The 72,089-nt window shown below is 44.9% G+C and overlaps 1 protein-coding gene across 1 annotated transcript; it reads right to left on the reverse strand.

The window, feature by feature from the left end:
- Positions 1-4,955: 4,955 nt before the first annotated feature.
- Positions 4,956-14,238, reverse strand: RPS14 (ribosomal protein S14). Its single transcript, XM_089661330.1, has 5 exons — positions 14,081-14,238; positions 10,981-11,131; positions 10,327-10,488; positions 8,069-8,145; positions 4,956-5,071 (listed from the first exon to the last, which is right to left on the reverse strand). The coding sequence occupies exons 2-5, from the start codon at positions 11,127-11,129 to the stop codon at positions 5,004-5,006; spliced, it is 456 nt and encodes a 151-aa protein (XP_089517456.1). The 5' UTR covers positions 11,130-11,131; positions 14,081-14,238; the 3' UTR covers positions 4,956-5,003.
- Between the last annotated feature and the right edge of the window lie 57,851 nt (positions 14,239-72,089).

Here is a 72,089-nt window from a genome sequence, read left to right on the forward strand (position 1 = left end):
ATGATATAATCTACAAATGACCGTATATATACTAGAATTTTTTTTTTTTTTTTTAATACTAGTAACTGACATAACTAGTGACACCAATACTGTGATCAGTGCTAATACAATGCACTAACACTGTATTAATGAAACTTGATAGGAAGGGGTTAACATCTGGGGCAATCAAAGGGTTAACAGTGTGCCTAACTATATGTGGTACTGTGTAGCATTTTACTAGGGGATGTGCCAGCTTTTGGACAACGCCCCTGGCTGGCTCTGCGTTCAAAAGGTACAGACAGGAGCTAACATCCACACATATACATGTTCCCAGTTGATAAAAGCTTTGGTGTAAATAAAAAGTTGAATTTTCAGGTCAGGATGTCTCATACCTCAACAGTCAATTTCTGAGCATATGCAATGCAACTGGATGCAGTGACCGATTGATTCTGGTCTACATTAATGAAATTAGGGGACAAAGAGGAGCCTTAGCATCAGTGACACCCACCCTCTCCAATATCCATAACTATGGTCTAATCATGTGCAGATCCATGCGTTTAGTTACTGGGCACCTTCACAGGGGTCCCGACCTGTTCCCACATTTTAAAAATCATCCAATTGCTGCAAAGTTCGATCATAACTAACTGAATTGTTCCAATTTAATGTCACAAAATTACAGTGCATGACTTTGCCATAACAATTTAGGCAGCTGGTAAAGCTCCCCCCTCTTCTGGTGAGAAGAAGAACTAAATCAGATCATTAGTCCTTGGCAGTGGGGATGAGTTGAACGTACCTGGGTTCGGTTTGAGGCAGGTTTGGCAAAAATGAGAGGTTTGGGTGCAGAATCCAAATCCCATCAAAGCCAAGAGATGTTTAAAATCAGTTCTGGTCATTTAATGGGCTTAATAGCCAAGGAATTGTCAAACAAATCACATGAAGGGCTGAGTGCTGCCCTGGTGACAAGCTGCCAAAGCAAAATTCCAGGCCAATTTGCAGCTTTCAGCACTATCACACTTTGAATGACAATTGCAACACACTGTACCCATGTGAATTTTTTAGCATTTTTTTTTTTAGACAGATAAAGCTTTATTTTGGTGGTATTTATTCACCACTGGGATTTTTTTTTCCGCTATATACATGAAAGTCCAAAAATTTGGAAAAAAAGTGTTTTTCTTATAAAATTTTGCAAATAAATAATATTCCATCATAAATCTTGGCCAAAATTTATTCAGTTATCGTTTTAGTAATAAAAACCCAAATTAGTTTATAACCAAAAATTATAATTTTGCAGCCACTGAGAAATACTGTGTGAGCCGTGATTGGTCGCAGCTTGTCACATGGTACAAGGCTGTTGTGAATAGCCTTGTACCATGTGACCATTCAGATTTCACACGTAGTAAGCAATGATGTCAGGAGTGACATCATTGCTTACTACTCTGCATGTGATCACCGATTGGCCAATCAGTGATCACAGGATTGGGACCTCGCACAGAGTTCCCGTACTACGATCAGTGTTCCACTGTGTACGGAGGGCACAGCGGGCACTGGATCGCGGTGCTGCGCGCTCCCAGGGAGCGCACACAAGCAGGGGGCAGGGAGGCAGTGTATAAACGGCCACCCACCCCTGCACTGCCACCATCCAGGTGGTGTTTAAATAACATGCCTTGGGGATGCCCTTACATTGTGTGTAAAGTGGCGCATGTGTACAGAACTTTTAAGTTTCACCGACTGTCTTCTCTCCCTGGCATCGGCATCTTCAGTGTGGGCACCCCGGCTGTGACAGCTTGCGGCTTCACAGCTGGGTGCCCACTGCGCATGTGCAAGAAGCGCTGCCCTCTGAATGTTCCCAGTGTTCTGGGACCTGTCATGTCCCAGAAGACTACGGGGAGGGAGCAACTTCCACTTCTGATCGTACCTGTCATATTTGTGTACCCACTCCCCCCAGGTGCCAATCCTTAAAGCGGAACTTCCTCTTTTGGGTGGAGCGCCGCTTTAAGCAAAATTGACATTTACCAATAAAAAATTGCTAGATCTGGTATAAATTTCAGGAGGGACGCCATGGGGAAAAAACCCAGCTTGGGCCCCCCTTAAATTCTATACAAGGCCATTCAGGATGGCATGCTTGACCATGGATTTATGTACATTATGGGACATAGTATGTTTTTATTTATTTTTCACTTTGTGAATAAGTAGGGGCACTATGTACTCCTTACTCATTCTTATTGGAGACCGGTATCTGAAGGCTCCATTGTTAAGAGGCTTCCAGATTCTGATCCCCTGCCTGCAAACCCCCACAACCACTAGGCCATGGTTATGGAGAAAAGGCCCTTGTGCTTTGACATGGGAACAAGGTACTTTGCCAAGGAAACTGTACCCCCCCCCCCCCCCCCCTCATGTTGAGAGCATTCATTTAATCTTCCGGTCAGTATATCTGCTTGCTCATACATCTGACAAGTCTGCAGGAGACCTGCATGGCATCAGCGATCTACTGCTGCAATGCTTTACAGCAGTGGTTCTCAAGCTTCCTAATGCCATGACCCTTTAATACAGTTCCTCATGTTGTGGTGACCCCCAACCATAAAATTATTTACCCAGTAATTATAATTCACGAGTGTCGTTTTACCTCCAATACTACTGCTTTCAACACAGCAGCTGCTTTTTACACATCAGAAATATGTGTTTTCCAATGGTCTTAGGCAACCCCCAAAGGTGTTGCGACCCACAGGTTGAGAACCACTGCTTTACAGGCTCCTGCAACAAAAAAATAACTTTTTTTTTTTAAAAAGAGCAAGAAATGTTTTTTTTTTTTTAAACTTTCCTGCAGGTGAATGGATAAAGAGGATTTTGGTACCCATCAGTAAATCTTTTTCTTAGTCTATTGAGGACACAAGACGTCTGCCAGCTTTGCAGTAACTTGCAACCTACAAAAGCATTGGCAAACAAAAACTGTAGGCCAGCCCAGGATAACTCTTCCCTACTACCAGCATGCCGCAGTGTTTCTTTTTTTTTTTTTCTAGTGTCCTAGAATGATGGAAATACTTTCAAAAATTGGTTAGTCTTTTACACAGAAGAGCTGAAAGTATTTTTTTTTTCTTCCCAACATCTTTTCTCTGATTGCAGTGTGGTCATCCACAGCCTACTTGGAGTGTTGCATCTGGACATTTATGAGCTAGACCAGGGGTGGGCAAACTTTTTGACTTGAGGGCCGCAATGGGTTCATATATTGGACCCGGGGGCCGGACCAAGAGTAGATGAATGATGTGTATGTGTCATCCATAGTAAGTATAGTAATATTCCCCCATAGTAAGCATAGTAATTCATCCCCCATATAGTAATTCATCCCCCATATTAAGTCCCCAAGTCCCCCGTGTCAATTCACTTACCTTTGCTCCGCGCATTCCTCTCGCCATCTTCCCGCACCGTTCCGGTGTAGCATGAAAATCTGTCTCATATGAGGATCTGTCCCCCTCGACGTATCTGCGCATGTGCGAGTTTCAGGCATTAGCAGCCGATCGGCGATCTCCGGCACATGCGCAGATACGTCAAGGGGGACAGATCCTCATAGGAGACAGATTTTCATGCTACACCAGTCTTCAGGGCAGACTGAGAGGAGCCTAGCTCCACGGGCCGGATTAAAAGGTCCGCCGGGCCGTAGTTTGCCCATTGCTGAGCTAGACATTGCAGGGATAGCCTGAACATTTCCTTTGGGTCCTGGGTTCTGTGTAAGGTACTTTCCAGACTCCGTTCTAGTGAGTTAGCCATGGAAAGCTTTCCAGGTTTAAAGTCACTGGCATTTCTTCAACTCACTTTGAGTTGTCAAGTGTTGGAACAACAGGAAATCCCTCAAATACAATGGGTTGCCGGGAACCTTTAAAAGGCATTGTACACTTTTAAATACTGTCGCTATATTCCCTGTAGGGTTTGTCTTGAAATAATGGACTGTTCCTGCTGCAATTTGTTGTCTCATGGCTGATTGATCCATGTATTCATTTATCCAACATGTCGCTATTTGGTAGAGACCGGCAACTTTTTCAATCCATGAAACACATCAAAATTTGTTGGAGTGCTGTGATGAAAGACTGCATAGTGATCTCTGTAGTTTGTATCTGTAGGATCTAATTACTATTTATCTTGCACCTGAAGAGCACTAGACAGACCTAGAGACTGTGGGACATCTACTTTCATCACCAGAAAAGTCACTTTACTACAGACTGAAGTCATGCATTAACCTATGCAGTGCCATGCTGCATGGTTCACATTCAACACAAACTGCTGACACAAGAATGTGAAGCTTTACTCCACTATAGGCTGTGCATACAGAGCAACGTTCATTCAACTGACACTTTCCTGGGAGAATCCCCAGCTTGCACTGAGGCCTACACAGCTGCTGTCAATACTGACAACCCCAGTAAGATGAAGCTCTGTATACATCCATCTTCCAGTGTTAGGGAGGAGAGGCGGTGTGTCCGCTGTGGCTTGTGTAGACAGCTGTGTACAGGTGTCTGATCATTATTGGCCATCAATAGAGGAGCTGAGTGGAACATTATGGGGCTCTGGTCAGGTGGGATCCCCAAGGACAGGCTTCCAGGAAAGGGGTCTCTGTGTCCAGTGAGGGAGTGATAGGGCCCCAGTGTTCAGACTGATGACTGCTCCTGTGTACATGTGATTACCACGTGATCAGCTGTGTTCAAAGGACACAGCTGTCACAGAGCACACCCAATGCAAGCCTCGGGGGGCAGGATTCTGGGAGGACTTCCATGGATACCCTCCCAGTACTGGACATCTGCGCTGTAGCCATCGTTCAGCAATAGCAGTCAGCAAGTGGTTAACATTTGTTCCACTGCAATAGGATAAAGAGGTCAGCATTTTTGATAATGTGAAAGTGGACTTAAGTGGGGGCTGCAAGCAAAATATTCTCCCTTAGGGTTACACAAGATTTTAACAGTGTTAATGCAAACAGATCAAAAACACAAGCATTTTTGGTCTGATTATTTTATTAACAACTGAAAGACAATGCAGGAAAACTACAGACGACGACCACGGCGACCACCCTTCCTGCGGGTACTGTCTGAAGGGATGGGAGTCACGTCCTCTGGAAAAGGGTGAAAAAAAAGTCACAGTTAGAAAAATACACTTTGCATATACTGATCAGCAGTTAAACCAAATATAACCTTTACAAGTATGAAATAGTAGCAACTAAAACACATTCTGGGGCAATTTACAGAATGCATATAGCAAGAACCCCCCCCTTGAGTCAATTATTTTCCTGTTCAGACACAAGTAGTCTTGATATAGAGTACACTTCAAGTACACCTTTATAATTGTTCTCCCTTGTGCAAAAAAAGCCAAACTCCAGGTTAATGTTTAGTTTTGAATAATGGAAGAAAAAAGATCTGTAAAAGTTTGCATTCTTGCTTCCCTTTTGACTCAATATACTTTCAAATGCCTGTCACTGACATCAGGACAAGAAAGGAGGTGATTAGGTGCCACTGGACAGAAGGCCTCAACTAAATCGGACAAGATTCTAATGGGTTTTTATCTGGTCATTCATATAACAGTTTTCCCATCACTTCCTGTTCTAGTGACTCCATGTCACATGGGGCCAGGATGCGAGGTAACAATCAATCAACCAATGGGGCCAGGAATAAGACTAAAAACCAGAAGCACCTAATGTGTCCCTGTACCTTTGAGGAATGGGCTCCCTTCAGACATACCTGTCCTCACAGTGGTAGTAAACTTTTGCTTTTACCTACAGGTAAAACAACTATCTCCTAAATGTGAACCATGTACGAGATATTTGCTCCTTTTGGCAGGCAGCGCATGCGCTGTCAAGGAACAGCATAGCTGTGCCATTTCTTCATAGCACTGTGCCATAGCCTGAGACATCGCAGCTCGGCCAGACAAGTCAGCTGGAGCTCACGAAACTGGGAGGCAGACCGGATGAAGATTGAGCCCTCTAGCGGTGCGCTGTCACTTCTGGCAGGGCTTCAGTTGTAAGGTTAGTTCTAGCAGGGTAATTTTTTTTTTTTTTTTTTTTTTTTATTAAGTGGTGTTTACTACCACTTCACTTTATTCTCTGCTATAAAATGTATCAACTTGGAGACTCAAATTTAGAGTTAGGACTGCAGCATACAGAGAAGCCTTGGCAAGTCACTAAGATTTCCACATATATTTGTAAATGTGTAACTAAACCCTCTGGTTTTAACGTGAATTGTTAGACAGGGTCAGTTTGTTCTTCTGCAGGCTAGCTGGTAAAGTGCACTGGGAACGTTTGCTTGTTTGAGATGTGCAAAGCCCTTCCATGTGCACCTGCAAAGGCTAGTTGTAAATTGGGGTGGTTGTTTAGCCGGTTCTAACCCTTCTCTGCTCAATCCAAATAAAATTGGTTGGGGTGGAGTTATGATTTAAGAAAAGCAGAATAAATACAGGAAACACTTGTCCCAAAATTCTCTCAGTTCCTAAACCTTCTCACACCAGTTAGACTAAGGTCATGTTCGCTCCTGTGCGTTTTAAGTGCGATGCATTAAAAAAAAAAGTCCTGCATATTTGATGCGCTCTCTTCAAAACGCACACCCATTCCTTAGAATTCAATGGTAATGTGCCTAAAATAACATACTGCACATATGTTAACTGGTCCTAATGACTAAGGGCCAAAAGAACTTCTGATTAGGCACAGCTGGTCAATGAGCAGCTCCACTGTTCCTCTCAGCCACAGCATTGTGCTTAACCACTCTAGAGGAGCTGTCCCTCACCAGCATCTTCTATGTGTTGCTTTTTGGCCAGCTTCAGTGCCTGGTGTGGATGATATTACACCTGCGCATTCGCAGGAGGCAGTCATTCCGGCACACGGGGATCAGGCCTGCTACTGTAATGTGAGCTTCAGGCAAGTGTGTGTCTCTTTCGCAATAAAAGACCTGCCTGCACGCAACAAACGGAACCTAGTTCTTTATGCCTAGGTTCACACTTGCCCACATTCTGCAGGCTGGTTGCGGCTGCTCATGCAAGATGCATGCGGCTGCCATTTATTCTGAACAGCACCTCCATGTATTTCAACCTGTAGTGCATTTGCGGAAACTGCAGGGAAATCTCATGGTTTTTAAAAAGCTGCAGTCAACTTTTTTTCTGTGGAAAACACAAGCAAAGTAGTCCATTCAGATGAATAGGCTGCCATCCCTGAGCAAATGCAGGCTTCATGGCCACAATGGTGTGAACCGAGCCCAAGCGTTTGCAGAAAATACATGCTAAGTTGGAGGTCTGATGAAAGGCAATCACTGAGTGAAGTATTATACAAATACTCTTACACAGTCACCTTGGGGATGGACACACTCCTAGAAGACATGCTGTTTACAGCACCAGTACCGCAAGAAGATTTAGATACTTGCAATTTCAGAAGGAATATTTTGAGCCTTTATGCCTCAAGAAAAAAAAACAAAAACAAACACTTTCTAGCCATTCAATTGTTTGATCTAAGATGCTGGTGAACTTTGAAGCCACATCAAATTAAATCAACTTATAAAAGTAAAGTGGAACTGTAAAGAACATGGATTCAAGGATCATATTGGCATAGTCCTAATTAAGGGCTGCCAGTCTGCAGCCAACTGTTCAGTAAAAGGTCAGTCCACCCAAGACTGGTGTTTCAGGTGATGATGTAGAAGGGAAATCATTGAGTACATTGTATGTATAAGGTAACTGAACAGGAAATCTTGAATTTCAAGTCTCCACAGAACAGAGCAGAATTGTACTGCACACAATTGCTCAGTAAGACTGCTTCTAGCTTCCCTGTTTACCAACAGATGAAACCAGCACATGTGCAACCGTAATAAGGTGCAACTAGGTCATCAAACATCTTCCAGACCATGATCAGATAATATAGATCACCTCTACTATCTATACTATATGCATGTAAAAATGTTGTGCTAGTTCTTGGACTTTGAAGAACTGCATTATTGGTCATCCAATTTATAAGCAATTAGGTGGCCTGGAAAAGATCAGGACCTATGGCAAGGACAATACTCAACAGTACTCGGGGACAGCAAGTTCAACACAATAGATTGTACTTTTAAGGGTACAAATAATGCTATGTTCTTACCAATGCGGCCAATTTTCATGCCTGAACGAGCCAGGGCTCTTAATGCAGACTGGGCACCAGGGCCAGGGGTTTTGGTCCTGAAAGTACAAAATAAAAAATAGAGTTCATAGGTGTACAAATTTTTCTCATTAGCACAGCTGTAGAGCTCCTTATGTATGAAGGATCAAAACACCAGGATTTTCTTCATATTGCACAGGTCATTTCTGTAACACTGGACAGGTAATTACCATGAGCTGGGAAAATCCTTAAGAACACACCCTGCTTGATAACACAGCAACAGATTGTGCACTGTGGGGAAAAAAAAAAGCAGCATATCTGCATTTTACCACAGCTCACACCAGCATTGCAGTGTGAATGGGGCACACAGTAAATTGCTTCAGTGTGCGATAGCGGTGACTTGCATTTATCCAGTGTGAAATGATGCAGGTCACCGCTGATAGTTTGATCCCCAAGACTTAAAATCCAGCGAGTAATAGTACAGAACCGTTCAAGGCATCAGTCAAGACCAGGAACACAGCTGAAGTACAAAGTACAAAACTGACCCTCTGGACATGAGACTTAAAGAGTAGCTCCACTTTTGTTAGGGGGTGGGGAGAAGATGCCTAAAGTTTTTTACTTGCATCTTAGTACAGGCTTCTTGAAAAATCAGTAAGCCAATGACACAATCATGTAGAACAGAATTTACACAGTGCAAATGCACATTTTCAGGGAAATAAAAAAAACACTAATTTTAATGCATAAAATACCCAATTTTTGGTAAAATGTTACACCGAGTAAATAATGTCACACTTTAAAACTGCAAAGCTGGGGATTAGTGAGAAATGTACACCAAGTTATCCATAGGTAAGAATTTACAGGTTACCAGTTTAGAGTTCAGCAGGAGACATGTAATTGTTGCCCTCATATCTGGTGGGATCACCATTTACATGCGCGTGAAAAAGATGGGCGCATTCACATTTGCAAGTAAGCACAAGGGGGATGGGGGCACTTTAGATTTTTTTTCCCATTATTTTAAATTTTTTACTTTATTTCTAATTGAAAATTACAGGACCTCCTTACGGTAGCTCTCCTCTGCTCTACAAAGCATTTGAGCCAACTAAGATCATTTGATCGGCTGCTTTACAAACTGGTAAAAGTTTGTAAACAAACCAAAACTAGAAGTAATGAAATCTTCATCACTTCCAGCTTCTGACATCACAGAAGGGGTGGTAGGGGGGAAAAGTCATGTGCATCAGATATGACAGGTCAGCATTAGTAGTAGGCTCTTTCTGCCACCTATATAGCTGCTCAAATCTGACTTTGAAGAGGAACAACAGCTGAAAAAAAAAAAAAAAAAAAAAAATCAAGATTATGGCTGCAGCTGCCATGATACCTTTCCAACCCCAGGGTGCTCAGTTTATATATCAGCAGCTATGAATCCTTCCGGTGCAATAAGGTCTTTATACCACAAAAGAATGCGGTTACTCTAACCCACACTCCAAATACAGGTGGAAACCTCAGTCTACAGGAAGGAAGCAGGGGATCTGTCTACAGAGCAGTGGAGCAGGCAGACGACAGGTACGTGTCTGCTCAGTTTGTGCAAAGCAGACACTGCTGGCTCTTCTCTATGGATGGTCAGTTGTAAATGGGCTGGCAGTCCATTTACATCCGATTGCCCTCTGATCTGCCTAGACCAAGGGTGAGCAACCTGTGGCTCTCCAGCTGTTGTGGAACTACATTTCCCATTAGGCATTACAAAGACCAGATTACTAGCATGACTCTACAGGTCCATGAGACATTGCAAAACAGTTACAGCTAGGACTTGCAGAGGCATGATAGAACTTTTAGTTCTACAACAGCTGGAGAGCTGCAGATTGCACACTCCTGGACTAGACAGAGGGAAAAAAATTCTCCTTCCATTTCTTTTTAGAGGATCAAATTGGAGGTAGGCAGGTGTAAACTGACACAGGTCTGTTTACACCCGCCGCTCCATATGTACACATGGATCAGCTGATTAGGTCCACCTGATAAACTGACAGGAGGACCTCAATGAATCACCGGTGTGACGGGGCCTTATTGGACATGTTTATCAGCCTTGAAAGGGCACAACTTTTTTTTTTTTTAAGAACCAATCTGCTGCATTTCCTAGGCCTTAGCTGTATCTTCTTAAATCATTTTTTCTATTCCCAAGATTTTTGGGTAGATGGTTCATAAGAGCTTTGACAAACCCAAAATAAGTGAACTGCACTCTGCGAGAAACACCTTCAGACAGCCTTTACCTGTTTCCTCCGGTGGCACGCAGCTTGATGTGAAGAGCTGTGATGCCAAGCTCCTTGCACCTCTGAGCGACATCTTGAGCAGCCAACATAGCGGCATAGGGAGAGGACTCATCTCTGTCAGCTTTGACCTTCATTCCACCAGTCACACGGCAGATTGTTTCTCTGAAATGACAGACAAAGCTTATGAGAACTACAAATGAAAGCCATACATTTTTATTAAAATTAAAATCAGAAAAAAAACAAAAACACCAAATGGTTTTACAATTGACACCAATGATCAATACAAGGTAGAATTAACTAATTTTCTGTCTTAACTCTGAAATCTCCAGGCCTATTAAAGAATAAAAAGTGTCTTTTACAACAGAACTGGTCATCATGCCACTCTCCAGCCCAGCTTAAAAGCCAACACTATTTTTTTTTCCTTTGTAGTTTCTGATAGAGCAAGAGTTAAAATGTTTGTTTGTGATCCCACTGGGGTCCCTGTGACATGCATACAAAATGGAGGTGCCACAAAGCCAGGAAGCAACAGAAAGTTATGAAAAGACAAGTCACTTCTCTCCCTGCAAGCAAAGCAACACAATTCTAAGTTTCCTCCCACTATCCACAAGTACCATTGGAATAACGATCCCTACAAAGGATATAAACAGCACTTACTTGCCAGACAGATCAGTCACATGCACGAAGGTGTCATTGAAGGAGGCGAAGATGTGGCAGACTCCAAACACATTTTCTCCTTCAGCCACTTGTGGCCCCAGGCTGATAACCTGTTCTTCCTTCTTTTCCTTACCCTTACGTGGAGCCATTTCTGAAAAGACAAAGTAAACAGAGCATGTTCTTTAGAGAGGGAAACGCCATCCTGCACATGCAACTTTGTATTTTTGGTCACCTAGGCAAGAAATCTGAAAGTGAGGGGTCCTTAGGATTTACTTTTTTGTGATTATGCCAATAGGAGGAAGAATGAATATTAGGAAAAAAAGGGGGAAGGGCCTGCTTCAATAACCAAGTTCGCCTTTGAAAAAAAAAAATTGCATTTTGTGCATGTAAAAAAAGTTGTTTTTTTTAAAAGGTGCCTGTAAAGCACTGCATCTGTGATCAGCAGGTCATGGGTGCAATCTCAGGATCCTGCAGACTGTCAGTATATCTGTCTGCGTGTATGGGCAGGCAGTTACACAATGACAGGAAGACTCAAGAGTGCGCACTAGCACCCCAGTTGTTCATTGGGAACTACAAGCTGTCAGCCACAAAGCCTATCAGTACTTATAGTTCATTCATTCAAAGGACTCTGAATGAATGATGTGGCCATGTGGGCAGAGCCCAGCATGGTGGCATTCTTTTCAAACTGTGACAGCGGGCGCAGGTCCCCAACTTGCTGTCACAATGAGAAGGGGATTGGTTAGAGACTGTAGGAGCAGGAACATGGTACACCCTACAAAATGAGTGGAACATGTAACATCTTCCGAATAGTAAACCTGTCCTTCCTATGGATCATAGGCCCACATACACAATTGTCAACAAATATCATAACAGGACAGTATGTAAAAGGTCAGGGTGGGAAGGGAATACGGAAATTAAAAGCCAGCACCTTAATCTATTTAAATTACACTACTAAGGGCTCCCTTACATGGCAGCACAGGGGCTAAATGGTTAGCACTTCAGCCCAGCAGTACTAGGGTTCTTGGTTTGAATCCTAACCACAGCACCACCTGCCTGGAGTTTGCATGTTCTCCCTGTGGGGCTTTCCTCCCACACTCCAAAGACATGCTGGTAGGTTGATTCCTATCTAAATTGTCATATTATATGTATGTATGAATGTGAGTTAGGGATCTTAGATTGTACGCCCCTTGAGGGTTAGGGACTGATGTGAATGTACAATATATATGTAAAGTGCTGTGTAAATTGTGCTATATAAGTACCTGTAATAATAAAAGCCCACATTCAGTCTGTAGATTAATATGCATTTGTAATGTGCTTGGAGCAAGTTTACATTGTGTGTTTTTTTATAATTATGAATTTTTTTTTACATTTACGGGAGAATTGACATGCATTTGTGGTGCATAATGGTACATTTACATGTGATAAGACTGAAGCGTCATGTCTTTTTTAGAACGCAAAAGAACTGCAATAGTGCAAGTTCAGCTCATTAGAAAACATTTTGGGGGGGAGGAGAATCAGATATTCAACTGTATTCAGGGGTAAACAAGCCCTGTGCTTTTTTCAAGTGGTTGTAAAGGCTCAACTTTTTTTTTTTTACCTTCATGCATTGTATACATGAAGGCATAAAACCATCCGTTTGTAGTAGCAACCCCCCCTCTCCCAAAACCTGAGCCCCATCCCAATCCATCGATGTCCACAAGAACCTCAGTTCTCCAGGGACGCTCACGCCTGATTGGCTGAGGTAGCAGCAGGAGCCACTGGCTCCCCGCTGCTGTCAGCCATTGAGCCAATCAGGAGAAGGAGGTGTGGGGGCCAAGCCGCAGCTCTGTGTGTGAACAAACACGCAGATCTGTAGCTCGGGAGCACACCTGCTTAGGTGCCCCCATAGCAAGCTGCTTGCTGTGGGGGCACCCAACAGGTGAGAGGAACCAGGAGCACCAGCAGGGAACCTGAGAGGAGTATCAGGGCTGCTCTGTACAAACCACTGCACACAGCAGGTATCACATTTGTTATGAAAAAAAAAACCCTAATGAGGACTTTAGTATCACTTTAATAGCTGAACACACAGGAGAAGAATGAATGTATGCCAATAAATCCAACTTGCACTACTGTGCTGCTTTCAGGAGCATTTTAAAAAAAAAAAAGTGAAGCATGCTGCATTTCTGCAATGGAACGCATTGTGAAGGTAAACAAACGTGTAACAACTTAGGAAAAAAATGAAAGAAAAAGTTATTCCAAATCCCGCCGTGCAGCAAGAACATAGACTGGGCGCAGATTGTGGGGTAAATCTCAGCCTGCTAGAGAAGACATGAGGCTAAATCCATAGCGGGCAGGCCACCAGAGTGGGAGCCGGGCAGGCCACCAGAGTGGGAGCCGGGCAGGCCACCAGAGTGGGAGCCGGGCAGGCCACCAGAGTGGGAGCCGGGCAGGCCACCAGAGTGGGAGCCGGGCAGGCCACCAGAGTGGGAGCCGGGCAGGCCACCAGTGTGGGAGCCGGGCAGGCCACCAGAGTGGGAGCCGGGCAGGCCACCAGAGTGGGAGCCGGGCAGGCCACCAGAGTGGGAGCCGGGCAGGCCACCAGTGTGGGAGCCGGGCAGGCCACCAGTGTGGGAGCCGGGCAGGCCACCAGTGTGGGAGCCGGGCAGGGCACACATGCTGTACACACTTCCCAGCATCCCTCCATGGTGCGCGGACCCGTGTTTACTAATCCGATCCCCTTGTCTGACCTGCATCCCCCCCTAGGAGAAGGACTACTGAGCTGGGAAGGTGTCCATGTTGTAGCCGGCCCAGTCCTAGACCTCCGGGCTCCCCTAGAAAGTCTCCCCGGGAAGGCAGGCCTATTTCCAGCCATGTTCGTCCACACAGCAGGGACTCAGCCCCGAAGCCGGGTGTCCCTTAGTACTGGAGCTAGGCCTGCTGTACCGTCCAGTGTGAAGTTGCATTCCGACCGGCCTCCTATCCCACACACAGCTCCCCCCACTACAATACCCTCCGGGATACATAGAGGGGACCTTCCCCTATCATCAGCACCGAGCCACGGCTGCGCTCCCCCCGCCACTACACCGGATTCATTAGGATTCCATGGACAGGCCGCACTTACTGCAACGTCTTCTCGAGGTGCCGCTACAGGAAAGGAAGGAAGAGAGGCGGAGGGGGCAAAGGTCACTCCCTCCAACCGGAAGTTCCCGGGAAACCACCACCTCTACTTTACACTACTAATAACGAAGAAGTCGCTTTCTGTATTGAATGAGAATACATACTAGCGACTAAAATAGCTGCGATAACTGTTTGTGTAATGTGTAGGATAGATTCAAAAAGAGTTGTCGAAGATATAGAGGGCTTGCCAGTCACCAAGATGGCGGAAATTGGTTGTAGGCTTACTGAAACCTGTATGTGAACTGTGCCTGCCAGATCTACGCCAGAAACTGTGCATGGAAAACAGTGCAGTACGAGGACACTTCCCTGAGCAGTGTGTAGCACTGGTTAGGAATGTTTATTATGTGACACGGAAGTAGCGTTGTACATTGTTGTCAACTGCTAGGCCCAATGTGGGTGAAACATGTCAGGGGAGCATGATAGAGAGATGGGGACTTGAGCTGAAGTCCGTCTGTCAATCACTTCACAGAGGAGTGGAATACAGTGGGGATTATGTACTGAAGTGGGTTCACTCCGAAGACAGTGCACTTCTGCATGGAAACCAATCAGCTTCCAGGTTTTATTGCGAAAGCTTCATTGAACAAGCTGAGGTTACAAGCTGATTGGCTCCCATGCATTGCCACACCAGACTCTGGGGGAACCGGCTTAAAGCGGAGTTCTGCTCACACTGTACAAAAAAGTCAGCAGCTACAAAAACTACTAGAGAAACAGCCACTCCCCTGTCCCACAATCCCGCGGTGTCCTCCCCGCAGCCCGTTTCACCAGCCGTCCTGTGTTCTGGGCGCCGGTATCTTCAGTGTGGGCACCCAGCTGGGACATATTGCGGATTCACAGCCGGGTGCCCACTGCACATGAGCAAGAAGTGCTGCACTTCCTGAATGGCCCGTCCTCTTCTGAGACCTGTCAGGTGTCCCAGAAGACTACGGGGAGGGAGGGGGAGGACAACTTCTGCTTCTGATCGCCTAGATGATTGCAGCAGAAGTGGGTACCTGTCAAATTCAGGTACCCGCTCCCCAAAGGAGCCAATCCTTAACGGGGAGCGGGGGACCAGTCTTTAAAGCTGAACTTCCCCCTTTTGGGTGGAACTCCGCTTTAAGAGCCCATTCACACTTGTGCTCTGGAAGTGTTAGTTCCACAGGGTGACCTGCATGATTGTTCATGTTAGGCATTATAAACTACACGGCTGCAGAGGGTGGGGGGTGATGTGGTGACTATATGGCAGCTGAAGGTGGGGGGTGATGTGGTGACTATATGGCAGCTGAAGGTGGGGGTGATGTGGTGACTATATGGCAGCTGAGGGTGGGGGGGTGACGTGACTATATGGCAGCTGAGGGTGGGGGGTGACGTGGTGACTATATGGCAGCTGAGGGTGGGGGGTGACGTGGTGACTATATGGCAGCCGAGGGTGGGGGGTGATGTGGTGACTATATGGCAGCTGAGGGTGGGGGGTGATGTGGTGACTATATGGCAGCCGAGGGTGGGGGGTGATGTGGTGACTATATGGCAGCCGAGGGTGGGGGGGTGATGTGGTGACTATATGGCAGCTGAGGGTGAGGGCAGTGAAGTTACTTTATTATTATAATACAGGATTTATATAGCGCCAACAGTTTGCTCAGCACTTTACAATATCACGGGAGACAATACAGCAACAATACAGTTCAATACAAGAGGGTTAGGAGGGCCCTGATCCTGGGAGCTTACAATCTAAGAGGGAGGGGCTGGTGGTACAAAAGGTAATAACTGTGGGGGATGGACTGGTAGGAGGAATAGAAGATTCCATTATTAGCTGAGGGCAGGATAGGCTTCCCTGAAGAGATAGGTTTTCAGAGATCACCTAAAAGTGGGCAGAGTAGGTGATAGATAGATTGGGGCAGAGAGTTCCAGAGGATGGGAGAGGTTCTGGAGAAGTCCTGGAGATGAGCATGGGAGGAGGAGACAAGGGAGCTAGAGAGTAGGAGGTCTTGCGAGGAGCGGAGAGTACGGTTTGGGTGGTATTCAGAGACAAGATTGGTGATGTAATTTGGAGCAGAGTTATAAATGGCTTTATATGTTATTGTTAATGTTTTGAATTTTATCCGTTGGGCAATGGGAAGCCAGTGGAGGGATTGGCAGAGAGGGGTGGCAGATACAGAACGGTTGGTAAAGTGGATGAGTCTGGCAGCAGCATTCATGATAGACTGAAGAGGGGATAGCCTGCGATTAGGTAGGCCAATGAGGAGGGAGTTACAATAGTCAAAGCGAGATATAACAAGGGAGTGAATGAGTTGCTTAGTGGTTTCCGAGGTTAGGAACGGGCGTATCTTGGAGATGTTGCGGAGGTGAAGTCTGCAAGATTTGGACAGTGATTGGATTTGGGGCTGAAAGGACAGATGGAGTCTAGGATTACACCTAGTACCCTGGCATGAGGGGAGGGACTGATGATTGTGTTATTGATCTTGATGGAGAAGTCAGGGGAGGGGGCACGGGTTGGGGGGAATACGAAGAGCTCAGTTTTGGAAAGATATAGTTTGAGGTAGTGGAGTGACATCCATGCCGATATGTCACTTAGTAGGTTAGTAATGCGAGAGGAGACTGAAGGGGTGAGGTGAGGAGTAGAAAGATAGATTTGTGTTTCATCAGCATAGAGATGGTACTTGAAGCCATGGGAGTTTATCAAGTGACCAAGGGAGGAGGTGTAGATGGAGAAGAGAAGAGGTCCAAGGACAGAACCTTGAGGGACCCCTACAGAAAGAGGGAGTGAAGAGGAGGAGGCAGCGTTATAGGCAACACTGAAGGAGTGCTGAGATAGGTAGGAGAATCAGGAGAGAGCAGAGTCTCAGAGACGAGAGTGGAGTTTTTTGAGGAGGAGGGGATGGTCAACAGTATCAAAAGCCGCAGAGAGGTCAAGTAAGTAAGAGTACAGAGTAGTGGCCATTGGTTTTAGCAGTTAGTAGATCATTAGTAAGTTTTAGTAGGGCAGTTTTAGTGGAGTGAGCGAAAGCCAGACTGATATGAAATCATTAGGGAGAGTTCAGGGGCTGCCGAAAAAAACGTTGAACAGCTCCTGAACATCAGTTTAGGAGCTGCAGTGTACATGAGCCCTAAAGGGTCAAGAAGGTTGTTGTCGGTGAGGTGGGAGCTCAGGCGATTGTAGACTAAGCGTTCTAGGCGTTTAGAGGTAAATGGCAGCAGGGAGATGGGTCTTAAGTTGTTCAGGTTGGTGGGGTCCAGGGAGGGCTTTGTAAGTATGGGAGTGATCTGTGCATGCTTTAGAGGGGAGGGAGGGGAAGGCACCATTGGAGAGGGAGAGATTGAAAATGTGAGTGAGGGAGCATAGGATAGAAGTAGAGGGTGACCATAGTAGTTGTGAGGGAACAGGATCCAGGGGGCAGGTGGTGAGACGGGCTTCTAAGAAAACTTTAGTGAACTCTTCAATAACAGACATTTGGGGTGAAGGGGTTCCCCTGCTGACAGCTGAAGTGTATACAAGTCCTGGCAGTTGGAGCTGTCAAAAATCAAAAGCAGTCTGACAATGTTTATAAACAACATTGCTCAGCCCTTGAAACAGAAAGAAAAAAAGAAACAAAAGAAACATTGTTTCTTTTTGTATCTTTCTGGGGTTTTTTTCATCTACAGATCAAAGGGATAAACATCATCTGCAGATAAAGTAGTTAAAAGCAACCTATCAAGAGCCTTAATACCATTAAACTTCATTATAGGAGTTTGTGGTGCGGTTTTAATGCTTGACACACGCCTCACAAATGTGCATAGGGCGTTTGGGGAGTGTTTGAAGAGCATTAAAAATGCTTCCCAAACGCCTGTCAAACACTATAGGGGCGTTTGGCAAGAGTTAGAAATAAGTCAAGTGTGAACGAGCCCAAACTGAACTTTCATCATTTCCATCAGCTCATCCCCCACAGTTATAACCATTTATACGATTTGCCCCACCCTATTAGATTGTCAGCTCTTATGAGCAGGGCCCTCTCAACCCCCTTGTATTGTATGGTTGTATCGTAACCGTACCTTCTCCCTTTATAGTGTAACGCACTGTGCAAACTGTTGGCACTATTTACATAAATCCTGAATAATAATAATATTGTACTTGTGTTAAAACGTATCCTGTTCTCTTTGCAATGCTTCCTTGTGTGAAATATTTGTTGGCCTTGCCAGTACTCCCACTTTTCTAATGCAAACTGTCCACGCTAGGCTTTAAAGTACATCCACATGTCAGTGTGGTCAGTATTCTGGCTGTGGTGGGGGTACAGCCTGCCTGTCCTCCAATGGCTAAGACTTGTGCTGATGCCCCCCTGCACAGCTTCTCACTGGGAAGATCAGTGTATTGCTACTTCTCTGCTGCTTGCTGACACTCCCCCTTACAGTCTCCACCCCCAGCTCTCTATGCCCCTTATGCAGCTGAGAACAGAGGTCATGTGATCACTTAAATTTAAAAAAAACAACTTCTAACGTCACACACCTTTTGCCTCGCATCTCTGATTTACCAGCTCACATAGATCACATATATCTTAAGCACTCCATTGAAGAAGTCTGGAAATAATCATTCTAGAAACTAAACACATCCCTTCATAAGATGCCTGAAAAAGCTGGGTGCTGATTGCATTGTCAGTCACACTGACACAGCTTTACATATCCACCCATAACTGGTACCTGAAGTCTAAACTCCGAGGGCTCTGCTGCAATGACCTGTAACCTCTGGTTCACATATCCACGTTCCTGCGGGCCGCGTTTTGCGCAGGCAGGAGAGCCCGTTCATTTGAATGGACCCCCGTGCCCCGGGACACGCAGGGAAGAAGTCCCTGCACTTCTTTGGAAACCGCAGCCCACACGGGAACCTCGGTTCCCACTGCAGTTGCGATTTCCAGTGATTAGAATTAATGGCACCCGCCTGCGGGTCTTCATTCTTCTGTGTGGGTGGTGCGGCTGTACGGATTTTTGTGCGGATTCGCAGCGGCACCACCCGCACAGATGTGAACCTAGGAGTAGAGGGAGCAATAAAAACTGTCAGGGATTCTAATCCCGCTCCACACTATCCAAAACTGAAAAAAGGTTACCCTCAGCTCAGAGGCGTCCCTAGGGTTGGTGTCACCCGGTGCGATAACACTTGGTGACACCCCCTCCAATGATCCCCGCAGAACGGATCGGATCTGCGGATTGAACATAATGGATCAGAGTCCGATCCATTATCCTCCCCAAACCGCAGATCTGATCCATCCTGCGGGGATCATCGGCATGCAACCTATATGGGGTGACACCGGACCTGCTCCACAAAAAGGTAAGTTGTAAGCAAGCCAACGATCCCCGCAGGATGGATCAGATCTGCGGATTGGGGAGCATAAAGTATCAGACTTTGATCCATTATGTTCAATCCGCAGATCCGATCCATCCTGCGGGGATCGTTGGCTTGCTTACAACTTACCTTTTGGTGGAGCAGGTCCGGTGTCACCCCGTGCGGTAGGTGTCACCCCATGCAGTAGGTGTCACCCCGTGCGGCGCACACCCCCCGCACCTGCCTAGGGACGCCACTGCCTTAGCAATATATTAACTTAAAAAGTACAAAAACAAGGTAACCTGATAAGACTTCTTTTCTGATCTTCTGGAGTTTAATAGACACTAGCTAGATCAAAGCCGAGCACATAAATCCTGAAGATCTGAACTTCAGCTTCCCTTCAGTCTTACACAGTTGTACAGACTTCTCTGCTCTACTGACATGGCTTGATTTCACTGCACACTGAGCTTCTCACAGTGTGCATCACAAGTCAGAGCCCACCTTATTTCCTTGCTGGAGGACGTCAAGCATCTATTCTTTCCTCCCCGGCCTTCCTGTCCCTGGTTCACCCTTTTCATTCATTGGATTTCAGTTTTTCAATCATGAAGGTTCGGCATCACATGTGTGCATTACCTGGAGTGATTTGTGTGCCAACCAAGCCTGCCGAGAGTGCCACTGCTGAGAGACGGACATCCAACCATCAAAGCATTTTGATTTTTGCACAACTCGTCCTAAGAGTCAGCCCACTGCTTGTATCAGAACTGAGGACCTATGAGAGGAGTACTGAGGCAGGGTGCTGTGATCATCTCAGAAGGCCAGCATCCCACAAACACATCTCACCAGCCATTGCATAGGGAAGCACAGAGACCCAGTGATGTCTAAACAAGCTATATAGTGAAAACAGAAAGTTTCCTTTTAAAACTCATCAGCATGTTGATGGGGATGGAAAGACTTCAGCTTCAAAGGAAACCCTGAGGAACTTATCGAGGTGACCCGTCCTTCTGAGAATTGTAGGACCGGCCATGATACTTTGGATCATCCTTCACAAGTACAGAGATGAGGAATTCTAACAGTTTTCTGACATTCACAGCATGCTTGTTCCAGGCATTGAAGCCAAACAACCAGGCACATAGCATGTTCAGAAGACCAACAATGGCCACAAAAGCAGACCCATACTTCTCATGACAGGTAGACTATGAAGGAAACGAATGCATGAAACAATATGGAGATCATTATGGAACACTCTGAAAATGCTATTTGCCTGGCTGTCTCTAGCATCCATACTTTGAAACACCAACTTGAAGCCAGCATGCAGGTTAGAAAGCAGGGATGCACCGATACCATTTTCTGATCGGCCAGTACCGATACTTTCGGTCAAGTACTCGCCGATACCGATTGCCGATACTTTGTGGTGCGATGTGCGTCAATACAAAATGTATGAACACAAATTGCTCCACAAAGAACAGCATGCGATGTGAACAGGAATGCAATTTCTGTCCAATTGCATGCGGTTTCCCCACTGGACAGGAGCGGTGAAGGGAGTTTTCCCACAGCGGAGAGTGGGCATGTGGGGATGTATACCATGGTGGCAGATACTCCATATTCTCAGCGGTAGGAGAGGAGACAAAGACGCCGAGATCTGAAATCCCTGCCGATTTCTCTCCTCACCTTGCAGCAATGACAGTACGGGCAAGACGGCTTCTGATTGGTCAGCACCGTCCATGTGTCCATAACCAAAACAGGAAGTGAGAGGAAATCCATGCAAACTAAGGGAATTCCTTCGGACCCCCCAGATCACCAGAATTAGTGTCCCCATCGGAAGATTTCACCTCTATCACTTTTCTGGGGACAACCCAAAATGTGGGATCTTCTTTCCCCTTCACTTTGGATGATGATGGTAAACAGATCAAACAGAGAGGGGGGATCTCCCCAACAACGGGGGCACAGACAGCAATAAACACTGACAGGGGCTCCAATCATCTCCACTCCATCCAAATCTAAACATTACTTTCCTTTATTTCATTTCTTTTAATATTTAGATTTGTTTTCAGTATTCCTCAGTGATTGTATGACACGGATCTCTTTATGAAGAGTGGAGGAGGGGCGGGGAAGTGATATTTGGGGGATTATAGCTCTGTATTCATTTCCTTTATGATTGGCTGACATCAGGGGGGGTCTGGCACAGCTGCTGGGGGGATTATTGGGGGGTTTCGGCACAGTGCTGGGGTACTACAGATTTAATACATGGAAAGAAATGTGATGTATTCTGTGCAGGCCTGGAAGAGGGGGCAGTTGTAGTAACAGTGGGGGAAGGGCAGAAACACTGGGGGGGGGGGGAATGGGGACAGTTGTAGTAACACTGGGATGGAGAGTAGAAAAACTGGGGGGGGGGGTGGGGGAATTTGTGATAAAACTGGGGGGGGGGCAGAAACACTGGGGTGGAGGGCAGAAACACTGGGGGGGGGATGGGGGAAGTTGTAGTAACACTGGGATGGAGAGTAGAAACACTGGGGGGGATGGGAGAATTTGTGATAAAACTGGGGGAGGGGGCAGAAACACTGGGGGGGGGGGATGTGGGCAGTTGTGGTAAGGGGGGGGGGGGTGGTTGCAGTTGTAGTAACACTGGGAGACAGAAACACGGGGGGGGGGGAGTTGTGGTAATACGGGGAGGGGCAGAAGCACTGGGGGGAGGGAAGAAAGACTGGAGGGAATGGGGGCAGTTGTGGTAAAACTGGGGGGGGAACAGAAACACTGGGGGGGCATGGGGGAAGTTGTAACAGGAGGGGGGCAGAAAGACTCGGTGGGAGGGTGGGTGCAGCTGTATTAACACTGGGGGGTAGAAAAACTGGGGGGGGCAGAAACACTGGGGTGGAGGGCAGAAACACAGGCAGAGATGGGGGTAGTTGCAGTAACACTGGGGATGGGGGGCAGAAACACTGGGGAAGAAGTTGTAACATGGGAGGGCAGAAACACTGAAGGGGGTGTGGAGGCAGTTGTGGTAAGACGGGGGGACAGAAACACTGGGGGGGGGGGGGCAGAAATATTTGGGGGAGATATGGGCAGTTGTGGTAACACTGGGGGGGGGGGGGATGAAAAACTGGAGTGGAGGGCAGAAACACTGGGGGGGGCAGTTGTGGTAAGACGGGGGGGACAGAAACACTGGGGGGGGGGCAGAAATATTTGGGGGAGATATGGGCAGTTGTGGTAACACTGGAGGGGGGGGCAGAAAAACTGGAGTGGAGGGCAGAAACACTGGGGGGGTGGGGGCAGTTGTGGTAAGACAGGGGGGACAGAAACACTGGGGGGGCAGAAATATTTGGGGTAGATGGGGCAGTTGTGGTAACACGGGGGGGCAGAAACACTGGGGGGGGGGTGGGGGCAGTTGTGGTAACATGGGGGGGGGAGAAACACTGGGGGGGATGGGGGCAGTTGTAATAACACTGGGGATGGGGGGCAGAAACACTGGGGGGGGTGTAGGCAGTTGTGGTAAGACGGGGGGGACAGAAACACTGGGGGGGGGGGCAGAAATATTTGGGGGAGAATTGGGCAGTTGTGGTAACACTGGGGGGGGGCAGAAAAACTGGAGTGGAGGGCAGAAACACTGGGGGGGGGGCAGTTGTGGTAAGACGGGGGACAGAAACACTGGGGGGGCAGAAATATTTGGGGGAGATGGGGCAGTTGTGGTAACACAGGGGGGGCAGAAACACTGGGGGGGCAGTTGTGGTAACACTGAGGGGGCATAAACACTGGGGGGGCAGTTGTAACATGGGGAGGGGGGCAAAACACTGGGGTGAGGGCAGAAACACTGGGGGGATGGAGGCAGTTGTGGTAGCACTGGGGGGCAGAAACACTGGGGGGGATGGGTCAGTTGTGGTAACATGAGTGGGGCAGAAATACTAGGAGGAGGGTGGGGGCAATTGTAGTACCACTGGGGGTGGAGTTGTGGTAACACGGGGGGGAGGAACACTGGAGTGGAGGGAAGAAACACAGCTGGATGTGGGCAGTTGTGGTAACACGGGGGGGGGCAGAAACACTGGGGTGGAAGACAGAAACACTGGGGGGATGGGGGCAGTTGTAAAACTGGGGGGCAGAAACACTTGGGGGGCATGTGGGAAGTTGTGGTAACACGGGAGGCAGAAAGACTGGGGTGGAGGGCAGAAACACTGGGGGGATGTGAGCAGCTGTGGTAACACTGGGGGGGGGGGGCAGAAACACTGGGGGGATGTGGGCAGCTGTGGTAACACTGGGGGGGGAACAGAAACACTGGGGGGGCATGGGGGAATTTGTAACAGGAGGGGGGCAGAAAGACTCAGTGGGAGGGTGGGGGCAGTTGTATTGACACTGGGGGGTAGAAAAACTGGGGGGGGGGCAGAAACACTGGGGTGGAGGGCAGAAACACAGGCAGAGATGGGGGCAGTTGCGGACAACACTGGGGGGGGGGGCAGAAACACTGAGGGGAGATGGGGGCAGTTGTGGTAACACTGGGGGGGCAGAAACACTGGGGGGGGGGGAAGTTGTGGTAACATGGGGGGCAGAAACACTAGGGGGGATGGGGGCAGTTGTGGTAACACTGGGGATGGGGGGCAGAAACACTGGGGAAGAAGTTGTAACATGGGGGGGCAGAAACACTGGGGGGGTGGGGGCAGTTGTGGTAAGACGGGGGGACAGAAACACTGGGGGGGGGCAGAAATATTTGGGGGAGATGGGGCAGTTGTGGTAACACTGGGGGGGCAGTTGTGGTGAGGGGGCAAAACACTAGGGTGGAGGGCAGGAACACTGGGGGGATGGGAGCAGTTGTGGAAACATGGGGGGCAGAAATACTGGGGGGAGGGTGGGGGCAGCTGAAGTAACACTGGGGGGGGCAGAAACACTGGGGGGAGTTGTGGTAACATAAGGGGGGGGCAGAAACACTGTGGTGGAGGGAATAACACTGGGGTGGGGGATGGGGGCAGTTGTGGTAACACTGGGGGGGGGGGGGCAGAAAAACTGGGGGGGGCAGATGTAGTAACTCTGGGGGGGCAGTTGTGGTAACATGGGGGGAAAGACGGGGGTGAGGGTGGGGGCAGTAGTAGTAATACTGGGGGGGGCAGAAACACTGGGGGGGGATGGGGGCAGTTGTGGTAACATGGGGGGAAAGACGGGGGTGAGGGTGGGGGCAGTAGTAGTAATACTGGGGGGGGGCAGAAACACTGGGGGGGGATGGGGGCAGTTGTGGTAATATGGGGGGACAGAAACACTGGGGGGGCAGAAATATTTGGGTAGTTGTGGTAACACTGGGGGGGCAGAAACACTGGGGGGCAGTTGTGGTAACACTGGGGGGGGGGGCAGAAACACTGGGGGGAAGTTGTGGTAACATGAGGGGGGGCAGAAATACTGGGGGGGATGGGGCAGATGTAGTAACTCTGGGGGGGGCAGTTGTGGTAACATGGGAAAGACTGGGGTGAGGGTGGGGGCAGCAGTAGTAATACTGGGGGGGGGCAGAAACACTGGGGGGGATGGGGGAAGTTGTGGTAACACGGGGGGGCACTTGAGGTGACGCTGAGAGGGGGGGCAGTTGAGGTAAGGGGGGTGACAGGCGATGGTGGAGGTCCAGGTACGCCCCCTCCATCATTTATTAGTCTCTCGATAAATCCCCCCCCCCCCACGTCATCCAGCACTCCCTCAGCCTCTTCCTCCTCCCCACCCCCGGCCTTCTCCTCACCTCCTCAGTTGGGCTCCCCCGGTCGCCATCTTGCCCCCCCCGGACCCCGTTTCTCTCAGCTCCCGTCTGTCTCCGCTCCATCCTTCTTCCGCCTCCGATTCCTCTCTGTGACATCAGAAGATGGCCGCCGAAGGAAAGGAAAGCGATGTTTATGAAGGAAGGGAGACATCTCTGGCAGGGAGCGGTATTACCGCCATGGAACACATACACGCACAGTAAAATCTAGTGGCGGAATTTAGAAAAACCCACTAAAGTCACCACAACACTGATTAATTCTATGTAAAAATCAATAAAACGATATCAGATTTATTTTGGTTGTCACTCAAAATATGTAGGCCAGAAAAGTGAGGTGGAAGGCTATGATAGGCAGGCAGGGCAATTAGCTCCACCTCCAGGCTGTGATTGGCAGTGATTAGCTCCACCTCCAGGCTATGATAGGCAGTGATTAGCTCCGCCTCAGGCTGTGATTGGCAGAGTGTTTAGCTCCGCCTCCAGGCTGCCTCTGACCTCATTTCCTGTGACCTCACTTCCTCTGACCCCTCTTCCTGTCTGGTTGCCTAGCGATACGCATCAGCAGAGAGAGTCTCCTGCCACTGACTGCGATTCTTAGCATTTCGATTCATTTCTATTGCTGATATCATTATCAGGTTATTTTTTATTCTATTAGTGGGAAATTTTTAGATTTTTAGCCACTTTAAGGTCATCCAGAGCAATCAGGATGCCACGGCCTTCACGACGCCCATCCCGTGGAAGGTCTTCACATCAGGAGGACGGAGGGTCTCCGATCGCCCATCGGACGAGGTCCAGGGTCCAACATCATCGGAGAGGGGAGGAGGCCTCCACCCACCGCAGCCGTTCACCAAGAGAGCGTGCCCGGGCCCCTGAGCACCCCCCACCTCCGGCCATGGAGCAGCGTGCCCGGGCCCCTGAGCACCCCCCACCTCCGGCCATGGAGCAGTGTGCCCGGGTCCCTGAGCACCCCCCACCTCCGGCCATGGAGCAGCGTGCCCGGGCCCCTGAGCACCCCCCACCTCCAGCCATGGAGCAGCGCGTCGAGGAGGAGGTAATTCTCTGTCCCATCTGTTTGGCAGGTTATGAAGATGGAGAGGACACGACCATCCTGGCCTGCGCTCACGAGTTCCACACCAGCTGTATCCACCGATGGCTTGAAGAGAGCGCCACCTGTCCAATCTGCAGGACTGCTATTCCCAACCAGCAGGACGACCAGCCACTCCTCCCTGAGGACATACAAGAAGACGAGATTGAAGACATCCAGTTTGGATTTGTAATTGATGAAAATGGTGAGGTATACTTGCATGTCATTGTATTACTCAGGGAGGAGGTAATGTAAATGGGAACTGTTATTGTGTATATATATTTTTAAATTCTTTATATATTATTTTTAATATTAATATTATATATGTTACATGTTTAGCTGTTTTATCCTTGTTTTAGTAGTTATTGTATTAATGCTTTGAGAAAAGAAAAAAAAAAAAACCCAAAAAAATTTTAGATGATGATTTTAAAAGTTTTAGATGTTTTACGATTATAGTAGTTAACCACTTCCTGTCCGGACACTTTTACTTTCTTCCTGTCCAGGGCAATTTTCAGCTTTCAGCGCTATCACACTTTGAATGACAATTGCGCGGTCATGCAATACTGTACCCATATGAATTTTTTACCATTTTTTTGAGACAGATAAAGCTTTATTTTGGTGGTATTTATTCACCGCTGGGATTTTTATTTTTTTTACTATGTAAATGAAAAAGTCCAAAAATTTTGAAAAAAAGTGTTTTTTTTTATAAAATTTTGCAAATAAATAATATTTCATCCTAAATCTTGGCCAAAATTTATTCCGTTATTTTTTTAGTAAAAAAAAAAATCCAAATTAGTTTATAACCAAACATTATAATTTTTAAACATTTTTTTTTACATTTTTATTTTATTTTTTTTTATATTATTTTTTTTTTTTATTTTTTATTTTTACATACTGTCACCCTAGCAGTACAGTGTCACCATGGTGACACTGTACTACTTGTGGGGGGTGATGAAGATTTTTTTTTTTTTTTTTACACTGATTGCTTTTACACCCATATAGGATGTAAAAGCAATCATTTCTCTTTCTCTCTGTCTGCATTCTTGCAGTCATTGAGAAATACTGAGTGAGCTGTGATTGGTCACAGCTTGTCACATGGTACAAGGCTGTTGTGAATAGCCTTGTACCATGTGACCTCTGTGATCATTCACAGATTTCACACGTAGTAAGCAATGATGTCACAAGTGACATCTTGCTTACTACTTTGCATGTGATCACTGATTCGCCAATCAGTGATCACATGACCGGGACCTCGTACAGAGGTCCCGTCCGACGATCGGTGTTTCACTGTGTCCGGAGGACACAGCGGACACCGGATCGCGGTGGTGCGCGCTCCTAGGGAGCGCGCACAGCTAGAAAAGGCGGGTGCCGTTTAGGAACGGCAACCCGACCTTGGACTGCCACCGCCCTGCCGTTTATAAACAGCAGGCGGACGGCAAGAGGTTAAGGTAACTAATGCTTTGAAAAAAAAAAAAATAATATTATATGTTTTTGGCTGTTTTATGATAGCAGTAGGTATTGTACTAATGTTTTGATAAAAAATGTTTTAGAAAATTAAAAAGTAAAAAAAAAATGTAAACGTTAAAAAACTTGTTACTTTGTTGAGTTGATGTTATATTGTTACTGTGTGTTATTGTTAACCATTGTTTGATTGCAGGAACACCAATCAGCTGCAGCACTGACATGTTTACTCTGACAGCAACAGGGTGTTGCCCTCACAATATACAGGTCAGTCCTTGCAGTGCTGCAGGAGGAGATTTCTCATCCGCAGTTAAAAAAAGAACATATATGCCCAAGCATGGGGGCCGGGGGCGGTCAGTGGGTGGATCGCTCCTATGCTTTGGCATATATTTTTTTCACTTTTCTTCTGGTACAGATTTCTTCATCCACATTGATCCATGTGAATAGAGGAATCTGGTATTTTTTTTTTTAGTATCCTTCTGGTCCTCGGGGCAATATTCCTCCCACTAAAATTAACAATAGGACATGATTTCTCCCACTGACACCAACGATGGGGCACTATTCCTCCCCCCTGACACCTACCATGGGGCACTATTCCTCCCCACTGACACCTACCATGGAGCACTATTCCTCCCCCCTGACACCTACCATGGGGCACTATTCCTCCCCACTGACACCAACGACGGGGCACTATTCCTCCCCACTGGCACCTACCATGGAGCACTATTCCTCCCCCCTGACACCTACCATGGGGCACTATTCCTCCCCACTGACACCAACGACGGGGCACTATTCCTCCCCACTGGCACCAACAACGGGGCACTATTCTTCCCCACTGACACCAACGACGGGGCACTATTCCTCCCCCCTGACACCAACGATGGGGCACTATTCCTCCCCACTGACACCTACCATGGGACACTATTCCTTCCCACTGACACCAACGGTGGGGCACTATTTATCCCACTTTCACTATTGATGAGCGATGTGAATGGAGGAATGTTTTTTTTTTTTAAGGAATTTGTTTCTTTTTTCTGGCCCTTGGGGCAATATTCTTCCCACTGACATTAATAATAGGACATAATTCCTCTCACTGAAACCAGTGATGGAGTAATATTCCTGCAACTGACACCAATGATGGGGAACTATTCCTCCCACTAACACCAACGATGGGGCACTACTACTCCCACTGACACCAATGATGGGGCACTATTCCTCCCCACTGACACCAACGATGAGGAACAATTTCTCCCACTGACACCAATGGTGGTGCACTACTCCTCCCACTGACACCAGCAATAGGGCACTATTCTTCCCCACTGACACCTACCATGGGGCACTATTCCTTCCCACTGACACCAACGGTGGGGCACTATTTATCCCACTTTCACTATTGATGAGCGATGTGAATGGAGGAATGTTTTTTTTTTTTAAGGAATTTGTTTCTTTTTTCTGGCCCTTGGGGCAATATTCTTCCCACTGACATTAATAATAGGACATAATTCCTCTCACTGAAACCAGTGATGGAGTAATATTCCTGCAACAGACACCAATGATGGGGCACTATTCCTGCAACTGACACCAATGATGGGGCACTATTCCTCCCACTGACACCAGTGATGGGGCACTATTCCTCCCACTGATACCAATGATGGGACACTACTCCTCCCACTGATACCAATGATGGGGCACTATTCCTCCCACTGACACCAATCATGGGGCACTACTCCTCCCACTGAAACCAATGATGGGGCACTACTCCTCCCATTAACACCAACGATGGGGCTCTATTCCTCCCACTGACACCAACGATGGCGCTCTATTCCTCCCACTGACACCAATGATGGTGCACATTTCTTCCCACTGATACCAAAGATGGGGCACTACTCCTCCCACTGACACCAATGATGGGGCACTACTCCTCCCACTGACAACAATGATGGGGCACTATTCCTCCCACTGATACCAATGATGGGACACTATTCCTCCCACTGACACCAATGATGGGACACTATTCCTCCCACTGACACCAATGATGGGGCACTATTCCTCCCACTGACACCAATGATGGGGCATTATTCCTCCCACTGACACCAACGATGGGACACTAGTCCTCCTCGCTGACACCAATGATGGGGCCTATTCCTCCCACTGACACCAGCAATGGGGCACTATTCCTTCCACTAACTCAAACGATGGGATACTATTCCTCCCCACTGAAACCACTGATTGGGCAATATACCTCCCAATAACTCCAAAGATGGGGCACTATTTATCCCACTGTCACTATTGATGAGTGATGTGAATGGATTTATTTTTTTTTATGGAATTTGTTTCTTTTTTCTGGCCCTCGGGGCAATATTCTTCTGACTGACATTAATAATGGGACATAATTCCTCTCACTGAAACCAGTGATGGAGCACTATTCCTGCAGCTGACACCAATGATGGGGAACTATTCCTCCCACTAACACCAACGATGGGGCACTACTACTCCCACTGACACCAATGATGGGGCACTATTCCTCCCCACTGACACCAACGATGAGGAACAATATCTCCCACTGACACCAATGGTGGTGCACTACTCCTCCCACTGACACCAGCAATAGGGCACTATTCTTCCCCACTGACACCAACAATGGGGCACTATTCCTCCCCACTGATACCAACAATGGGGCACTATTTATCCCACTGTCACTATTGATGAGCGATGTGAATGGAGGAATTTTTTTTTTTTTAAGGAATTTGTATCTTCTTTCTGGCCCTTGGGGCAATATTCTTCCCACTGACATTAATAATGGGACATAATTCCTCTTACTGAAACCAGTGATGGAGTAAAATTCTTGCAACTGGCACCAATGTTGGGGCACTATTCCTCCCACTGATACCAATGATGGGGCACTATTCCTTCCACTGATACCAATGATGGGACACTACTCCTTCCATTGACACCAATAATGGGGCACGATTCCTCCCACTGATACCAATGATGGGGCACTATTCCTCCCACTGACACAAACAATGGGGCTCTATTCCTCCCACTGACACCAACAATGGGGCTCTATTCCTCCCACTGACACCAATGATGGGGAACTATTTCTCCCACTGACACCAATGATGGTGCAATATTCCTCCCACTGATTCCAATGATGGGGCACTACTCCTGCCATTGACACCAATGATGGGGCACTATTCCTCCCACTGATACCAATGATGGGGCACTATTCCTCCCCACTGACACCAGCAATGGGGCACTATTCCTTCCACTAACTCCAACGATGGGATACTATTCCTCCCCAATGACACCAACGATGGGACTCTATTCCTCCCACTAACACCAAATGATGGGGAACTATTTATCCCACTGATACCAATGATGGGGCACTACTCCTTCCATTGACACCAATGATGGGGTACTATTCCTCCCACTGATACCAAGGATGGGGAACTATTTCTCCCACAGACACCAATGATGGGGCACTAGTCCTCCCATGGACACCAACGATAGGGCAGTATTCCTCCCCGCTGACACCAATGATTGGGCACTATTCCTCCCACTGACACCAGCAATGGGGCACTATTCCTCCCCACTGACACCAACGATGGGACACTATTCCTCCCCACTGACAACAACGATGGGACACTATTCCTCCCCACTGACACCAACGATGGGACACTATTCCTCCGCCACTGACACCAACGATGGGACACTATTCCTCCCCACTGACACCAACGATGGGACACTATTCCTCCCCACTGACACCAACGATGGGACAATATTCCTCCCACTAACTCCAAAGATGGGGCACTATTTATCCCATTGTCACTATTGATGAGCGATGTGAATGGAAGAATTTTATTTTTTAAGGAATTTGTTTCTTTCTTCTGGCCCTTGGGGCAATATTCTTCCCACTGAAATTAATAATGGGACATAATTTCTCTCACTGAAACCAGTGATGGAGCACTATTCCTGCAACTGACATCGATGGTGGGGCACTATTCCTCCCACTAACACCAACGACGGGGAACTATTTCTCCCACTGACACCAACGATAGTGCATTATTCCTCCAACTAATACCAATGATAAAGCACTACTCCTTCCATTGACAACAATGATGGGGCACTATTCCTCCCCAAGATACCAATGATGGGGCATTATTCTTTCCACTGACACCAGTGATGGGGCACTATTCCTCCCACTGATACCAATGATGGGGCACTATTCCTCCCACTGATATCAGTAGGAGGAATAGTGCCCCATCATTGGTATCAGTGGGAGGAATAGTGCCCCATCATTGGTATCAGTGGGAGGAATAGTGCCCCATCACTGGTGTCAGTGGAAGGAATAGTGCCCCATCACTGGTGTCAGTGGAAGGAATAATGCCCCATCATTGGTATCTTGAGGAGGAATAGTGCCCCATCATTGTTGTCAATGGAAGGAGTAGTGCTCCATCATTGGTATTAGTTGGAGGAATAATGCACTATCGTTGGTGTCAGTGGGAGAAATAGTTCCCCGTCGTTGGTGTTAGTGGGAGGAATAGTGCCCCACCATCGATGTCAGTTGCAGGAATAGTGCTCCATCACTGGTATCAGTAGGAGGAATAGTGCCCCATCATTGGTACCAGTGATGGGGCACCATTCCTCCAAATGATACCAATGATGGGGCACTATTCCTCCCACTAATACCAGTGATGGGGCACTATTCCTCCCACTGATACCAAGGATGGGCACTATTCCTCCCACTGATACAAAGGATGGGCACTATTCCTCCCACTGATACCAAGGATGGGCACTATTCCTTCCACTGACACCAATGATGGGGCATTATTCCTCCCATTGACACCAATGATGGAGCCTTATTCCTCCCACTGATACCAATGATGGGGCACTATTCCTCCCACTGATACCAAGGATGGGCACTATTCCTCCCCGCTGACACCAATGATGGGGCACTATTCCTCCCCACTGACACAAACGATGGGGCACGATTTATCCAACTGACACCAATGATGTGGCACTACTCCTCCCACTGAGACCAATGATGGGGCATTATTCCTCTCACTGATACCAATGATGGGCACTATTCCTCCCACTGACAACAATGGGGCACTATTCCTCCCACAGACATCAATGGGGCACTATTCCTCCCACTGACACCAATGATGGGGCACTATTTCTCTAATACCAAAAATAAGGCATTGTTCACTCTCACTGATGCCAGAACATTTCCTCCTCTCACTGGCCACAGTTCGGCCCCTCTATAGTCTGAAGAACAATAAATTGTCCCTTTTATTTAGAGTTTAGCGATCCCTGCTATATACTCTCACCAACTCTCTTAGATGCTTTGCCATGTAAATATTTTAAAGATTTTTAACCTTCACCGTCCTCACTTAGACACTAAAGAGCCATTTACATACCAGTTAGTTCCCTCACGACCCACTCTAACCTAGAGACTTTACAAACACATCGATCACAGTCCCGTTATAAGTCGCTGATCGCTTTCATTACTAGAAAGAAAAATATTCCTGTATACATACTGCTATTAGTAGATGATATCATTTTCACGCAAACCAATTAATATACACTTACTGGGATTTTGTTTACCAAAGAAATGTAACAGAGAACATTTTGGCCTGAATTCATGAAGAAATTTTATTTTTGTTACTTTTTTTTTATGGGATATGTAAAGTAAAAAATATTGTTGTTTTTTGTTTAAATTTTTTTTTTCCATTTATAGTGCAGGAAATTAATAACCCAATAGTGATCAAATATCACCAAAAGAAATCTCTATTTGCATGTAAAGAATTACATAAATTGTATTTATGTACAGCGTTGCATGAAAGTGCAATTGTCACTTAAAGTAGTGCAGCGCCATATAGCAATAAAATGTTCTGGTCATGAAGGGGGGTAAATCTTCCAGAGGGTAAGTGGTTAATGGATACAACATTCTGCATTTACTGGGCTGTTTATTACACCTTTCAAAATCTCCCCTTTTTCAAGGGGCTACAGTCACTGTAATGGGCCTAGCCTGATTCTTTGTCCAGTAACTTCGTATTAACGATACATGCGGTCATGGAACTTTACAGATATTTTAACATACTCTAAGGCACATGTGTCAAACACAAGGCCCACGGGCCATATCCAAGTCCCAGCAGTTGGCAGCACAGAGGACAGGACTCCTCCTACAGACCCTGTGCCTCTCTGTGCAGCCGCAGCACCCCCTCATCTCTGCCTCCCCTGGTCTCAGCATTTAGCAGACTCTGGCAGCTGACTCCAGCCCTCCTCTGGTCCCCCTCCAGACCCTGTACTTTCTACTTCCCAGCACACTTGCCCCCCACTTTTTCCCAGCAGCAGCACAAAATAAGAAAATAAGGGGGGGGGTGCACTGTGATGTAAGGGGGGGTAGAGGGGACCTTGACCTCTGATGGTGGGGGGAGGGGGGGGGCTCATGATATCTGATGTAAGGGGGGGGGGGGGTGCCCTGGATGTCTAGTCTTACAGATACAGTCAGCCCTTTGAGGGAATCCATAACAAAAAAAAGAAGAAGAAGAGAAAGGAGAGGAAAAAAAAGAAAGAAAGAAAAAGAAAAGAAGAAAGAAGAGGAAAAGAAGAAAAAAAATGAAGAAAGAAGAGGAAAAGAAGAAAAAGAAAAGAAAGAAGAAGAAAAGAAGAAAAAGAAAAGAAGAAAGAAGAGGAAAAGAAGAAAAAAGAAGAAAGGAGAGGAAAAGAAGAAAAAATAAGAAAGGAGAGGAAAAGAAGAAAAAGAAAAGAAGAAAGGAGAGGAAAAGAAGAAAAAGAAAAGAAGAAAGAAGAGGAAAAGAAGAAAAAGAAAAGAAGAAAGAAGAGGAAAAGAAGAAAAAGAAAAGAAGAAAGAAGGGGAAAAGAAGAAAGAAAAGAAAGAAGAGGAAAAGAAAAGAAAAAAGTAGAAAAGAGAAGAAAGAAGAGGAAAAGAAGAAAAAGAGAAGAAAGGAGAAAGAAAAAAAAAGAGAAGAAAGAAGAAAGAAAAGAAGCGGAAAAGAAAGAAGAGGAAAAGAAGAAAAAGAGAAGAAAGAAGAAAGAAAAGAAGAGGAAAAGAAGAAAGAAGAGGAAAAGAAGAAAGAAAAGAAAGAAGAGGAAAAGAAGAAAAAAGAGGAAAAGAAGAAAAAAGAGGAAAAGAAGAAAGAAGAGGAAAAGAAGAAAGAAAAGAAGACAGAAGAGGAAAGAAGAAAGAAGAGGAAAGAAGAAAGAAGTAGAAGAAGAGGAAAGAAGAAAGAAGAGGAAAGAAGAGGAAAAGAAGAAAGAAGAAAGAAGAGGAAAGAAGAAAGGAAGAGGAAAAGAAGAAAAGAAGAGGAAAAGAAAAAAGGAAGAGGAAAAGAAGAAAGGAAGAGGAAAAGAAGAAAGAAGAGGAAAAGAAGTAAGAAAAGAAGAAAGAAGAGGAAAAGAAGAAAGAAAAGAAGAAAGAAAAGAAGAAAGAAGAGGAAAAGAAGTAAGAAGAGGAAAAGAAGAAAGAAAAGAAGAAAGAAGAAGAAAAGAAGAAAGAAGAGGAAAAGAAGAAGAAAAGAAGAAAGAAAAGAAGAAGGAAGAGGAAAAGAAGAAAGAAAAGAAGAAAGAAGAGGAAAAGAAGAAAAAAAAAGAAGAAAGAAGAGGAAAAGAAGAAAAAGAAAAGAAAGAAGAAGAAAAGAAGAAAAGGAAAGAAGAAAGAAGAGGAAAAGAAGAAAAAAGAAGAAAGGAGAGGAAAAGAAGAAAAAATAAGAAAGGAGAGGAAAAGAAGAAAAACAAAAGAAGAAAGGAGAGGAAAAGAAGAAAAAGAAAAGAAGAAAGAAGAGGAAAAGAAGAAAAAGAAAAGAAGAAAGAAGAGGAAAAGAAGAAAAAGAAAAGATGAAAGAAGGGGAAAAGAAGAAAGAAAAGAAAGAAGAGGAAAAGAAAAGAAAAAAGTAGAAAAGAGAAGAAAGAAGAGGAAAAGAAGAAAAAGAGAAGAAAGAAGAAAGAAAAAAAAGAGAAGAAAGAAGAAAGAAAAGAAGTGGAAAAGAAAGAAGAGGAAAAGAAGAAAAAGAGAAGAAAGAAGAAAGAAAAGAAGAGGAAAAGAAGAAAGAAGAGGAAAAGAAGAAAGAAAAGAAAGAAGAGGAAAAGCAGAAAAAAGAGGAAAAGAAGAAAGAAGAGGAAAAGAAGAAAGAAGAGGAAAAGAAGAAAGAAAAGAAGAAAGAAGAGGAAAGAAGAAAGAAGAGGAAAGAAGAAAGAAGAAGAAGAGGAAAGAAGAAAGAAGAGGAAAGAAGAGGAAAAGAAGAAAGAAGAGGAAAGAAGAAAGGAAGAGGAAAAGAAGAAAAGAAGAGGAAAAGAAAAAAGGAAGAGGAAAAGAAGAAAGGAAGAGGAAAAGAAGAAAGGAAGAGGAAAAGAAGAAAGAAGAGGAAAAGAAGAAAGAAGAGGAAAAGAAGAAAGAAAAGAAGAAAGAAGAGTAAAAGAAGAAAGAAAAGAAGAAAGAAGAAGAAAAGAAGAAAGAAGAGGAAAAGAAGAAAGAAGAGGAAAAGAAGAAGAAAAAGAAGAAAGAAGAGGAAAAGAAGAAAGAAGAGGAAAAGAAGAAAGAAAAGAAGAAAGAAGAGGAAAAGAAGAAAGAAGAGGAAAAGAAGAAAGAAAAGGAGAAAGAAGAAAGAAGAGGAAAAGAAGAAAGAAAAGAAGAAAGAAGAGGAAAAGAAGAAAGAAGAGGAAAAGAAGAAGAAAAGAAGAAAGAAAAGAAGAAGGAAGAGGAAAAGAAGAAAGAAAAGAAGAAAGAAGAGGAAAAGAAGAAAGAAAAGAAGAAAGAAGAGGAAAAGAAGAAAAAAAAAGAAGAAAGAAGAGGAAAAGAAGAAAAAGAAAAGAAAGAAGAAGAAAAGAAGAAAAAGAAAAGAAGAAAGAAGAGGAAAAGAAGAAAAAAGAAGAAAGGAGAGGAAAAGAAGAAAAAATAAGAAAGGAGAGGAAAAGAAGAAAAACAAAAGAAGAAAGGAGAGGAAAAGAAGAAAAAGAAAAGAAGAAAGAAGAGGAAAAGAAGAAAAAGAAAAGAAGAAAGAAGAGGAAAAGAAGAAAAAGAAAAGATGAAAGCAGGGGAAAAGAAGAAAGAAAAGAAAGAAGAGGAAAAGAAAAGAAAAAAGTAGAAAAGAGAAGAAAGAAGAGGAAAAGAAGAAAAAAGAGAAGAAAGAAGAAAGAAAAAAAAAAAAAAGGAAAAAGAAAGAAAAGAAGTGGAAAAGAAAGAAGAGGAAAAGAAGAAAAAGAGAAGAAAGAAGAAAGAAAAGAAGAGGAAAAGAAGAAAGAAGAGGAAAAGAAGAAAGAAAAGAAAGAAGAGGAAAAGCAGAAAAAAGAGGAAAAGAAGAAAGAAGAGGAAAAGAAGAAAGAAAAGAAGAAAGAAGAGGAAAGAAGAAAGAAGAGGAAAGAAGAAAGAAGAAGAAGAGGAAAGAAGAAAGAAGAGGAAAGAAGAGGAAAAGAAGAAAGAAGAGGAAAGAAGAAAGGAAGAGGAAAAGAAGAAAAGAAGAGGAAAAGAAAAAAGGAAGAGGAAAAGAAGAAAGGAAGAGGAAAAGAAGAAAGGAAGAGGAAAAGAAGAAAGGAAGAGCAAAAGAAGAAGAAGAGGAAAAGAAGAAAGAAGAGGAAAAGAAGAAAGAAAAGAAGAAAGAAGAGGAAAAGAAGAAAGAAGAGGAAAAGAAGAAAGAAAAGAAGAAAGAAGAAGAAAAGAAGAAACAAGAGGAAAAGAAGAAAGAAGAGGAAAAGAAGAAAGAAGAGGAAAAGAAGAAAGAAAAGAAGAAAGAAAAGAAGAAAAGAAGAAAGAAGAGGAAAAGAAGAAAGAAGAGGAAAAGAAGAAAGAAAAGAAGAAAGAAGAGGAAAAGAAGAAAGAAGAGGAAAAGAAGAAAGAAAAGAAGAAAGAAGAGGAAAAGAAGAAAGAAGAGGAAAAGAAGAAAGAAAAGGAGAAAGAAGAAAGAAGAGGAAAAGAAGAAAGAAAAGGAGAAAGAAGAAAGAAGAGGAAAAGAAGAAAGAAAAGAAGAAAGAAGAAAGAAGAGGAAAAGAAGAAAGAAGAGGAAAAGAAGAAAGAAAAGAAGAAAGAAGAGGAAAAGAAGAAAGAAAAGAAGAAAGAAGAGGAAAAGAAGAAAGAAGAGGAAAAGAAGAAAGAAGAGGAAAAGAAGAAAGAAAAGAAGAAAGAAGAGGAAAAGAAGAAAGAAAAGAAGAAAGAAGAGGAAAAGAAGAAAAAAAAAAGAAGAAAGAAAAGGAAAAGAAGAAAAAGAAAAGAAAGAAGAAGAAAAGAAGAAAAAGAAAAGAAGAAAGAAGAGGAAAAGAAGAAAAAAGAAGAAAGGAGAGGAAAAGAAGAAAAAATAAGAAAGGAGAGGAAAAGAAGAAAAACAAAAGAAGAAAGGAGAGGAAAAGAAGAAAAAGAAAAGAAGAAAGAAGAGGAAAAGAAGAAAAAGAAAAGAAGAAAGAAGAGGAAAAGAAGAAAAAGAAAAGATGAAAGAAGGGGAAAAGAAGAAAGAAAAGAAAGAAGAGGAAAAGAAAAGAAAAAAGTAGAAAAGAGAAGAAAGAAGAGGAAAAGAAGAAAAAAGAGAAGAAAGAAGAAAGAAAAAAAAGAGAAGAAAGAAGAAAAGAAGTGGAAAAGAAAGAAGAGGAAAAGAAGAAAAAAGAGAAGTAAGAAGAAAGAAAAAAAAAGAGAAGAAAGAAGAAAGAAAAGAAGTGGAAAAGAAAGAAGAGGAAAAGAAGAAAAAGAGAAGAAAGAAGAAAGAAAAGAAGAGGAAAAGAAGAAAGAAGAGGAAAAGAAGAAAGAAAAGAAAGAAGAGGAAAAGCAGAAAAGAAGAGGAAAAGAAGAAAGAAGAGGAAAAGAAGAAAGAAGAGGAAAAGAAGAAAGAAAAGAAGAGGAAAGAAGATAGAAGAGGAAAGAAGAAAGAGGAAGAAGAGGAAAGAAGAAAGAAGAGGAAAGAAGAGGAAAAGAAGAAAGAAGAGGAAAGAAGAAAGGAAGAGGAAAAGAAGAAAAGAAGAGGAAAAGAAAAAAGGAAGAGGAAAAGAAGAAAGGAAGAGGAAAAGAAGAAAGGAAGAGGAAAAGAAGAAGAAGAGGAAAAGAAGAAAGAAGAGGAAAAGAAGAAAGAAAAGAAGAAAGAAGAGGAAAAGAAGAAAGAAAAGAAGAAAGAAGAGGAAAAGAAGAAAGAAGAGGAAAAGAAGAAAGAAAAGAAGAAAGAAGAAGAAAAGAAGAAAGAAGAGGAAAAGAAGAAAGAAGAGGAAAAGAAGAAAGAAGAGGAAAAGAAGAAAGAAAAGAAGAAAGAAAAGAAGAAAGAAGAGGAAAAGAAGAAAGAAAAGAAGAAAGAAGAGGAAAAGAAGAAAGAAAAGAAGAAAGAAGAGGAAAAAGAAGAAAGAAGAGGAAAAGAAGAAAGAAAAGAAGAAAGAAGAGGAAAAGAAGAAAGAAAAGAAGAAAGAAGAGGAAAAGAAGAAAGAAAAGAAGAAAGAAGAGGAAAAGAAGAAAGAAAAGAAGGAGGAAAAGAAAAAGGAAGAAAAGAAGAAAAAGAATAAGAAGGAAGAAAAGAAGAAAAAGAATAAGAAGGAAGAAAAGAAAAATAGGAAGGATGAAAAGAAAAAGAAAAAGAAGAAGAGGAAGAAAAGAAAAAGAAGAAGAGGAAGAAAAGAAAAAGAAGAAGAGGAAGAAAAGAAGAACAAGAGGAAGAAAAGAAGAACAAGAGGAAGAAAAGAAAAAGAAAAAGAAGTAGAAGAAGGAGGAAAAGAAAAAGCAGAAGAAGGAGGAAAAGAAAAAGCAGAAGCAGGAGGAAAAGAAAAAGCAGAAGCAGGAGGAAAAGAAAAAGCAGAAGAAGGAGGAAAAGAAAAAGCAGAAGAAGGAGTAAAAGAAAAAGCAGAAGCAGGAGGAAAAGAAAAAGCAGAAGAAGGAGGAAAAGAAAAAGAAGAAAAAGAAGGAAGAAGAGGAGACATGTTTAAAAGCAAAACGTGAAAAATATTGTTTTTTTTCCCCAAAAAATAAAAACGCACAGGCGATCAAATACCACAGAAAGAAAGCTCTATTTGTGGGAAAAGAGGACAAATTTCATTTGGGTGCAGCGTTGCATGACTGCACAATTGTCAGTTAAATTAACACAGCGCCATATCGCAAAACAGGGCCTGGTCAGGAGGAAGGGAAGGGGAGTCCTCTGGAGGGCAAGTGGTTAAAGTGGTTGTAAAGGCTCAACGTTTTTTAACTTGAATATATGAAGTTAAAAACAGACTTGTGTACAGCAGCCCCCACTTACCTGAGCCCCCCCTCATTCCAGAAATGGAGCCAAGCCATGCTGTGTGTGTGTAAATGGTCACACACAGCAGCAGCTCAGGAGTGAGCCTGCTCGAGTGCCCTCATAGAAAGCTGCTTGCTCTGGGGGCACCCGTCAGGAGGGAGGGGCCAGAAGCCCTGGTGGGGGACCCGAGAAGAGGAGGATCAGGGCTGTTGTGTGCAAAACCAATGCACAGAGCAGGTAAGTATGACACATTTATTTTTCTTAATCTGCCTTTAATATCACTTTAAGGAACCCAAAGATATGGGTGGGGGTCCAGTCAGCAAAGCCCAACAGCAACACATGGCACAGTGGTAGAAACTGTGAGGCTCTTTTAGTGCATTATAATAGCCAAGACTTTTACGGAGAAGACTGTGAATTCTTAAGATATGAGGGGTCTCCATTTACTAATCACCACCCATAATTAAAATATCCATTTTAGGTGGACTGACCCATAAAGCAGATTTATACAGTAATCTCCTCTTCTTGCCCAAATCTGAGTATAGCACATCCAGTATATTGGCACTTCTTATACAGAGCAGACAATAAAGAGGCAATATGCAAATCAGGTCCAGACATATTGGCAGGAAAGGTTTCATGCAACTTAAAGGTTTGTTACAAGAACCACACACTTTAGGGTCGCAAATTCCCCCCCCCCCCTTACCTGTGACAGCGGGCCAGGGATCTTCTCTCAGCGCCCGCTGTCACAATTTGAAAAGAATGCAGCCGTGTGGTCAGAATGTAAATGAATGAACTACAAGTATCAACAGTCTTTGCGTCTGATGGCTTGCAGTTCTTGAACTACCAGGGTGCTAGTGAGTGCTTTAGGCAATTCATTGAGTCTTCCTGTCATCATGTAACTGCCTGTCCATATGAGGAACGAGCAGACAGAAACAATGACAGCCTGCAGGAGCCTGTGATTGCACCAGCGATCTGCTGATCACGGGGTGCAATTTTTTACATGCACCAAAACAAATAAATAAATGAATGAATGCACATTTTTTTTACCTGCAAAAAAATTGCATGGGAAAACTTGGGTTTCATCCTACCCCCCCCCCCCCTCTTTACTGGTCAGCCACATAAAAATGCCAGAAGCAAGGCTGAGAATACAACAGCTCCAGTAAGGATGGCGAGTTGCACATCACATCAGCTGCCTCCATCTCTGGCATGCAGGTTTAACTCAAAGTTAATGGATAAGTTAATTTTTGGAACATGCAACATGTTCCCGGTGCCCGCTCTGCTGCATCTAGTCACAGCGAGCAGATCTTTCCCCTGATAGCTGTTACTATTTTTTTTTTTTATATGCAACCGTGTGGGGCTCCTCCTGCTCGATCGCATCATTCATTTACAGATTTCAGTGAATGGAAAACTACAAGTCAGGATAGCCTTTGCGGCTGTTGGCTTTTAGTTCTCAATGAACTACCACGGAGCTGTTGAGCACTGTGGTAGTTCTTTGTCTCTCCCTTTCTGTCAGTGTGTATCATCTTGCCTGTATGAGGTAGGAGCACACAGATACACTGACAGGTCTACAGGAGTCCTGCATGGCACCTGTATCTGCTAATTGTGGGTGCAATGCTTTCTAGGCTCCAAATAAAAAAATAAATAATAAATGCACATTTTTTTATCTGGAAAACAGAGTTAAGGAATAAGTTCACTTTTTTTTAAAAAAAAAAAGCTCATCTATTTATGTGTTTTTTCATGATAACCGATCTGCTCATTTCAACTTGCCCAGTGTAGCCACCCTGCCATAAACAGAGGTGACTAGTAAATTTAGTTCTGCCAGGTTGATCAATAGTCTTTTACTTGGCTCTCCCCTAAACTCAGTGTTGGTGTTCCTGGCTGCTGCTACTAGGAATCACTGGCACTTAGGGCAATAAACAAGGGAGCTGCAGCAATACTAGGTTATAGATATTTATGTCAGTCTTGGTAAACCACAAGGAACATCCTCAAGCTGCCATGCGAGGTCAAGGAGCATACAGTACCCAAGCTGGAGAGCCAGGAAAAGAAGTCCTGTTGGAGGAAGATTGGAGTCTGCCCTCAGAGAGTGTGATGAAGTTTTGAACCCATGTTGCTGGAGGTATCTGAAACCCTAATCCTCTCTCCCTTATGAGCCAGAGCAGAATACTAGAAAATACTAAAGTGCTAGGTGCCCTTCATCACTGTAACTCTCCACTGCGGCCATGGATCCACCCTGGGGTAATATCAGCCCATCCCTGTGCTGGAGGTTTTTCCTTTTCTAGCCAGGGGGAGTCACTACACCAATTCAGGATGATCAATAACAGATTTTTAGATCAGGGGTATTGAATTAAAATTCAAGAAGTCCGGTCACTAAAATTTTCTTCTGGCCGAGGTCCAAATAGAGTGTGCCCATCAGTGCACCCCCTTACACCAAGTGTCGCCATCAGAGTGCAACTTTACATCATGTATGCCCATCACATCAGGTGTGCCCATCAGAGTGCCCCCTTTACAACAGGTTTCCCCATCACAGTGCCACCTTACATCAGGGCACATTTATAGTAAGGGGCACTCTGATGGGCACATTTATAGTAAGGGGCACTCTGATGGGCACATTTATAGTAAGGGGCACTCTGATGGGCACATTTATAGTAAGGGGAACTCTGATGGGCACATTTATAGTAAGGGGCACTCTGATGGGCACATTTATATTAAAGGGAACTCTGATGGGTACATTTATATTAAGGGACACTCTGATGTGCACATTTATGTTAAGGGGCACTCTGATGTGCACATTTATGTTAAGGGACACTCTGATGGGCACATTCTATGTTGTGTCCATCACAGTGCACCTTAACATTAAATGTGCCCATCAGAGTGCCCCTGTAAGACTACACCCTACCTTAAGGGCAGACAGGAGCTGTGTCAGGATCCTTGCTGAAGAATGCTTGTGTACAGGCAGGGAGAGGGAGCCGGAGAGACAGTGAGCTGCAAGGGGCGGGGCGCACACACGTGATGTCATGTTGCTGTGAGGACCGCCCTGCTCAGCGGCAGATCTGTCATTGCAGGCTGGCGGTCCAGAAGGGAGCATTTTGGGGCCGTTCTCGGACTGTGGTCCGCCATTTAGTGACCGCTGGTTTAGATACTGAGCAAGTCTATTGTAGCTAACATGAATAGCATTTTGTTTGTTCACCACAAACTAGAAGAAAAACTACAGCAGCCAGTGGGAAAGGTCTAAATTTAATAAAATTAAACACTGCACACAGAAATCATGACTACGTACATGAAGGTGCACAGAGCAGCAATGCAGGATGGATGGATGGATGGATGGAATGAGTCTGTTGGCGACTTTTACTGCAGTGATCAGGAGGGAAGGAGGATGGGGATTCTGAGGTCACGGGGCTTCATCCCACTGGTCACAGCATTCATGGTTCCCAGGTAGTGACATGGGGTCTTGCGCTCCATCTGTTGGAAAAGAGAAGAAGAATGAACAAATTGAATTGACTGCAGGAGGACATGACACAAAAAAGAAGAGGATTGGAGCGGTTTGCCTTAAAAAAAAGTACAACCTTACATCACTTTAAATTTATCCTGTATGTTGATTAAAAAAAGAGAAAATCAATGTTTCCTGTAATCCCTCACCCTTTCCCAACAATTCCCCCCCTTCAACAAGCACCAGCATGACTTCACAAACACCACTCCTTCAGGGCTTTACTTTCATTTCCAACTGAACAGATTGGCTGAGGAGCAAAAACCAGGAAAGTATTTGCATCTGTGGAGGTTGGCATTATGGTGAACCTGTCGCTTTATCCTGAATGTGCAGATTAATTTAACCTTCATGCGTTTACTTTGCAAGGAAGAATGAAGGTTGAATTTTATCAAAGAGAACCTGTTACCCAAACACCATGGAGAGACCCATCCTGTGCGCGGACCCAATACACAGCTTATTAGTATAAAGTTATGGATGTACTACAAGCCACAATGTTAATGCTGCTCCCTGGGCAATTCACAGGCTGTATTTTATTAAATATTAGACCATCCTAAAAGCGTGGTCTTCCACGGGGCTAGGAAATGCACAGTTATGAATAGGGACCCATCCATCTTTCAAAACAGCTCTTAAAAGTACCCATATATTAGAAACAATGTGAAACCCCCCGGAAAAGCAATTGGTTGGAAAAAGACATTTGATATACCGTATTTTTTGCTCCATAAGATGCATTACCCCCCCCAAAAAAAAAATGGGGAAAAAGGTCTGTGCAAATAAAGCATAATTTTTGGAAATTTCTCTGAGTATCGCATTCTGTTCATAATGTAGCCGCTTTTCTGTGAATCTCTTTTCACAAATCCCTTTTTGCCCAACCGCTACAGCCCTGGCAAAAAGACAATACCAGATACCTCAAAAAACGTAGCCATGCTTTTGAGCGTTTATGGCATACGACTAAGCCCCAGCAAGACTTCAATATAAATCTGCCCTTCAAAAATACAATTCCTGTCTCCACACTGCCAAACAGACCTATTTTATCACTCTCATTAACTCCCTCTCACGTAATCCCCATCAATTCTTTTCTACATTTAACTCTACTTCATCCTTCTTTACCTCCAGCCGCTAACTCACTCACTGCCCAGGAGATCGCTAATCACTTCAAAAATAAGATTGATACAATTAGTGACGAGATCTCTACTGTACAGATATCTCCCTCACCCTACACTCCTTGTCTACCTGCACAATCTATACTTCCCTTGTTTAACCCAGCTACTATAGAGGAGGTTGGTAAACGTTTCTAAAGCCCACCTAACCACCTGTCCCCTGGACCCTGTTCCCTTGCAAATACGACGGTCACCCTCTGGCTCCTTTAACTCGTATCGTCAGTCTCTCCCTTTCTACTGGCATCTTCCCCAACTCTCTAAAACATGTGCTAGTCACCCCCATACTTAAAAAGGCCTCACTGGACCCCAGCAATCTTAGCAACCTAAGACCCATCTGCTTACTCCCTTTTGCCTCCTAACTCCTTGAATGTCTTGTCTACAACCAGCTGAGCTGCCACCTTATTGAGAATAACCTTCTTGTTCCCCTTCAATCTAGATTTTGCCCACAACACTCCACAGAAACTGCTCTCCTAAAACTCACAAACGACTTACTAACTGCGAAAACCAATGGTCACTATTCCGTACTCTTGCTCTAGGACCTCTCTGCTGCCTTTGACACAGTTGGCCACCCCCTCCTCCTCAAAAAAACTCTATTTACTTGGTCTTGGTGACTGTATTCTCCGTTGGTTCGAATCTTACCGATCTCACCACACCTTCAGTGTCACTTACAACTATACTTTCTCCTCTCCTACTCCTCTCACTGTCGGGGTCCCCCAAGGTTCTGTCCTTGGACCTCTCCTAATCTCGATCTACACTTCTTCCTTGGGTCAGCTGAGAGCTTCCCATGGTTTCCAATACCATGTCTATGCTGATGACACACAAATCTACCTCTCTACTCCTCAGCTCACCACCTCAATTCCCTCACGTATTACTGATTTACTAACAGACATATCAGAGACAAATCAGACTGGATGTCACACTACTTCCTAAAACTCAATCTATCCAAAACCATTTCTCAGTCAGGATCAATAGCACCACTATCAACCCATCCCTGAATGCCAAAGTGCTAGGGGTAACCATATATTCTGAACTATCCTGTCAGGCCCACATCCAATCCCTGTCCAAATCATGCCGCCTCAACCTCCGCAACATCTCCAGAATACGCCCCTTATTAACAAAATGATGCCACAATGCTCCTAATTCACTCTCTGATTATAATCAGATTATAATTAAAAAAAAATTTTTGTTGTTTGCTTTGTTCATGAACCTCCCAAGCAGTCTGATTATGTTAGCATTTCTGTGCTCAAAGTGGTACATTGTTTGCACTGGAAATATGTTTTTTTTTTTATTGTAGGCCTGTAATTCTTATGAATAACTCACTGAAATCTGTCCGAACAAGAGTCTAGTAAACATCCCAGGTCTGATAAAATTTGAAACACGAAATCATAAATTATAATAAATAATCATAAAAACAATAATAATATAATAATAATAAAAAATTTAATTCAATAATATGATCAAACCAAAAACACTGAAATTTGAAATAGAGCGCCAAGTTCGCACATCACTGAGCAAAGTCGCAGAATCGTTTTCAGTGTCTGATGACGAATTTCCTCAGGAATCATTATCACTCAATTCTGCAAGTGGTTCTGATTTACTATCGCTGTTCTCTAGCTGGTCTAAAAACGCTTTTGACCTAAAGGGACACTTTTTGGACACCATGGATATTTCTCAGTTTCCAGGCAGAAAGAACAGTAAAAATGCAGGCAGGGCACAGGACAAAGCACTCGGGACAAAATGTATGTGAAATGCTTTGATACAGTAATGTTTTACTATGTGATTTTAGTGTATTGAGTGAATGTCAATTTTTTACATTTTTGAAACTCCCGCCAGTTCCGTTCCCCATACGTCCCATATGTCCCGACGCTTGCAGAAGACGGATGTCGGCATCGGCCGGAGGACATGGCCGGGGACGCTGCAGGGGGGACATCACGGGATCATGGGACAAGGTAAGTGCTGGAGGGATCCCTGAGCAATGCTGCTGTGTATCTCGGGGTTACCGCTTCTGGTACTGACAGTTAACCCCGAGCTACACTCGGGAATACCACCAGGGGGGTTAATATGTTTACACATTTAACATATATTTACATGTTTAACATTAAAAAAAGCTAATTTTTTTTTCACCAAACAGTTCTTTGGTCATCACATAGGGGACAAAAAGTGTTGCATTTTTTGGTGACAGGTTCTCTTTGATGAGACATCAGGGGTCTAAAAGATTCCACTGACACAGGGGCCTGGACATTTTACACGTTACTTCTGGGCCAGTAACAGGAAAGGGGTGGGGCTGTTATCGAGATGTGTTGCAGGATTGGCGACTGCATAGCTAATTGCTTCCATCTGACATTCAGCTTCTCAGATTTAAATACACTCATGGCAGCTGCAGTCACCAAGAGTGTGAGTAACCCCCCCAGGCCCCCCCCCCCCCACTGCCACTGACGTAGTTTCTACATCATTGGCAATGATCCCCTTTCCACATCAAATGTCAGTTTTGATCCACATCAAGTCATTTTTATTGTATAGCCACCTTAAAGCAGAGTTCCAGCTTACAAAAAAAAAAATGTAACTGCTGACTTTTAAAATACAGCCACTTACCTGTCCCTCGGTCCAGTGGTGTCCTCACCGGCTGTCTTCTCTCCCTGACGCCAGCATCTTCAGTGTGGGCACCCGGCTGTGACAGCTTGCGGCTTCACAGCCAGCTGCCCACTTCGCATCCACGAGAAGCGCTGCGCTTTGTGAATGGCCACGTAGTCTTCTGGGACCTGTCACGTGTCCCAGAAGACTACGGGGAGGGAGGGGGGGGAGGACAACTTCCACTTCCGATCACCTAGGTGCCAATCCTTAATGGGGAGTGGGGGACAAAGGCTTAAAGCAGAACTTTCCCTTTTGGGTGGAGCTCCGCTTTAAGAAACCCACAGTTTGCAGGAGTCAAGAGTAAGTGCCCCCCAGCGTGCAGACATTGCAAATGTGTTACACACAGAGTGCAGGGGTCAGGAGTGTACTATGCACAGTTTGCAGGGGTCAGGAGTAAGTAACTCACAGAATGCAAGGAGTCGAGAATAAGTAATATCTCCCAACTTTGGAATTTGAGAACGAGGGACACTTTGTCACTGAGAAGACATGCAGCATGCTAAGTACACCATTTTGAAAATGGATGTGGCTAAATTGTGCTGAATATTGGGTGTGGCTTAAAAAAGCAAGGGTAACTAGAGTCTCAGCCTATATATTTGTAGTGCTACCCTCTTGAGAGCCACAGGTTTGAGGTCCCCCTTATTTCCTGCACAGCCGGGCAACACACATTTTCCAACTTGTATCCAGAAATGGTCCATGGGCTTAATTTGTAGAATTTTTTAGGGAATTTAACTTGCATAGGGTAAAGGGGTTATAAGATGTCCAACTTCATTGAAGAATAACAAAATGAGGACAATTTTCTTCTATAGAATACTGAAAAATGACAGACATTTGACTATGTTCCAGCCAGAGCCACAACAGTCTTTAGCAAAGTAATCCCCTCTTAGGAATTCGGTGCCCCCTGAGTGGGTTTTCAGCAAAGTGACAACTTGCAGAAGCTCTGGGTTTATGACCAAAATACCGGCGCACCTGGTTATGGTATCCAATTCCAGCACAAGAGATTGCATAAGCTATGAACTCCCCTGAAGACTTGCCAAGAACTTGCATCCAGCAGACTTCTCCCTTATAGGCACTGGGGGTGCAGAGGTACTCACACTGTCCTTGTTCTACAGCTGTAGATAGAACTGCTTTAAAGCCTTCTGCTGGGCTGGTTCTTTTCCAGGCTATGCAGACTGTCCTCTCCTTGGTGGACTGCAAGGCAGTGGAGCTCCCTCTTTCAGCTTCCTTCAACTTCCAGCCTGGAGGCAGAACCCCCCTTCTCCGGGGCCCTTCCCAGGCTACACAGCAGCATTTCATTCCTCCATCTTCCACCTGATTCTCCCTTGCTGGCCAGGCTCTGTCATATTTATGGGCCAGTCTGACACACTGCCAGGCCTCCTGCCTGGAATTCGTCAGACTCCTATAACATGCAGATCAGCCCCTCCTCACGTCTGCCTACTGACTTATAGAAGCTTCTCCAAGCTTCTAGAGCAGGGGAAAGTACCAGAGGACTGACCTGTAGAGCCCTCCAGATTAACCTGAAGTAACCCTCTGTCTAAAAGCAGGCTTCTAGCAAGCCTGTAACTACACTATCTACACTACAGGGCACTACATATTGTGTACACTGTTGCAGTCTTTGTACCCACAAAATACTCCAGAATTACAGTGCTATGAGTGACAGTCTTGCACAATCCCAACAGGACAGACAAAAAATATATGATGCTGAAGTCAGTGCCATCACATAACTTCCATGTTGGCATCTGAAGTAACTTCTGGTTGCTGTGCAGTACCACATGATGTGGTTTATCCGACAGATTTCCTCAAATTGCTGAGCCCTTTGAGGAAGGCCTGGCATTTAGGCTGATGGCAATTTTTGCACTTCATTTAATGTGCAATATGATGCGCTTTTTTGAATATGTGTTTGTGACGAAAGCGTAGACAGGACAGAACACACAAAGAAGATGGTAAACACACAAAGCTTTATTGAACTATGGAAGGCACTCAATTGGGGCAGCTCTTGGCACTCCGCAACATGCGGCTTGTAGGGACACTCACGGTAAGCGGGCTCACGGGGACTCAATGGGACCTTGGCTATGGGGTCTGATCTCAGCACAGCTCCCACACAGCTTTCTAGGGACAACATCAGGCTCACGGGGACTCAGCGGGACCTTGACTATGTTGTTTATTTCGGGTAGCGTTGGCTCAAGCCGTCAGGGGGCAGTCCAGGTAGCTATACTCCGGGCACGCCATGGGGCAGTGCAAACAAGGGTAGTCTGAGCACACAATAGGGGCAGTTCTTGGCAAGGGTAGTCTGAGCACACAATAGGGGCAGTTCATGGCTTCTAGGGACACTTAGGTGGCTTGCAGACGCTCAACAGCAGGCGGCTTCCAGGGAGGTAGGCAGCTTGCAGACGCTCAGCAGCAGGCGGCTTCCAGGGAGGTAGGTGGCTTGCGGACGCTCAGCAGCAGGCGGCTTCCAGGGAGGTAGGCGGCTTGCGGACACTCAGCAGCAGGCAGCTTCCAGGGAGGTAGGCGGCTTGCGGACACTCAGCAGGAAGTGGCTTCCAGGGAGGTAGGCGGCTTGCGGACACTCAGCAGCAGGCAGCTTCCAGGGAGGTAGGCGGCTTGCAGACGCTCAGCAGCAGGCAGCTTCCAGGGAGATAGGCGGTTTGCGGACACTCACGGCTCCAGCAGGTATGTCCTGGCTCACAGCAGGCGACAGAAAAGGGGAGGAGCGAACCTCCTCAGCACACAGCAGAGCGGATAACCAGGGCCCCAGAGTATTAGGCAGAGTATTATTGGGCCCACAGCAAAGCAGTTCCAGCACACAGCACATCGGGTAATCTGGGCCCCAGTGTATTAGGGGGGTGGCAGCGGATATTCCCAGCCCTGGAGTATTAGCAGAGGGCAGTGGGTACTCCCAACCCTGGGGTATTCAGCAGAGGGGCAGCGGGTACTCCCGACCCTGGGGGTATTTAGCAGAGGGGCAGCAGGTACTCCCGACCCTGGGGGTATTTAGCAGAGGGGCAGTGGGTACTCCCGACCCTGGGGATATTGAGCAGCTTGGAAGCGAATAATAGTCCTGACCTATGGGGGGGGCTCTCCTGCAGAGTGCTCGGCGGGGATGGCTGCGGAGGCCCAGTCCCCCCACCCGGACCTCCCAGTGGCTTGCAAGTCCAGCAGCGGCGGACAGCAGACACACACGAGGAAGAGACCGCCCTGGTCCCGCGCCGGCCTTTTAAAGCCGAGCAGGATGCTTCCAGGTTGCCCAGTGCCACGTTGCCGGGGCAATGAGGCACGCCCCCTTTGTCACTGGTGGGCCCTGTGCCCCGGCAGGGGGGTCACAGCTCCTCTGGCTAGGTTGCCGGTTCATCATCACTTGGCCGAAAACCGAAACCGAAAAAAAAAAATATATACCCCAATTTTTTTGTAAAATATGAAAGAGGATGTTATAGCAAGTAAATAGATACCCAGCAGGTCACGCTTTAAAATTGCGCACACTCATGGAATGGCGTGAAACTGTGCTACTTAAAAATCTCCATGGGTGATGCTTTAAAAATTTCTACAGGTTAGCAGTGTAAAGTTACAGAAGAGGTCTAGTGCTGGAATTGTTGCTATTCCTCTGATGTTTGTAGCGATATCTCACGTGTGTGGTTTGAACACCATTTACATATGTGGGCATGGCCTACGTATGAGTTCACCACTACGTGCAAGCACGGGGGGACGGGAGCACTTTAAACTTTAAAAAAAAAATGTATTTAATGTTTTGGGGCTATTTTGCACTGTCCCTTTAAAAAAAAAATTGTAATCGCTTTTATTCTTATCACAAGAAATGCATGCATCCCTTGTGATAGAAATAATTAGTGACAGCTCCTCTTTATGGTCAATAAGACCCCACATCTCTCCTCTGCAATGTAAAGCATTGGATCAAAAAAAGCATTGATCTAGTGCAGTGGTCGGCAAGCCGCGGCTCGCGAGCCACATGCGGCTCTTTACCCACTCTAATGCGGCTCTTCTGTGTGCCGGGCGCCTGCTCCCCTCCCTCCTCTCGGTCGGCCGCTCCCCTGCCTCCTCTCGGTTGGCAGCCCCAAAAGTCCGCGCGGAGCTTTTAATCCGGCCCGCGGATGTGGCTGTCAGGATGTGTGTAGGCGGGGCAGCGTGCCGAACGTGAGGGGAGGGGAGCTAGGCTCCTCTCACAGTCCGCCCTGAAGACCCGAACGGCGCGGGAAGACAGCGAGAGGAACGCAAAAGGTAAGTGAATTGACACGGGGGACTTGGCTTACTAGAAGGGGGGGGGGGATAGTACTGTGGGGGATGAAATACTATATGAGGGATGAATTACTTTATGAGGGATGAATTACTATATGGGGGGATGAAATACTATATGAGGGATGAAATACTATATGAGGGATGAATTACTATATGAGGGATGAAATACTATATGGGGGGATGAAATACTATATGAGGGATGAATTACTTTATGAGGGATGAATTACTTTATGAGGGATGAATTACTATATGGGGGGATGAAATACTATATGGGGGGATGAAATACTATATGGGGGGATGAAATACTATATGAGGGATGAATTACTATATGAGGGATGAATTACTATATGAGGGATGAATTACTATATGAGGGATGAAATACTATATGAGGGATGAATTACTATATGGGGGGATGAAATACTATATGAGGGATGAAATACTATATGAGGGATGAATTACTATATGAGGGATGAAATACTATATGAGGGATGAATTACTATATGAGGGATGAAATACTATATGAGGGATGAATTACTATATGAGGGATGAAATACTATATGAGGGATGAATTACTATATGGGGGGATGAAATACTATATGGGGGGATGAAATACTATATGAGGGATGAAATACTATATGAGGGATGAAATACTATACGGGGGATGAAATACTATATGGGGGATGAAATACTATACGGGGGATGAATTGCTATGGGGGATGAATTACTATATGGGGGATGAATTACTATGGGGGATGAATTACTATATGGGGGATGAATTACTATGGGGGATGAATTACTATATGGGGGATGAATTACTATGGGGGATGAATTACTATATGGAGGATGAATTACTATATGGGGGATGAATTACTATGGGGGATGAATTACGATGGGGGATGAATTACACTATGGGGGGTGAATTACTATATGGGGGATGAATTACTATGGGGGATGAATTACTATATGGGAGATGTATTTTCAGTTTTAAAAATGTGGCTCTCAAAATAAATTTCAATCATGGTTTTGGCGAGATTTGGCTCAGTTGAAAAAAAAGGTTGCCCACCACTGATCTAGTGCTTTAAAAAAAAATAAAAATGGCCGGAACGGGAAGTGACATCGTATAGAGATGTGTGGTGGCCATCTTTCCTTCACTCATCTCTAAACCCAGCGCCGGGATCGATGGTTTCTCAGGTAAGGCTGAACTATTGAGTGGCGGCCGGTGGCGGCAGTGGCAGGTGGGCGGGCGCAGGGGCGGACTGACCATTTGGAAACTCGGGCACTGCCCGAGGGCCCGGGGTCAGTAGGGGGCCCCATGAGATGCCCCTGGTACCTTTTTCATAGGCTTTTTTGAGTTTGGGCAAGAACACAGGGGCCCCATGATCCCCTATTGCCCGGGGGCGCCATGAGTTGTCAGTCTGCCCCTGGGCGGGCGGCGGCAGGGAGGGGTGGGTTTTTTTCAACACCTGTATCTTTGCTTTTTTTCATTTCGGCTGAAAGGGGTGTTTTCAGCCAGAATGTTTAGGCCACTTAAATTTCGGTGCATCCCTAGTTACAGATTAATTTGCCGGGAAGGGAACCCCTCTCCTGGATAGAGGCACTGCCAACTTTATTAGCAAACCCATTCTTCCACTTAGTAAAGGTTCTGGTTCTTACAGTACCTACAGGTTTAGTGCAATACCTGTTTGGGGAGAGGGCCATTTCTCAAAACTCCCCCATCAGAAGACTACATTTGGAGGCACTTCTGTAGGATGAACAGTAGAATGGAGGAGCAATATAACCCAGAACAGTGTCCTCAACCTGCTCCCGAAAGGCACAACCTTCCCCTAGACGCATTAGATACATACGTAAAGTCACCATGTACTTTCCTAAGTGTTAATGTAAAAAAGAACCAATATTACCTAGCTATTATCACAGAATGGATAATGAACACCCTGGTGACATTGCAAGTGCTACTTATCCAAACTAAGTGAAATGTTAGCACAGAGTGTACAAGCAGCACAGTACAGGACCATAAACGTGTTTTCTGGTAATTTCCCTGTGCCGCAAGGAGAAGAAACGTATGAAGTCTGCAAAGAGCACATTCTGCAGTGTCTGCGGGGGTGGTCCTGTTCTGAAGAAGGCAAGCAACAGTGTGTCCCTGAAATTCTGCAGTCTCCAGCTGTGGAATTAAGCCGCCTGTATCAAGACGCTCATGACGGAGTAAGCGCAATGGACTACATACAGGTACTGTCTGATCACTTTGAGCCATGCTATGATGACGAGCAAATGGTTGCTGATTACCGTATGTCTCGTCGCAAAGGAGGGCAAGATGTTTCCACTTTTATTAATTACAGCTATTCTTGTCACATTTAGGCTTCCTTCATGCTGGGTGTTTATACAGCTGCTGTTTTGGGCATCAGAATTTTTATTTTACTGCCTCTACACTCCCCGTTATCCTGTGTCTTCATGCACACATCAGCATTTTTTGGCAGGAGAGTTTAGTGGCATAAAAAAAAAAACTACTGTCAGCACATTCTGGAGCAGCAGCATTTTGGCAGAAAAAGTGCTGATAGCTCCTAAACTCTACTAAACTCTGCTAAATGCAGGTGCCCAGCATTTAGTTGCTTTTTTTTAGAGCAGAGGTATAGCTGGTTGTTAAGGAGTGGGCCAGGAAGCCATCCGTGTCCTTAACAATGGATTAGTCATCTGAATGTAAAAGAAACCCTTTGCCTGCAATAAAAAATTGTGAAAGAAAACAGCGTGGGGGTCCCCCAATCCGCGTCTGATAAGAATTTTAAGGGGAACCCCACACCCAAATGTGAAAAAAAAAATGACATTGGATCCCTCCCAAAATCCATACCAGACACTTATCTGAGTGCGCAGCCTGGCAGATCTAGAAAAGGTGGGGACGAGCAAGCACCCTCCCCCCCTGAACCATGCTAGGTCACATGCCCTCGACATGGGGACAGGGTGCTTTGGGGGTTGCCCCCTCTGCCCCAAAACACCTTGTCCTCATGTTGATGAGGACAAGGGCCTCTTCTCCACAACCCTGGCCTGTGGTTGTGGGGGTCTGTGGATGGGGGGCTTAATAGGAATCTGGGGGGCTTTTTTTAAACAAGGTGGCCCCCAGATCTCACCCCCGCATGTGAATGACTACGGAGTACATTGTACTCCTAATCATTCACCAAAAAAAAGTGTAGTGTAAAAAAAGACAGTAGGCAGTTTTTGAGAAGTCTTTTATAAAAAAAAAAAAAAAATAACAAAAAAAATGTCCCCTGGTGTAGATCCATCATCAATTACGACAACCCCCTCCGCCACGAAAAACCCAAAAAAACCTCTGGTCACAATGAAGGCTCTCACCGTCTGGCAGCTCCGCCATCTGACAGCTCTTAAATAACATTATTTAACAACAACATGGGGACAAGGTGCTCTGGGGGGAAGCCCCCCTGCCCCAAAGCACCCCCCATGTTGAAGGTTGAAGGTATGTGGCCTGGTATGGTTCAGAAGGGGGGGCACGCTTATCTCCTGATAAGACATATGAGTGGAGTCACTCTGCACATGCTCAAGTTTGTTGTATATTGCTAGAGAGGTTTTTTTCTTGGGAGGGTGCATGTGATCAGCACAGGGCCAATCAGCACTGTCCAGACAGAGGTCAGGGGTTCTGCATCCTCCTATAGCAAAAAAAACTCCTCCAACAAGCTTTAACCATTGCTCTGCTGGACACTGATATAAGTCAATGACTGCTCTAACTGCTGATGAGAAAAGGTATTTAGCAGTTTATATTTACTAAAATAATTGCATTTCCATGTTCTGTGTACTGTGGGAGATCAGATATAGTGAATGCAGTGTCCAGGGAGACCAGATATAGTGGATGCAGAGTCTGGGGAGAGCAGATATAGTGAATGCAGGGTCCAGGGTGACCAGATATAGTGGATGTAGAGTCTGGGGAGACCAGATATAGCGAATGCGGGGTCCAGGGAGACCAGATATAGTGGATGCAGAGTCTGGGGAGACCAGATATAGCGAATGCGGGGTCCGGGGAGACCAGATATAGTGAATGCAGGGTCCAGGGTTTAGTAACACTTTAATTGAACAAGCTGAGGTCAGAAGCTGATTAGTTTCTATGCAGAAGTGAGTCCGATTTTTCACTCTCCGGCTTTTTTAAATAAACCCCTTAGAGTCCCTATGCCTCCCCCATTGTGGTAGTATGAAAATAATGCAGATCTGTCTGCCTCTGTGTGAATTACAGAACACTGAATCAGAGGAACAAGACCTGTATACACTGCCCAGAGTTTAAAAAGCTCTGGAGGCCTTAAATGGAAATTGTTGGCTCATCATGCTAGACCTACAGTCTGGATATTACCAATTTTTCATGGCACCTGAAGATCAGGAGAAGACAGCCTTTATATGTCCTTTGCACTTCTAGCAAGTTACTTGTGTGCCACAAGGCATAAGATATGCACCTGCAACATTCCAAAGCTTACTGGAAAGAGTTTTGGGTGTAGTACCCTGAGAATGTCTTGTATACCTTGATGACATTATTGTGCTTGGGGCTAAATTAGTAGAGCAGATGAACGACTCATTTGAGTATTACATTGCTTTAAAGAAGTGAGACTGAAGTTGTCAGCAGACAAATGCAAGTTCCACAGGTCATCATTCACCTATGTGGATCACTGATCACGCCAAAGTTAGAGAAGGTGTGAACTGGCCAGTAAAATCAGTCTGTATATGCAGTAAAGCATGCTTGTTATACTCAATGTGGAACCTAAGGGGTTAATCCTCCACATTGTGTAAAAAGGATGTTTGATCCTGACTTCTCTGATCCTCCCCTTCTTCCAGTGTCTCCTAAATATCTCCTGATAGAGCAAAGGCTCGGGGGCAAGATGCACATGTTCACGTTGGTGTGTATTGCTGGAGATTTTTTTTTCTTAGAAAAGTGCATGTGATCAGCACAGGGCCAATCAGCACTCTCCAGAGGTTAGGGGTCCTGCATCCACCTACAGGAGAATGAAAACTCCTCCTACAGGAGGTGCTCTAACTGCTGATGAGAAAAAGTATTTAGCAGTTTATATTTACTAAAATAATTGCATTTCCATGTTCTGTGTACTGTGGGAGACCAGATATAGTGAATGCAGGGTCAGGGGTTTAGTAACAAAGGACTGCTCTATCATGTTGTGTAGTAACATGACCACCCTGGGAAATGACAACTAGTTCTCCCATATTGTTTCTGAAAAATGGTCTTCAGATGTCTGGATGATCACCATGGCCACATGGGACCTGAGAAAACCTGGCCTAGTTCAAGACCGTTTCAAATGGAAAAGAATACCATGACTGGTCTATGTAGATGTTGTCTCAGATGTTTACAGAGGAAAGCCCTGCCAGTTTGAGTTGCTCCAATTGGGCATTTACAGAGTTTGGGCTTTATGGACTTAATCTGTATAGATTGTTCTCTGCATGACAATGATTCAAAAGGAATTGGAAATACACTGGTGGTAAATGAACGCTTTACCCGATACACCCAAGCTTTTCCTACCAAAGATTAAAGGGCAGTTACAGTGGCAAGGGTGCTTTAGTAGCAGTATTTCACTCATTACAGTCTATCCCACAGGTTACACTCAGATCAGGGCATTTTGAGAGCAAGCTAATTAAATAGTCACATCAGCTGCTGAACATTAACAAAAAGTTGAACCACCACTTATCACCCTGAAGGCGATGCCCTCACTGAAAGATTCAGCAAGACAAGCGTACCTGGATGGTTGAAGCAATGGTCCTTGCTTATAACAGCACTAGGCATGAGAGTACAGGATTCTCCCCCTACTTCCTGACGTTCAGGAGGGAGCCTAGGTTGTCCCTTGACTTCCTGCTAGGAGTCTCCACCAGTGATATTAGCCATCAAAGTCATTACCAATATGTGGCTTGTCTGAAAGATACCCTCAAGTCTGCTTATGGTTTCATTTTAGCTGAAGAAAAATCAGCTAAAGTAAATGAAGGGAACAAAGGAAGGTTTGTCCTCCATGTAAGAGAGTAGATATTTGAAATCAGGTGGCCGAGTATTGCTGTGAAACTTGTGAGCATCTGGAAAGTATAAGCTCGCCAACAGATGGTGGAAAAAGACTTTTACAATGATGAACAAAAAGCCGGGTATACCAGTACACAGGGTAAAGGAACTCAAAGGAAAGATCAAGGCTTGGAAAAGAAATCATTTACTACCTATTCCTTAAAGTGTTACTAAACCCACAACAGTAAAATCAGTCTGTATATGCAGTAAAGCATGTTTGTTATACTCACTGTGAAACCTAAGGGGTTAGTCCTCTGCATTGTATAAAACGCCTGTTTGATCCTGTTCTCTCTGGTTCTCCCCTTCTTATGCTGTCCCCAATCCATCTGCCATAGTTAGAGCAGCAGTGGTAAGCCTGCACATGCTCTGTTTTGTACGTATTGCTAGAGGTTTTTTTGGGGGTGCATGTGATCGGCACAGGGCCAATCAGCGCTGTCCAGACAGAGGGTCAGGGGTTTTGCAGCCTCATAGGACAGTCATAGGAGAATGAAAACTCCTCCTACAAGATTAACCAGTGCTCTGCTGGACACTAATAGAAGTCACAAGACTGCTATATATTGCTGATGAGAAAAGGTATTTACATAGTTACATAGTTAGTCTGGCCAAAAAAGACAAAAGTCCATACAGTTAAACCATTGAAAAAAAAGAAAGTTATAATCCTATACCCACAGTTGATCCAGAGGAAGGCAAAAAACCCAGCAAAGCATAATCCTATTTGCTCCTGCAGGGGAAAACATTCCTTCATGATCCCCCATGAGGCAATCGGATATTCCCTGGTTCAACTTTACCTATAAATGTTAGTAATCAGTTATATTCTCTGTATCTAAGAAACAATCCAGGCCTTTTTTAAAGCAATCCACTGAGCTGGCCAGAACCAACTCTTGAAGGAGTCTATTCCACATTTTCAAAGCTCTTACTGTAAAGAAACATTTCCGTGTTTGGAGATTAAATTTCTTTTCCTCCAGACGTAAAGAGTGCCCCCTTGTCCTCTGTGATGACCTCAGGGTGAATAACTCTACACCGAGTTCACTATATAAACCACTGATGTATTATACATGTTGATCATATCCCCCTTAATCTCCTCTTCTAAATAAATTCAGTTCCTGTAATCTTTCCTCATAGCTGAGCTCCTCCATGCCTCTTATCAGTTTGGTTGCCCTTCTCTGTAACTTCTCCAGTTCCCGAATGTTCTTTTTGTGAATTGGTGCCCAAAACTGAACTGCATATTCCAGATGAGGTGTTACTAATGATTTGTACCAGGGTAATATGATATCTCTCTCTCTGGAGTCTATACCTCTTTTAATACAAGAGAGGATTTTGCTTGCTTTAGAAACCTCAGCTTGGCATTGCATGCCATTATTAAGCTTGTGATCTACCAGAACTCCCAGATCCTTCTCCACCATTGATTCGCCCAGTTGTACCCCCCCTAGTATGTATGATGCATGCATATTCTTAGCCCCCCAGTGCATAACCTTACATTTATCAACATTAAACCTCATTTGCCACATAGTTGCCCAATTAAACAGTGCATTGAGGTCGGCTTGTAAATTGGAGACATCCTGTAAGGACGTTATTCCACTGCACAGCTTGGTGTCATCTGCAAAGACTGAAATGGGATTTTTAATCCCAGACCCTATATCCTTTATAAATATATTAAAAAGTAAGGGTCCCAACACTGAACCTTGGGGTACACCACTGACAACCCTAGACCATTCAGAGTATGAATCATTATCCATTACTCTTTGAATACGATCTTTTATCCAGTTTTCTATCCATTTACATACAGATTTTTCCAAGCCTGTAGACTTTACCTTACACATTAGCCATGTGAGGGGAACTGTGTCAAACTCTTTTGCAAAATCCAAGTATACCACGTCCACCCCCACCCCTCTAAGTATACCATGTCCACCGCCCCTCTGTCCAAGTATACCATGTCCACCGCCACTCCTCTGTCCAAGTATACCACGTCCACCGCCCCTCTGTCCAAGTATACCACGTCCACTGCCCCTCTGTCCAAGGTTTTGCTCACCTCCTCATAAAAAGAAATCAGATTTGTTTGACAACTTCTGTTGTTCATGAATCCATGCTGTCTGTTGCTTAAAATATTTTTTTCCAGCAAGAACTCATCTATGTGGTCTTTTATTAAACCCTCCAGTATCTTCCCAACTATAGAAGTTAAACTAACTGACCCCTTTTTAAATATTGGCACCACATTGGCCTTACGCCAATCCAGTGGTACTATGCCAGTCATTAAAGAGTCCCTAAAAATTAGAAACAATGGCTTTGAAATGACAGAGCTCAATTCTTTAAGGACCCGTGGGTGTATGCCACCCGATCCAGATGCTTTATTCACCTTTACTCTGTCTAAATATTTCTGGACCATATCAGTTGTGAGCCAATGTGGATCATCTGGAGCTGTGTCAATACCATGCCCATTATGGACAAGAGCTTCCACATGCTCCTTTGTATACACAGAGCTGAAGAAGGTATTTAATAAATGTGTCTTCTCCTTGTCCCCAGTCACCCACTCTAGATCAGTTTGTAAAGGGCCTACATGCGCGGACCGGACCTTTTAATGATTAATATATTTGAAAAAATTTTTGGGGTTGGTCCTGCTATCTTTTGCAATCTGTTGTTCGTTTTCAATTTTTGAGGCCTTTATTTCATTTTTGCATATTCTGTTATATTCTTTTTAATGTTTAAACGATGATAGCATTCCTTCATTCTTATATTTAATAAAAGCTCTTTTCTTATTATCTATAGCTTTTTTAACTTTGGCCGTAAGCCGCAAAGGTTTGATTTTTAGTCTTTTAAACTTGTCGTTCCTGGGAATATATTTTGCAGTGTGTTCACATACAGTCTTTTTGAAGAATAGAGAGAAAACAGGTGGCGCACACACCTAGTGCATTATCCAAGGTTTATAGTAGGAATGAAAGAATAAAAACATACTCACAGACGAAGCATGTATCTAAAAAGCAAAGAAAAATGACAATGGTCACAACGGCAGGCAAGGTGTTCTCACTGTCAGTGCGGTCAAATCTCTGACGCGTTTCGGGGACGAATCCCTTTTCTCAGAGCTGATGACCAACCTCTGATGCTGATGTATGATGTATGGAAAGAAAGAGCCTCGCTGTTGATGCCTCTCCTGTTGTGTATCCAGGTATCAAGCCTGTAACAATCAACTAAGACCAGACTGCTAATTATTGAGTCTAAAAGAGTCCAGCAGTAAAGAAAGCCGTCATATTTTATGGCTCTATATTGTGTTATTGTGGACTGTTCAACCTCTATTGTCAGGCAAGGACAGTATTACTAATTTTCTACACTAAACTAAAGTCAGGGAAACATGAAGAAAAAGTTGGTACTGTTAACATATGACAGTTCTCTTTGCTATTACATTTACTTTTTACCATAGCAAGTAGAGATGAGTTTTGGCAACCTCCAAACTCATCTCTAACCCAAATTCCAACCTCCCTCCCACTGTTTTTCAATTACTGCGAGTTCATAGATAAGGATACTGACGGTAATTAGGACCAACTATACAGACATATACAGACAGGCCAGAGCTCTCAGAGCAGGGTATGTTTGCACCTGCCTCTCTCTCCTGCCCATCACTGGTTGCTAGGATGCTATCAGCAGCACAGTGTTATTGGCTGCTAAGGTGCACAACAAGCAGCATCCTAGAAACCACTGATACTATGCATTCGACAAAGACCTAGAAACCGTGAATGCTGTCCTTCCTGGGGGCTAAACATGCACCAAGGATGATGTGTCCAATATGGCCTCCATACCTTCTTGCAACTAATTCACATGCTCCAACAGAAACATGGATCTATTGCTAATTGCAGCATTTGTTACACTAACATTTGACAGTTTTCTTATGTGTGTCTACAACAACCTTTATGAATTTCAGAGAATGAATCACCAACTTTAGGCTCTTGTATTTAAAGTGCAATTCCAGTATTAAGGAAACAAGATATTATATCAGACTGGATGTCGCTCCATTTCCTCAAACTTAACCTATCCAAAACTGAGCTCCTGGTCTTCCCCCCACCCTGTGCCCCCCCCCCCATCCTCTCCATCACTACTAACAACACCACCATCTCTCCCACCCCACACGCCAAAGTCCTGGGTGTCACCCTGGACTCCCACCTCTCCTTCCTACCCCACATCCAACTGCTATCTAGATCTTGCAGGCTCCACCTCCGCAACATCTCCAAGATACGCACATTCCTCACCCCAGACACCACCAAACAACCCGTACACTCCCTCATCATCTCACGCCTGGACTATTGCAATTCCCTTCTCACTGGCCTACCCAAACGAACACTATCCCCACTCCAGTCGATCCTAAACTCAGCGTCCAGACTCATCCACCTCACTAACCGCTCCACATCTGCCTCCCCCCTCTGCCAATCCCTTCACTGGCTCCCGATTGCCCAACGCATCAAATTCAAACTGCTAACTCTGACCTACAAAGCCATTCACAACGCCGCCCCAAACTACATAACCGACCTGATACCCAAATACTACCCTACCCGTGCCCTCCGCTCCTCACAGGACCGCCTACTCTCTAGCTCCCTGGTCTCCTCCTCCCACGCCCGATTGCAGGACTTCCCCCATCCTCTGGAACTCCCTACGCCAATCCATCAGACTGTCACCCACCCTCCTCACCTTCAGGCGCACCCTGAAAACCCTCCTCTTTAGGGAAGCCTACCCCAACCTCACCTAACCTCACCTAACAACCTCCTCCACTCCTCCCACCACTCCATCCCCCACAGCCATCTCCTCCTGTATCACTTTCCCCTCCCTCCTAGATTGTAAGCTCGAAAGAGCAGGGCCCTCTAACCCCTCGTGTACTGTTTTGTTACTGTCTTGTCTCATGTTCTGTCCCCCTTGCTACTGTACAGCACTGAGCACACCCTTTGGCGCTATATAAATACTGTATAATAATAGTAAAAACCTGACAGACATTTTAGCACTTTGTCAGAATTCAAGCCGTAAATAGGGGAAGTCCTGTATTGTGTTTAATTGTGTGTAATGGCTAGTTGTTGTCTCCTGTAGGCCCCTGCCTTGTAAAGAGCATGTCTAGAATATAAAATCCTGGGTCTATATTTATTCATTTACATATTGTTGTCTGATTTCTTTTGTTTTGTCTGAAGTTCTCCTTTTGATGCAAGCAAAGGGGAAAGAAAGTTCAAACTATATTTAAATGAAGACATGGCAGAGCTCTGAATCCCAAGAGGAATATATTCACTGTGGTTTGCATAGCTTTATAATGACATTATTGATTTTACCATGAGTATAATGGAAAGCTGATGACAGAGTCTGAGGTTAATGAGATTGAATATTAAATCCAAATAAAATGACCTTAGATGTTCTGTTCTGCTAGACAATGTGCAAAATCCTCCCTTGTGGAAGAGTATTATGTACTGCTCTATAAAAGTTTTCATATCCCTCCATGACTCATTCAAGCGTTTCTGTCTCTGGTACATTTTTGTCACTGCCAAGCTACTAATTTCCTCAGTTCCATTTCTGGCCACCCTGATGTCTCACTGCTTAAAGGAGAGGTATGGCCAGAGTTCTCGCGTGGGTCACAGGAGTGCACTTAGTTCTGCACTCCTGTGACTTAGATTAAATCAAAAGCAGGACTAAGCCTGCTGATGTCACAGAGCCAATCCCTGGCTCTGCAGGGATCTTGACAATAATGTAGGGATCCGCCCAGATGCCTGGACTGCAGTTGGCTCAGCCTCTTAGCATGCTGCTGAGAGCCTGAACCAGCAGTTCTCATCCTCTCAGCAGCCTGGTGCTCCAGTGAGCGTTGGATAGGCAGAGCACAAACAGTCACCGCTCTCTGCTCACTGAAGACAAAGAACTGAGTGATCAGGAGCCATGTGATCGTTCAGTTCTCTGTATAAGAGCTGGCAGGGGGGCAGCTGCAGCATCAGATCAATTGATCCGATGCTGCAGCCATAGAGGTGATTATGTAAGTTTGCTTATTTTGATCCAGCACTTCTCTTGTGTCCCTCTCACCTTGCCCAAGCACAAAGAGGCAGACCTCTTTGTGCTTACCTCTAATGTTCTCCCTCCATTAGCTTCTGTGCCCACTGCTGGATAATTCCTGGTCCTTCAGGTAAGGGGGAACACATGACCTCGTCCTACAACACAGTGCTTGGATCTTGCAGCCAATAGCAATGGCACATGACAGAGAGAGAGACCCCAAAACTGCCTCAGAGGTTTGACACCAGATATTTTTGTGGTTGCTGCGATAAAGGAAAGAGCAGGAAGGGAATGCTGGAGAGAGTATAAAATGCTCAGAGGGAGTTTTACAACTGAGCAATGTGGTAAGTCTATACCATAACTGGTAGAAATTAAAGTGTATCTACGGTCAAAAATGTGAAATCATATTTTCATTCCCACGTTTTATCCAAATTAAATTTATAGGCTTGATATCTGAAATCTTACTTTTGAAGATCCCCACGCATTTGTTTCCTTGAATTCTGTGATATGTAGCCACTATGCCCTGTGAGTAGGCACTGCTGTGTCACACATTTTACAGAGTCTGCCTTCTGAACTACAGAGGTGCTGAGAGGAGGAGTTTAAGAAGGTGGAGTCAGTACAGGAATTGCTGCTTGCTGGCAGCAAGGTACCATGGGATATGTAGTAAACAGCAGAGGAGAAGCTACAAAGCACGCAGGGAATCCAAAAAGTCATGTAAAAGGATATTTTTCAAGAAAGCCTATATTGGATTGCCAAAAATATATATTGTTTGTATTGCTATTACACTGATGATCAGGGGTGGACTGACCATTTGGAAACTCGGGCACTGCCCGAGAGCCCAGGATCAGTAGGGGGCCCCATGAGATGCCCCTGGTACCTTTTTCATAGGCTTTTTTGAGTTTGGGCAAGGACACAGGGGCCCCATGATCCCCTATTGCCCAGGGGCCCCATGAGTTGTCAGTCCGCCCCTGCTGATGATGTTATAAAATGTATACTATGAGCATAGATCTCCTTTAAATTGTAGGTCGGGGGTCAGCGAGCCATAGATCGCGGCGAGGTGACTGATAGACCACAGTCTGGGCTTGCTGCCATCATAGAGCATCAGAGTGCAATGTAGGGGGACTACTTGTAAAGTTGGAGCTGTAGAAGGGAGCAAGAGCCGCATAATGCAGAGTGATACCAACTCTTATCCTGACTAGCAGTCTCCAGCGGGGTGCCAGCAGCAGGAAAGAAGAGACCAGACATTTTGAGAGGAATAGAGAGAGCAGAAGCAGAGAGAGCAGTATGTGTGGAGATGATCTGTCTTTTCTGGTTGTATTCACTATGGATCCCATCATGAGTATAATGCGGCGTTCTACCATTTTTTCCTTCACTTGAAACCTGGAACTGACTGCGCTGGTGTACCGGGTCCATTTGAATACATGGAAAACACTTTGCATGCATTTCTGATGATGAAAAAAGACTCTGGACAGCATCTGGATATGTAACAGTTAAAAAACGCTTCTAAGCACAAACGCTTATAAACACATTTACAAGCGTTTGTAACGCAGGTAAAATCTACTCCTGAACGCAAGTTTGGTGCGTTCAAAAAAAGACTGTAAACCAGATATAGTGAATGCGGGGTCCGGGGAGAGCAGATATAGTGAATGCGGGGTCCGGGGAGAGCAGATATAGTGAATGTAGGGTCTCGGGAGAGCAGATATAGTGAATGTAGGGTCCGGGGAGACCGGATATAGGGAATGCAGGGTCCGGGGAGACCGGATATAGTGAATGCAGGGTCCGGGGAGAGCAGATATAGTGAATGCGGGGTCCGGGGAGAGCAGATATAGTGAATGCGGGGTCCGGGGAGAGCAGATATAGTGAATGCGGGGTCCAAGGAGAGCGGATACAGTGAATGCGGGGTCCGGGGGGAGCAGATATAGTGACTGCAGGGTCCAGGGAGAGCAGATATAGTGAATGCAGGGTCCGGGGGGAGCAGATATAGTGACTGCAGGGTCCGGGGAGAGCAGATATAGTGGCTGCAGGGTCCGGGGAGAGCAGATATAGTGGCTGCAGGGTCCAGGGAGAGCAGATATAGTGAATGCAGGGTCCGGGGGGAGCAGATATAGTGGCTGCAGGGTCCAGGGAGAGCAGATATAGTGAATGCAGGTCCTGAGTTTAGTAACACTTTAACCAACACATTACCAAGTCTTCTGCTGAATGTCTGAAAATGCTCTTTAGCCCTGATTCACACCAGTGCGGCTTTGAAATTGTGTGACTTTGTGCAACTTCAAAGCTGACTTTTCAGTGCGACTTGCTGACACTCTGTACAACTTCATTTTAACAGATGTCAATGCAAGCTGCAATGAAGTCTCACAAATAGTGCAGGAGCCTTTTTTTTTTTTTTTTTTTTGAGTGGCACCGATTTGAGCGGTTCAATTGCTGCTAATAGGGTGTGACTTGTCATGGGACTTTGGACTCTGAAGTCACATGACAAGTTGCACTGGTGTGAATCAGGGTTTAGGGTACAGTCACATAGATGATCGCAGGCACAAGGGAGCTCTAGAGTAAACTCCTGGCATTTTCCCACGACGGAAGCCGCATACAGCCAGCCATATAAGTGCATACTTGTTCTTATATAATTTATGAGGCCCTTTTGCATTAGAGTTTACAAATGTGTGAGCATATGACACCGCTCCCAAATGCAGAAGTTTCATCAGAAGGGCATTGACGTTTAGGAGAGCATAAGCACATAAAGCCATGCATCTCTATGGTCAGCTGTCCATGGCACCTGCAGCTCCTTGGGCACAGGAAAACACCGGGAGTTTTACACTAGAGCAGGGCTCTCCAAACTTTCCAATTTACTGTCCTTCAGACTTTAGGAGGGCCGGACTGTGACCACTGGGAGCAGAAAAGGTTCCAACATCAGTTGGAAAAAACCAATGCGCCAACATTGGTGTCATTGGGAGGAATTGTGCTTCATCATTGAGCCCCATCATAGGGTGTAATTGGGAAAAATTGTGCCCCATCGTTGATGTCATTTGGAGAAACTGTGCCTCATCATTGGTGTCATTGGGAGAAATTGTGCCCCTTCCTTTGTGTCAGTGGGGGGGATTATGCCTCATTGTTGCTGTTAGTGGATGAAATAGTACCACCCAAGGGCCGGATAAAAGCAAGCAAAGGGCCGCATCTGACCCCGGGCCAGTTTGGCGACCACAGCACTAGAGCTTCCATACGTCTTTGTATACTTCCAATATGCAGTGTATTGGGTTCATGTTTGCAACTTTTATCCGTTGATATAATTTTTCACTGTGTGCAGTGTTTGATTCAGCAGGCATATTTCTGTGTGCATAGAAGGGACATATTTTTCAACTATGTGCAGTACGGGATGCTAGCCCTGTAGAACTGTGTTCCGTCAGTGCAGTACGGGACTCATATTCCACTTTGCTACGTTTTCGGCCAACACATTTGCATTATGGGCAGTACACAAGGAATCAGGGAACAGATAGTCCTAAAGACCTTGATCTGTGCTGTGCTCAGGTTGTGCTTCCCAACTGGTAGACTGTAGCAACACAAGAAAGAGAAATCACAACAAAAAGGTAACAATATGGGGCACATCTTTAAGAAAAAGAAATAAAATTAATGCACATAGAGTTGTGTTCAAAATAATAGCAGTCAGACATCAGTAACCTGATCAATCACTGTTTTTGGTAGAAATGATATTTCTACATGGCAAATAATTTACTAGCAGGTGTAGTAGAGTAATAGAAATCCAACAGACCCAACAGTCATGACATGCATGCTGCTGATTCTGTGTCATTGAATCACTAATTGAAAGGGGCGTGTTCAAAATAACAGCAGTGTGGCGTTCTATTAGTGAGGACAATCATTCTTTGACAAACAGGTGGCAATTATTGCCCTTATTTAAGGAAGGAAGGAAGGCAGCAAATGTTGTACATGCTGGTTACAGTGCATTTCTCTCTGAAATTCTGAGGAAAATGGGTCGTTCCAGACATTGTTCAGAATAACAGCGTACCTTGATTAAAAAGTTGATTGGAGAGGGGAAAACATATAAAGAAGTGCAGAAAATGATAGGCTGCTCAGCTAAAATGATCGCAAATGCTTTAAAATGGCAACCAAAACCTGAAAGACGCGGAAGAAAGCGAAAAACTAGCATTCAAATGGATAGAAGAATAGCCAAAATGGCAAGGACTCAGCCAACAATCAGCTCCAGAAAGATCAAAGAAGGTGTAAAGTTCCCTGTGAGTACTGTTACAATTAGAAGCAGTCTATGTGAAGCCAAGCTATCTGCAAGAAGCCCCCGCAAAGTCCCACTGTTGAAAAAAAGACATGTGCTGAAGAGGTTACAATTTGCCAAATTGCACATTGACTGACCTAAAGAGAAATGGCGCAACATTTTGTGGACTGATGAAAGTAAGATTGTTCTTTTTGGGTCTAGTGGCCGGATTTGTCAGACGACCCCCAAACACTGAATTCAAGCCACAGTACACTGTGAAGACAGTGAAGCATGGTTGCGCAAGCATCATGATATGGGGATGTTTCTCATACTACAGTGTTGGGCCTAATTATCACATACCAGGGATCATGGATTAGTTTGAATACATCAGAATACTTGAAGAGGTCATGCTGCCTTATGCTGAAGAGGAAATGCCCTTGAAATGGGTGTTCCAACAAGACAACGACCCCAAACACACCAGTAAACGTGCAACATCTTGGTTCTAGACCAACAAGATTGACGTTATGGAGTGGCCAGCCCAATCCCCGGATCTTAATCCAATAGAAAACTTGTGGGGTGACATCAAAAATGCAGTTTCTGAGGCAAAACCAAGAAATAGAGAAGAACTGTGGAATGTAGTCCAATCATCCTGGGCTGGAATACCTGTTCACAGGTGCCAGAAGTTGGGTGACTCCATACAACACAGATGTACAGCAGTTCTCAGAAACAGTGCGACTACAACTAAATATTCATTAAGTGATTCAAAGGAAAGCAAAATCTTCAAACATTTTTCAGTTTATATAGTGAATGTTTGAGTTTGTAAAGAAGAATACAAACACTGCGATTTTTTGAACAGTCTAATATTCACTTTTTTTCAATTTTTTTAGAGGAACAACACAAATTTGATATATGTTTCTTCATGTTTTGATTTGGAATAGAATGTGTAGTGTTCCCAATGCATTTGTATGTATGGAAATAAAAGCTATTAGAAGGATTTTGAGCTTTATTCACTTTTTTCAACACACTGCTATTAATTTGAACACAACTGTAAATGTGCATGTATTATTTGTTTTCCATAAGGGCCTGCAAAACATTGCACCCAAGATTAGTGGATCATCAGTACAATGCCAAGCCTGAGGACTCTGACTCTGAGCTCTGTCAGTGCTGAGATATGGGCTTCCAGTTAGAGAGCTGGAGAAAGGGTCAATGGACTAAGAGTGCATGGATTACCACAGGTCTGTGTGGCAGACAGGATATGTAGTTCATTCATTCACAGGTCACTATGAATGAATGAATGGACATGGCTGTGTGGCTCTACATAGGCACACAAATATCAAAGGTGACAACAGGTGCAGGGGAGAAGAACTGCTGAATGGATGCAGGGGTGGTTTGGGGATGAGGGGTTCCATTTACATCATGTTACACACAAGTAATGGTGTAAAATGTGGAGTTAGCCTTATTGTAAAAATCAGTACTACACAGAGAGCCTAATACTACATAAACCCTTCCTTTTAATTTAAAACTGACCTTACAGCGACTTGGGGATCACAATCTCCACTGGAGCCTACAGTCAAACTGCCCAAAAAAGAAAGGGCATTTATTGACAAAAAAATGAGTCATAGCAGAGGATTTGTAATAATAGTTTTCTATTTACAGGTTATTCAGCTAGCAATAATGCATGAAACAGAAGTTAAAGCATATATGTTAAAATCTTTCTCTGGAAACATTTACATTTTTAAATATTTCTTTGGAAATATTTTAATATTCGGCTTAACTTTTTTACTTTGTGCCCTAGCCTGGAGTTTTCATTTTGTAATATAACAGCAGCAGAGTAACACATTCCTGCAAGGATTGAACTCCATTCCTGTTATAGCCAAAGACCTTTTTTTTTTTTTTTTTTAAGAGATACGGTCACCTTGCCCGATTGGGGGTGAAGTGATCTTTTCTTTGGAAGGGGATCCCTCGAACAACCAATACTCATCTTGGGAGTGCTGCCAAGCTGCAACTGGTGACAATTTCTGGTGCATTGGGGTATGTGGGAGTATGTGCCCTTCCCCAACATGACAGTGCTCAGGTCTAGAAGGCAATTACTAGGCCCAAACACTGTCACATGGATAAGGTTGCGACATTCCCACTTCCCTAGCATCCAACACCAGCCGAGACTAGGGAATTTAGTGCAAACTGCAACAGAGGGAGTGGCAGGGGAGCGATGGGAGAGTTGAGCTGAGGGGGCTCTTTGCAAATAGACCATTACTGTGCCTTGAGCAATGCAACAGTATCTCTTTGAAACATAGAAGAAACGAACAAGGGATGCAAGGGAAGATTTCCCAGAAATGTGTCCCTGCATAGTACCAGCAAGCATGACGTCACTCCAGTGGGTGGACCTGGCTTGAGAGCTCCCCTTCAGAGCTTTGAGTGTGGATTTACACATATGTGGTGCGAATTGAAGCTTTGTTTTCACAGCTAATTGACAAAGTAGTTGTTTAGCATTTCAGGTCAAGTTTAGATTAGGTCAGGATTTTAACCTGTTCACAACTAAATGGCGTGCGTTTCAGAAGTGTTTGCATAGAAGTCAATGAGCCTGATTTCGCACCAGACTGCACTGCTCAGAAAAAACTGACAAAACTCTTTAAATTCACACTAAATCCGCACTCCATATACACTATATTGCCAAAAATATTGGGATGCCTACCTTTACATGCACATGAACTTTAATGGCATCCCAGTCTTAGTCTATATTGAGTTGCCCCACCCTTTGCAGCTATAACAGCTTCAACTCTTCTGGGAAGGCAAAGTTTAGGAGGGTGTCCATGGGAAGGTTTGACCATTCTTCCACAAGCTCATTTGTGAGGTCAGGCACTGATGTTGGTGGAGAAGGCCTGGATCGCAGTCTCTGCTCTAATTCATCCCAAAGGTGTTTTATCAGGTTGAGGTCAGGACTCTGTGCAGGCCAGTCACATTCCTCCACCCCAAACTCACTCATCCATGTCTTTATGGACCTTGCTTTGTGCACAGTCATGTTGGAACAGGAAGGGGCCATCCCCAAACTGTTCCCACAAAGTTGGGAGCATGAAATTGTCCAAAATGTCTTGGAACACTGACCCCTAAGAGTTCCCTTCACTGGAACTAAGGGGCCAAGACCCACCCCTGAAAAACAACCCACACCATAATCCCCCTCCACCAAACTTTACACTTGGCACAATGCAGTCAGGCAAGTACCGTTCTCCTGGCAACCACCAAACTCAGACACGTCCATTGGATTGCTAGACAGAGAAGCATGATTTGTCACTCCAGAGTACACATCTCCACTGCTCTAGAGTTCAGTGGTGGCGTGCTTTACACCACTGCATCCGCCGCTTTTTATTGCGCTTGGTGATGTAAGGCATGGATGCAGCTGCTCGGCCATGGAAATCCATTTCATGAAGCTCTCTACGTACTGTTGTTTGGAGGTCTTTAGCTATTGACTCTGCAGACAGTTGATGACTTCTGTGCACTTCAGCATGCGCTGACCCCACTCTGTCATGTTACATGGCCTACCACTTCGTGGCTGAGTTGCTGTTATTCTCAGTTGCTTCCACTTTGTTATTATCCCACTAACAGTTGATCGTGGAATATTTAGTAGCAAGGAAATATCACAGATGGACTTACTGCACATATTACAGCTGTAAAAAAATGAGGCCATTAGAAGTACTGGAAGGATAATGGTAAAAGCCCAACACTGGCCCAAAATAAAACATTTTTTTTGTATAGAGAAGAATAAGGCCTAATTCACACAGGCGTAATTTGCATACATCCATGCAAAGAGCAGTCTTTGCCCACGCAGGATGCATAGGTGTAATATGCATGCAGGTAGTCCCATTCATCTCAACTGCACAGAAAGCCACTGGTCCCAATTTGACAGCCATGCAGATGATTATCCCTGAACACACACTGACTGAGTTTGGGCTGTAAAATTGGGACCAGTGGCTATGTCCGTGCAGCTGTTGTGTCCCAATCCCCCGTGGGCAAAAGATGTCCCTTTGCATGGAAGTACAACCATGTCAATGAAACCTAAAAATCTCTGTTGAGTGTTTTTGGCTCTCTGTCACGAGACATTTGCTTTCTGTCCATGTGACCAGTCTCAGAGAGGCTAGTCATGGGGACAAAGACTAACAAAAGCACATTTATTTTTTGGGCCTCATGCATATTGGACACTTAATGCTGCTGTTGAGGCCATCTGGGATTTTTCTTGCCTCTAAACACCCCTCCTGTTAGCCAATGCACACACAGGCATCTAGAGGCAGAAAAAAAAAAAAAAAGGACTGCCAGAGTGTCCAGGAGCAGAAGCATTTTCGCAGAAAAAAAAAAAGTAAAGTGCCCTAACACTAGGCATGTCAACACTTGAGTATTAGCTCATTTTAATGGCCAGAATTATTATTCTGCCCAGTGAAATGCTTTACACACGCGTTTTTATACCAAAATGCTGCTGCCA

Source organism: Staurois parvus, unplaced genomic scaffold, assembly GCF_062004578.1.
Source record: "Staurois parvus isolate SC_StPar_1 unplaced genomic scaffold, SC_StPar_1.0 ptg001328l, whole genome shotgun sequence".
Lineage (NCBI taxonomy): Eukaryota > Metazoa > Chordata > Amphibia > Anura > Ranidae > Staurois > Staurois parvus.

What these genes read in the sequence shown, in the direction of transcription:
- RPS14 (XM_089661330.1), bottom strand. Translation starts at nt 11,129, where the DNA reads ATGGCTCCACGTAAGGGTAAGGAAAAGAAGGAAGAACAGGTTATCAGC. An exon ending in GTGACTGATCTGTCTGGCAA is followed by an intron (nt 10,489 to 10,980) that starts GTAAGTGCTGTT and finishes CTGTCATTTCAG; the next exon opens with AGAAACAATCTGCCGTGTGA. An exon ending in CGTGCCACCGGAGGAAACAG is followed by an intron (nt 8,146 to 10,326) that starts GTAAAGGCTGTC and finishes TTGTACTTTCAG; the next exon opens with GACCAAAACCCCTGGCCCTG.